Here is a 72,089-nt window from a genome sequence, read left to right on the forward strand (position 1 = left end):
AGGGATAGATCACAATTCTATAGGTATATAAGTATCTGGTCCAACAACTGGAAGCTGAAGAGGTCTCTTGTCTTTAATATGCACATCACACGTTGCAGATTTCATGGCATTTTTCGCTATCGGGACTTACTAGTGGTAGGCGATTCAGTCCACCCGTATCATATGCAAGTCCATACTTACCTATTTGGATATCAGTTTATCAGATTTTGTTATTAGCCGTGTTCACACTGTCACGCAATCGTCGAAGATAGCTATTAACTGTCAGTATACTTACAGTAAAATGTGGAAATTCCGTGTGAAACTATTGTTTTCATTTCATTTTATTTTTTTATTCATTTTTCCTTTTCCGACAAGGAATTTTGAACAATCATAAACACAACATTATTGTCTGAACATAAAGTATTCCAAACATCACAACACCCTTTATCTTTGGGCAAAAAGCATGTAAACTCTGTTTGGAAGGATTTGTTTGTTTGTGTGTGTGTGTGTGTGTGTGTGTGTGTGTGTGCGTGTGTTGTTGTTGTTGTTGTTGTTGTTGTTGTTGTTGTTCGTTTGTTGGTTTGTTTGCTTTTTTAAGTTGAATCGAACACCGACTCTTGGTCCTCTTTTGTCATGAGCATAGAACGACGGAGAAACATTCTGTATGAGACTCACGATTTATCATGAATCTGTGGCGCTAACTGTGCATAGCGTATAGATCTGCATAGATATAAAAACATAATAATGAGAATGATAAGGGCTTTAAGTTGCCAATAAACCCATAGTGTTCACGACCACTTAACGCCCTTCTCATTCTCAACAGACGATATGCTTAGGAAACGCTAAATCATAACGTGCTATCTCTTTCTTTTTTCACATAATTATTTCTTTTTCTTTTCTGATGACTTTGCACGGAAGCTGCACTCGCAATGTGAAACATTTCCACGTAATTATGTGACGAATGGAAAAGCATTGTGAGTATAGTATTAAAGTGTATGTAACCATAATTGCGTGTTTCTCGTTTTGTATCTCCGACTGTACCTTGTTTGCAATAGAAACTTTTAAAGTCGGTCAACCTGCAATTGTAAAGGAAAATATGAGGGAGAACCAAAATAAGACAAAGAAGAAGAAAGAAAGAAAATAGAAGAAAAAAAATGAGGAAAATAGATCTCGTCTTGACTTGTCGCTCAATGTGAAATTGTTATTGCTGAAAAAGAAGAAGAAGAAGAAGAAAAAAACAAAGGTTCTTGCGAAATTACTGACCCGAATCGAATGGTTATTTTATTGAATTGACGTAGCGCGTGAAAGCTGACATTGAGAGGTCAATTGACTATTGTGACGAGAACAATATACCTCTATGAGAGAGCTCGGGTAAATAGGGCACATACACACCTGCTTGATACGAATGCCTGGTAGGGGATGAACATTGGAAATAATATAGCAATCGAACTAAGCTCATCTAATAACCACATGCCATTATAGATACATGGCCTCTTTGACTCATAGAACTATAATCTCTGTTGAAGGAGGCCATTGTGCATTCTTTTGTAATTCATTAACATCACATCATTCAGCTATTCTTTCCTTCAGTTTATTTCTAGCATGGTGTGTTGTCTGAATTTGATAAAATGTGAAATACATAAAAGTAGTGATCATCATGAAAGAGGTACACGACAGTGTGTTCATTCTCTGACTGGTTATATTGAAAATGTCTTTTGTCTGTTTAGATATAAGAGAGTTGGGCACGCAAAATATTATCACTGGGATCAATACATAATCTAGAGAAATATATACAGGCCTGTATACATGTCTATAAGTAAAGTGTGTGTCCGTCGTCCAAGCGCGCGCGTGCTTGAATAATATTGGTCCATTGGTTCATTTAGCTGTTTAGTGGCTGAAAGCAAACATCACTGTTTCTCAATCTCGTTAAAGGGTAACTGTTCTTTCTACCAAAAACCAAACACTTAATATATTGCGGAACTCTTTCCGGATTCACCATATTACTTGACGAATCTTAAAGGATTTTGATTCGTGAACATCGCCGCCTGCAGAGGAATAAAACAAGATGGGTGCGAGTGAGTCGTCTGAAAAATCGTCATGGCAGAAAATGAGCCATACTGAGGGTCATGGATCGTATAGCGCAGGGTATGTCTTTTCGTTTCATTTCGTTTCGTTTCGTTTACTTCATTTTCAACAATAATGTAATTACAATGAAACGTTATTTGAATACACGTAATGGCGCAAAATTAGTACAACAATGTACACTGTGAACTGAGAGACAATGAATGCTGTAACTTTTATGACAAATACCGAATCAAAGTTGTTGGAAATGGATGGGATTGCTTAAAAGCAAGGCTTCTAGTTTGCAGACCCCTCATAAATAAATAACTAAATGAAAAACTAACAAAACTATGCAGATTTCCTGAGAAAAAAAAAGAGCAAAAAAGAAACACACACACACACACACACACACACACACACGCATCTATCTTCCTCCATCTATCTTGCTCTGAAGCTCTTTATTTACCTGTTTGTTTGCAGCCAGTGGTACATCTCATACTTACGATGTTTTGAATTAACACCTGATACATGAACTGATGCGGAAAATATGAATTTAAACTTTTAATTCAATTCAATAGTTTATTTATTTCCATCATCAAAAAGAAAAAAAAAAAGGGAAAAAGTTGACATGATCCAAAGTGATACATTTTTTTTTCATTTCTCTTACACTCATCTGATAAAGGTTTTTTTTTTTTTTTAATACAATATAAAGTGTATACACAAATGATGTCGTAAAAAAGAAACAATGCACTTTGCCATGGCAACAAAAATAGTAAATAATCACAATGATGGAAAACAGTGTTCCACTAAAAAGGCAAGCTTGTAAGACGTGGAACACATCCTCCATCCGGACAAGTTGCCAAGAAGGGTTCCAAGAAAGCTGCCAAGGCTCCCCGGCCCAATGCCGACAAGAAGAGGCGTAGGAAGAGGAAGAAGAGCTACGGCATCTACATCTACAAGGTTCTGAAGATCTTTAAGATCTTTAAGACATTTTCCGTAATCTTCCTAAGAGCACTAATTTTCCAATAATTTCTTAAGACGTAATACATGTATATCACGACTTGTCTTCTGATTACTTAAAGCAGCGGAATAAGATAAAATATATCTATAATACAGATTATGTATAACGCTTGGTGACCATCATCATTTCGTAGGCCGCAATATCTTCGACATAAAGAGGTATAGGAACATTCTAAACAAGACATTTGGTGAAAATCTGATCACCCATTGTTGAGTTATTGGGTGATTAAGATTACTATGTGTCCTTTATGGCTGCCACCTGTACTTTCTAGCTGTTATAAAATGGATAGCGATTCTATGTTCTCCATAATGCAAGATCAAGTCTATTTTCATTTTTGTTTGAGTTGTTGTTCGTCATTTTCAATGCTTCATTACAGTACTGTCTCTCCCTGCTGTTTATGAACTTCATGTCAATATCTTGTTGTGAAATATCAACTATTATTTACAAAAAGTGCAAAAATAAATTCCTTTCTAAAAAATAAGGGAACAAGCAAAAAGGAAATGAGTAAGAAAAGAATAATATGACGGAGAAAGGACATCTCCAAGGACTTTAACCTCTGGTAATTCATTACCATTAATACTATGCTAATATTATCCGGCTTATCAAAGCTTTTGAAGCAATACATGTACTAGTAGTTCATTTTCAGGACAGTCTATACTTTCTTTAAGAGAATAAATGCTCATATGTATTAGAGAATGAAATTAGTAATATTCTCCATGCTAGGGTGATATAAGCGTAGCTTCAAATTCACCATCTATCCGCCACCTTTTTTTTTTCTCTCTCTCTCTCTCTCTCTCTGTGCGTCTCATATATAGATACATTATAATGATGATGATAGTAATAATAGTCATAATAATAATGACAATAATAATAATAATAATAATAATAATAATAATAATAATAATAATAATAATAATAATAATAATAATAAATCACATTTATAAAGAGCATAATAACTATCACTAATTTTCTATACGCTTGACATAACACATATCATACAATCATCACATACTTGAACAGGTAAGTTGTCAGCGCCTTAATGTTTGCTTCCTGAAATGGCCGCTGTTGGGCTCCATGCCGTACTACACCTCTTTACTTGTAAAATCGCGATAGTAGACCCCACTGAACTCTATATAGAGCTCAGTGGTAGACCCTCTTGGCGCGCTTCTACGCTCTCTGGTTGAAAGCTAAAAGCACAGGGCCTAGCCCCCGGGGGGGGGGGGGGGGGGTCTTTACAAGACAGGCTGCACGAGGCCTTTGTAGATTTGTAGACTAATCTCATTGGTTGTTTATTCGGACTTATTTTTGGATATAGTTGTTGTTTACGATTTCATAACTAGAGACAGACTTTTGAAGTACAGCTGATTTGAAAACAATTTTTTAAAGTCATTATCAAGTCGATACTGTTGCGTGATCATCCATTATTAATGTTTTCAATACAAGTGACTGATTACCACGTCTATCTCAATCGATCAGACTTATCAATGGATCGGATTCACTCTATCGCGCGTTGAACTCGCTAAATACATAATGTATACCGCCTATCTTACTAGAAGTAACCGGCAGGCCACACTTGTGTAAAATATAAAGATGGAACAGGGAGGTATACAGGAAAACCACCTCTCACCGATCCTGCTTCATCTCCAACGTTACTACTGTCTTAGTCGCCCTTGATTAGAGATGAGTTTTGGTTAAAAAAAAGAACAAAACAAGACAAAACAAAACTCGAAAGTGATGATAAATTCTAGAAGTAATGGGAATTACATAAGGTTGAAAGAGCTAAACAAACCGAGATAGGCGAGTGTCGTCGACTGTTCATCTCAATGTCACAAGAACCAGTGTTCATCTTATCACTCTGAAATTAGTATAGGAAATGAAGAAAGAATTCCTCCGGTGCGGTATGCCGGTAATGAACCCCAAACATATATATAAAAAAACAACAGATTTTTACCCTCCTATCGTCTTTTCTTTGTTTTGTTTTGTTTGTTTGTTTGTTTTTTCTGTATACCAAGAAGGGTTAGGTCTATTGCAGGGATAAGGTATATATTTCTAGAGCAGTGGACGCCATACAATATACGAATCCTTTTTTCTATTACTGAATTTACACACATAATTTTATATAGGAATGCATCCCGTTATAATGTTACAGGAATTCCGATGACATACCCATCACATCGCAACAATCCTCGTCATCAACCACGCTTTCGACTGCCGATTTGGATGACGACCTGGCGAACCTGGAGTTTCCCTATGAGAATATAGTGATGGAGGGAGGTGGGACCCAGGGGACAGCTTACATCGGGGCTCTCATGGTAAGTGCATTTAGTATTATTATCATTATTCAATATCATTACTCAATCGGTCTAGCCTAAACTTTTTTTTTTCTTACCCACTCTCCCTGTTTCATTACCACGAATATTTGGGGCTCAGAGTTACACAAGCTTACCTTTATATAGGGCCTATAGGTCCCGACATATTTATTTAACATAATTTATAATTATTTTGTACAAAAAAAAAGAACCGCAAAAATTGACAAAGTAGGTCTACAATACAATTTACAAGGTAGGTCTACAATAATCTGTGTTCATGGAACGCAATCTTTGTAATCACGAATCTAATTGAATAGTAACCGGAAGCTTGATACACATGTTCCTACGAAATGTACTTCAACATTTTGGAGTGTACTATTGGTTGTAGGTATGTTGCAAGTCTCGAGTAAGTTTTCTGATTCTTTCTGCGCTCTTTGGCGCGAATTCATGAAGGTAGTACAATCTTTGTCCGTGGTTTAAATCAGGGACAAAGACCGTAGTTTGTATGGGGCGCCAAGTGTCGCATGGCCTATTTCGTTACGAAATGTTCGTGCGGCCCATATTCACCCTGTTCGTGCATCGCATACATGCATGCATTGTGTGTTTGTGTGTGACAGCAGAACAGGGGACCTATGAGAAAAATGTATTTGTACAATCATCACAGTGTCGTCGTAATGTGTATGTTAAACAGCGTGTGGAAGTTAATAAACCTCTCTATCTCTCTGCATTAATTGGGTAGGCATCATGACTTGGTGTGTACTTTGTTCTAAGAGGGTTATTTTGTGGATCACATGAATGAAGGTTTGTTCCGATGATGCATTTATTTGTTGCTGTGGTTATCAGCACTTTTGATTAACTGTGCATGGTTTAGAGTAATGACCATCACATGCTCGGGCTTCATGTTGTGTACTTTGCACGGACCAATATCAGCTATTGCTTAAGCGGGAGCACCGCTTAAACGAAAAATGAAAATAAAAAATTTTCTCCCGACCCTCCCAGTGAGCACTGGTAATTACAGGTAATGATTGCTATCTTCATAATCGATATATTCGATTGTATTTTCTTTCTTCTTCTTCTTGTCGGTAGTCTGCTTCCTTCGACCTTGAAGATTCTTGCAGAACTTGGTGATAATGTGTGTCATAGGGGTAAGGTGCATGTGTCAATAATTTACAGGGTGCAAGTAAAAACTGCCTCGAAATTAGCTGCAGCAGGAGACGAACGGAGTTGACTGAAGAGGCCGTCACAACATTGTCAGGGAGGGCATTCCAAAACCTAACCGTTCTAGGAAAGAATGAGTTTTGGTGTTGTTAAGTCCGGGATTGAGGGATGAGGTAGCCTTTGAGTGTTCACACCTCTGGATGGTCTGGTGGATTTGGTGCAGTTGAAAGGTACAAGCTGGATGTGGATCTTGTAGAACATCACAACACGAAGATGTTCACACCGCTGTTGTAGTGATGTCCATCCCAGCTCCTGCAGCATTGATGATACACTTGATGTAATCCGGTATCGGTTTAGGGTGTATCTGGCTGCCCTGGATCATCTCAATCTTGCTGATATTCCTTGCAGTTGAAGGATCCCATACGGAGGAGGCATATTCCACTAGGGGTCTGACCAGTATTCATGTGGTTATGAGTTTCGGTGAGTTGAGGTGTAGATTTCTTCTCAGGAAGGCCAAGGTGTTACTAGCCTTTTGGCAGACATTGTCAACATGCTTGTTCCAGTTTAGGTCAGACGTTATTGTGACGTGGAGGTACTTTGTGGCTTCCACAGGGGTCAGGATTGAATTATTAAGTTTGTCCTGATGTACTATCCGTTTCCTCTTCCTAGGAACTGATATCACTTCACACTTATTGGTGTTCAGCTCCATTATCCATTTGTCTGTCCATTCACCGAGCATGTCGAGATCTTGTTGTAGCTGTTTGGTGGTAGCATCCGAGTGGATCGTAAGATAGACAATGGTATCGTCCGCAAACATTCGGACCTTTAATCTAAGTTGGTCCGGCAGGTCATATGAAGTGCAGGAAGAGACACAGACCGAGTATGGACCTCTGCGGCACTCCTGAATCTACGTCAACATGTGATGATCTATATACTAGTAGCTATCAAGAAGTACCTGCTGCTTTCGGTTCTTCAGAAAGCTGGTGATCCAGCGGTGGCTGCGTCCTCTAACTCCGTAGTCAAGCTTCTGAAGGAGGCCTTTGTTGCCGACCTTGTTAAAAGCCTTGCTGAAGTCCAGCACCAGGATATGTCTCACAGTCTGCTTCCTATCTTGTAGATTGTTCGTCAGGTCACTCACCAATCCCAACAACTGGAGCTCACATGATCTATGTTGTCTGAAGCCATGCTGAAGTGGGTATAGGATATCTTGATGGTTTCCATGTGCCATGATGTTGCTTGCTAGGATGTGCTCCATCAGCTTACAGGAGATGCATGTAAGGGAGATTTGGCCTGTAGTTGCTTGGGTCCGCTCTATCTACTTTCTTGAAGACTGCCACTGTTTTTGCATGTCTCCAATCAGCTGGGATCTCTCTAGCGTTGCACGACTTCCTGAAGACTTTACAAAGGCAAGGTGCTATAGTAGTCGACAGCTCCTCCAGTACTAGTGGAGTAATCCCATCAGGACCATTCGCCTTTTTTTTTTTTTTTTTTTGGATTGAGATTGTGAAGTAACTTCTTGACACCTGCCGTTGTGATGTTGATGTCAGGCATGGTTTCATATGGCGAGTTTGGGGGAAGCAGATCGCACGGAACTGGAGTCTCCTTCGTGAACACTGATTGGAACTGGTGGTTGAGAGCATCTGCTTTCTCAGTGGGGTCTGTTAGATTTTTTTCCTCTGAACTCAGCCCTGAGATTCCTCCACTGTCACTCCGATTGTGTTTGATAAAGCTCCAGAAACTCTTCATGGCCCCCATACTGATTACCCTCCTCATCTGTTTCAAAGATCGACTCAAGGTATTTCCAATAATCTCTTTCGATCTCTACCTGGATTTTCCTTTGAGGCATCTATTTTGCTCTTCAAGATCATGTGAGATGAGTCCCTTGGGCTTTAAGAGGACTTTGCATCTCTTAGTAAGCCTGCTCCTCTTCTTGATGAGCTTCCTGATCTTAGCAGATACCCATGGTAAGTTGATCCTGTGCTTCAACATTGTCTGGTGAATGTGTGCCTCTATACCTTCCTGGATTCCAGTCTTGAATATCTCCCACAGTTTGCTGGTGGTAGTGTCGTCATACTTTGGTGCTATCTCATCCGATACTTTGGCCATGCTGGTTTGGAAAGCTTCCCAGTCAGCTTTGCTGTAGACCGGAACTTTCCTGGGCTTCTGCCTTCTCCGAGATGGGTTCATGTCAAGAGTGAGGAGGGGACAGTTGTGATCTGAGATTCCGGCTACCACCGAAATATTGTGAACAAGAGTTGATAAGGTACAAGTCAAGGATATTCTGCTGTCTTGTAGGCTCCTCTACAGTTGGAGTAGACCATAGTCATCAAGCATCTCTCCAAACTTGTGGTGTAAGGCAGGGTGGCCACATTCCTTCACTCGTCGGTTTAGCCAGTCTATTCTAATATTGTATTGTATTCTATTTTCTATTCTATTCTGTATGCTATTCTATTCCATTTTAATTTATCCTATTATTTCGTCATGACTATAACTTATCAGGTTGTGATAAGTACAAAATTTGGCCTAATGAAAATGTTGCGTCGGCGTTTGCAGGAGCTGGAACGTCTGGGCTACACGGACAAGATCCATCGCTTTGCCGGGTCGAGCGCGGGGTCCATGATGGCCACGTACCTTGCTGTAGGTCACGACTGTAAGAGGATTGTCGAGGAGATGGCGACTGGTTCTAAAGGCCTCGATTACATGGGTGAGATTTCATTATCACTTTGATACACAGGAATTCAACTAGAGGGGACAAATACACAAAATAGTAATTTCATGTCTTTTATATCTATCAGTTAAATGGTGAAATGTGCATGTAGGTGCACGTACTTGAATAATATTGCTGTTCCGTGGAAATATTTTGAACTTCAAAATCTTAAACATTTATCCTACATTATGTTATTCCGCCATTCTTTCGCCTCTAAATCTCCTTATCAAAGTCACCTTTATATCAGCATAGAATAGGGCCTCACTTTAACGCTAATGCTGTCACTGTTCTATCAGATGCTTCGTGCGGCGTGCTGAGCGCGATCCCTAATGTCATCCGGTCCTACGGCTGGCATCCCGGGAGACGGTTGTACGAGATGGTGTGCCGGATGGTGGAGGAAAAACTGGGCGATGGCACGGCCACCTTCAAGGATCTCTACGACCAGACGGGGCGGGAACTCTGCGTGGTCGTCACCAATATCAGTAGTATGATGGAGGAATACTGCCATGTTAAAACCACGCCCAACATGCCCATCGCATTGGCGGTGCGGATGTCGACCGCTATCCCAGGTATTATAGCGTGTTATAAAATGGGCTTTAGAATCTCTGCAATCTGATTGGTCAATTGTCATGCAATGATATACAAATGACGCACAGGTCTGAGTCACCGAACTAAAACATATGTTTTAGTTCGGTGGTCTGAGTGCGTCAGTCGGAATAGTGTGCTTAAGGTAACTATGGAATGCTTAACTCACGAGACGAAGCCGAGTGGGTTTAGGCTTAATTCCATAGTTACCGCATGCACACTATATTCCACCTGACGCACGAAAAGACATGTGCGTCATCTCTGTTATAGAACGGGGAATTTTCTTGCCAAAAACCCTTTTTCTATTGTATTACCCGATGACAAATTTACTGGATGCCTTTCCTTTTGGCTTGCCATAGACGGGAGTCCGAAAATCATGCATCAGTTTTTATTATATAGCGCCAGAAGAGATCCTTGTCATTTGATTGGTTGTTTGACATTGATTAATCGGCCCATTTCACTATGACGTCATCATCAGTGCAATTGTGGCTCCATTTACCGTGCAATTTTGTATCCATACGATTTGCTCCATTGCACGCTCGCTGAGAACCCGGCACACTGCGCGTGTTAAACGCGCTTGCGTTTGCAGTGTGTGTATGCGACAGCGCGCTAGCGTAAAGCGCTCAGTGAACACTCTCGCGATCTCAGATTCTCTCTTGTTTCTAAATTAATAAAACATCAAATCTATTTTAAAATATATATAAAACAAATAATAAATGTTTTTCATTCGTGCAATGGACAGAATATTTCATTCGGTGAAAGGTGAATTCGGTGAAAGATGAAATTGATCCACTCAACTCGGCTGCGCCTCGTTGAATGGATCATTTTCATCTTTCACCTCATGAAATAGTCTGTCCATTGCACTCATAAACATTCATTATTTGTATACTGATCCACAATGAGCCATGCGTCCGGTAAAATCCGAACGCATGGCTCGTCTTGTATAGTGTAGTTTGTGTACCGGATGCATGATGGGGAAAATGGTTGTATTTCATGAATTTACGGGCCCATTTAATAACACAAGTGATGCACAGGCCTATTTCGTTTATCAGTGAGAATGATAATTGCATGCTCTCGTTTAACTTTGGAACAGTCTAAAACCCACTCGCTGCACTCGTGGGTTTATTCAATTCAATTCAATAGTTTATTTAAGTACCAAAGTTAAACTCGCGCATCCAATTCTCACCGATCCACCCTGTCCTTTGCATCAGTACCCCTTTATGTCTCCTCACCCCGGCCCTCTTCCCTTCGCGGCCGCCATGACAGAGAGAGCTCCTGTTATATACATATTCTGGTAATTCAGATGATGAGTCTGCATTTACTTTACACGTGGTCATTGAACAAATACTGGATACCATGGATCATGGTACCCATTGTCAACGATAATAATTGTGTCATCCCGATTGAAAAGGTCATGAGGATTATACATAAAAGACCTTGACTGGGTGTTTCTCACCTGCCGTTAAAAGACTCGAACAAAACAATATGAGTGTGTGGGCTTAACCCACTGAGCAACAACTGCCCCTAGGAGAGACCAGCTGATGGTATTTGATACCAAAATGGTATTTGATACCAAAATAACCTTTAATCACGGTTAAAGTAAAACCTCGAGTGAAAATGGGTTAAAAAGCTTTAAAAAAATACAGGTTTCTTTTTCTAAACACACACACACACACACACACGTATATATATATATATATATATATATATATATATATACACATATAGCATACGTTTTCCTTATACGTTGATAGATATTCACCGACATCATAATACACAGATGCAGACGAAGGCAAGTGAGAGGAACTCGAAATGAAAACAACTTGTGGCGTATGTACGTAGTCAGAGGGTACAAAGACGTTATAAAGAGCGACGCTCTTACAAAAATCACATTAATGGAAACCGTCACATACTAGTAAATGGTGATGCCAGTATGAGAGTGTTATCTGTCATAGATTTATATTTGATTCAGATCTGTTTATCACCATAATCTTGTTACGCCAGCAAGTTGCATGATAGAGAATATAACGAAATATGCAGGAAAAATAATCTTCTAAGGACTGTTGCGAGTATCAATGCACTTTTGTCTAAAGTCATTCTTTGTTTCATCGTGACCATAGGTGTATTTCAGCCGTACAAGAGGATTTTCACAGGACAAACAGACTTGTATGTTGATGGCGGAGTCATCTGTAACTACCCGGTCCACTGCTTCGATGGTAAGATGACAACTATCAATAACGGAAACCTTGTGTGTGTGTGTGTGTGTGTGTGTGTGTGTGTGTGTGTGTGTGTGATTACGTGATGCTTATCAGTGTCGTTTTTATTTTTTAATGTATCAATGTGATTATGCCCCATAACTGTTTCATAGGGAATTGTAGGTTTAGGGCTCAACAATAGTGTTTATTCCTATGTAAACATCATAAACTGTCTGCCAAAAGCCAGCGAAGTGATGATTTGATAGACGGTGCACTGGCAATAAAAAGGTGAATATATTTAGGACCTATTGGTGATTTCACATTACTCTTTGAATGATTTCAAATCACAACTTAGTATTTTGGTTCTCAAGCCAGAAGAAATATGAACTTGAAGGAAATACAAAAACAAAAACAAAAAAAAAGACCCCGACCTCGAACATTATGTTTACTATACTTTAAAAAAAATCCCTTCCAAACACTAATTGTCTTGAAAGATGTAGTTGCAGTAAAGAACAAAAAATAATCCTAAGAAAGACACAGTCTATATAGGTACAATTTGTAAGATGATATCTATAAATGCATATCTTCATTTATAATGAAAAAAAAAATGTCTGCATTCATAATGAGGTGCCTTCTCTTCAGGTGCTTCACGTCTGTGTAGTTCTCTACCAACCCAACTTTGGGATTGTAACAACCGTCATACCTTCAAATTTGAACTAAAGACCTATATCTTTTCCAGCAACTTTGTGAATAATGTGTGACATAATTTCATCTTGGGAGCCAGGCGCCTTTGAATGTTCTTTCCAGACAAATTAATGGCGTTATAATGATGTTGTTCATCATCATCAGAACGGAAATGTCTGTATTCATACTGAAATGTCTTCATTTGTATTACACTGAAACGTATGTACTTATACTGCAAAAATCTCTATATTCTTAAACTAAAACCCTCTCGATACTCCAGGATGGTGGCTGTCCATGAAACCACATGACTCCTTTTTGCGGAGAATACAGGATCTGGAAAAGATTGCAAAGATGCTTACGAAGGAGGAGCGCTTTGGGACATTCAATGACAAGACGTTTGGGATGATTACAGTAAGAATTATTGCTGAAAATAAACAAATGTAAAAAAAAAGGATAGGGAGAATCAATAGAGTATGACTGTATACATGAATGTGTGGGCATGACGTGTTAGGAAGTACCAAAATCTTGACAGTTCACTCTGAGTGTTTATTATTCTTATTCCTGTTTAACTTCCTCTTCTATTTCCACTGTGTCACATATTCTTGAAGGCATAAAACGAGTGTGATCTGTATCGCGATATGACAATTTAAGTAATATATCATTATTTTTTCGTATAATAATTTCGTCTAAAATTTTGAATCAAACAAGCTTTCAAACCTGACGTCGTCTCATTAATGTCTATCTGACTGATCTGTTTGAAATCGTGCTGAGAAATTTCAAAGATCTCAGAACTATACATTGTCTATGACTTTGACATAAATTCAAAATAAAATCACAACTAACGCATTTCTTAGTAGTAAGATTATTATCAGTAATATATTACTAGTATGATTGTTATTTTTCTTCTTCTTTTTGTTGTTATCATCATTATCATTATTAGGCCTATTATACCATCATTCTGTAGTATCAATGTAGTCACAATGTTAGCGGAGTGTTTGTGTAAGAAACAAAAACAAAGCTGTGGACTGGATGAATGTTATTAATTTGTAATACTTGAAGAGTTTGTTTGCAAAAACCGATAAGTCCATATTTGCCAAATTGAGATATTTGCGATTAAAGGTCAAGAAAAATAAAGAGAATAATGAGAAAATTTTTGCCTCTTTTGACCATATCTTCAAAAATATGGCTTTATATGTAGTGACCAATATATCATTTAAAAGGTATTATTTTGTAATTTATGTCAGAGATCGTACTTCAAAATCTTCAAAAATGGACTTATCGGTTTTTGCAAACAAACCCTTCACTTACTTTCCTATTTTACATATTATACTCTTTCTGCTTTTGTCTCAGTTCAGTGAGCATGAATCCCACACACTTCCAAACAAGCCCGAGCTGATCTCAACGCCGGCTCCTCTGCCCAATACAAAACTCGCAAGGTACAACAGTTATAACAACATATACTTTAGTGTGTGTGTATGTGTGTGTGTGTGTGTGTGCGTACGTGCTCGGATTCATTTTGGGTGATGTTCGTTTATAAGTTATTTCTAAGGTTCGTTGTTCCGAAAAAAAATTACGGTTCGTCATTCCGAAACACATGCATTCCCTATATAGGCCTACCTATCGATGCTCGTTAATCCGAAAATGAAATATTTAGGGTTCATTGTGGTGTTATTCCTGCTCACGGTTCGTTATACTTTGAAGGTTCACTAATCAAAAAATGAAAAGGTGTTTACTCATACAAGGAATCTTCGGAATTTTGAACATTATTTTTCATTTTCGGATTAACAAATGTTCGATGGGAATAACGAACTGTAGCCTTTATTTTACTCGGCTACCAAGGAAGACCGTTGCCCCAATGACTTTAAGTCCCCTTCGAAGGACTAGGCAATGGGGATATGAAGTACCTTGCCTTGCATAACCACTGTTACCAGCGGACTCGAACCCCAGAACCTCATGACTTAGAGTCTGTAGTTTTCTCCACTGAGCCACAATTGTCCCTTGATCAGTCTTCTTACTACTAAACAGCACTCACACCAACTTTCATACCGACATTAAATTACACATGCAATTTCATGTACTATCATAAGTGATTGTTTAACTTTCATTTTTTTTTAATGTCCATGTCCAACCCGAGTGTTGAATAATGCGTCTTTACATGTTGGCTACTTTTGTAAAGTTTCGTATTCCTGCTTTGAATTACTTTTCGGTTACGCGTTATGAATTCAGAAAATACAAGAATACATTCTATTTCGTTGACAAAGCCCCTACGTAGTAGAACCTACGCAGTTGTCTTCTTTCCGATATGTTCGGGGTTTTTTTTCCTGAATGAAGGAAAAACGATCATTATCAAGAACACAAAATGATAGGAAAATGAATCTTGACAAACACCATATATAACAATAGTTGCACTTTCATGCAATTAATATGTGTGTGTGTGTGTGTGTGTGTGTATGTTGTTTGGTTCGTGGATTTTGCTTCTTTTTTTTTAATTCAATGTTTACATGCAGATAAGACGTCTGGAAGAGTACACAGGCAATATTTACACTACAGAACCCCCCCCCCCCAAAAAAAAAGAAAAGAAAAGAAAAGAAAAGAAAAGCTACTGATGAGAACAAGATTCCAGTGTAAAATGTCTTCATTCCCAACTACCCCTTATACACAGGAATTCATGCCATTTTTTTATGCAATGAATGTTGTCACCATTGAGATATCTAGTATAAATATACGGTTATCACAGTTCGTGCTTATAGAATCCGTGCCTCCGAGATTTTGTGATTCCCTCACAGGATTGAATACCTGGCACAAGTGATTTGAGCTGAGCCCTGGGTCAACACTGTATACCTTGTATACAGTCACTTGTCCATGACCTATAGGACCACAGTATTCAATTTTCTGAACTGGAACACTGCAAGCCTATAGATCACAGTCAAATAATATAATAGACCACAATGTTAGGCAAACTGGGATGAAAGAATACTAATAGCCAATGGACATGGCAAAACCAAACACATAGGATGTGGCACCAAAGCGAGGCCCGTTCCAGGGTAAATGTGAAGTTTCCCACAACTGTTCATCAGATCTATTTGTTCGTTTCTTTCAGTTTTTGGTGTGGTTCGTTCCATTTCGCATATCATCTACCATGCCTTTTCAAAATGTCAAGAATGGAGGAAGCGTTCTGTAAAATGAACAAAGATTGATATTTCCGCGCCAAATGATTTTCACTGTAGCAATTTTCTCCCGTTGTCTTCTAATGCACCCCCGAATAAAGGCAAGCACACATGCACACACACACACACAAAGACTAAAATATACCAAACCGGCTTATCACGAGATCAGTGTTACACTAAGATTAAACTTTGTATTTGATCTACATTATAACAAGCCAGTGGCTAGTTAAAAGTTTCAGACCATGATTTTAAAGGTTATTTATAAAGCCTTCCCTCACCACGTAATACTAAGCATATTGCTCGAGGCGCAAGATTGGTTCTTCAATCGTCAATTTGGCGACTGTCCTTACCATGGCCAGAAGGAGCTACGTCAAGGCCGTTAAACAGGTTGGACAATCTGGAACTCTTCATGTTTTTCTGAAGATACCTGGATTTCCATCGTTGGTCCTGGCTCAACATGACAGAACAACAACTACAAAAACGATGTTAACAACAAAGGGATAAGAGCACTCGGTTGTATCAAACGCCATATTCACAGATCACTGCAGCTGTTGTCAAGCTTGACGAAAGCGAGGAAAACAGTCACAACTTTGCTAACTTTATTTCGAGTGCGTCTACAAGGGGCAAAAAACTACGAGCTAATAATCATCGAAGATTGAAACTTCGAGAGAATCTTTAAGTCTAAGAACGTCGTGTGCACGTACTTAAAACTCTTAAACGCTAAGAAGAAGGGTGTGTTTGTGTGTGTGTAGCGGGGGTGTGAAAGAACGTGAAGTGACGTACAGTTTCCTACCAGTGGATATGTGCGGTCAATCCAGCTCTGTGATCTAACTAGAATGCGCTGTTATATAATACAGCTCTCCCTCCTCTCTCTGTGGAACACAACAACGATGTTTGAATTGTAGTGATGACAGTGATCAATGCTGGAAATGGGTGACATTCATTAAAAGCTGGTATGATCATCTTCCTCTGGAAAGGCATGTCTGAACTTGCTTTTAAAGATTCCATTTGATGTGTTCATATAATGTAGTTTTCATATTGATTTCTTAATCTGTGACATCACGAGACACATCTTTGGCATTTCTAGCGGTGTGATGGCATGGCCGCTCCTCTATATAAATTAAAAGCTATCGTTTTATGATTAACTCCAATCGAAGCGTATCGATGTTGCCGTACCATCTTTCTCTCACGATGAAGTTACAATTTATGTTGTGTTTGGTGTACATCGATTGTGTGAAATGATGTTCCTATGCTACCTGTTATAACATGCCGTTTTGTACGTAGATCTCTATGAATATATTATGTGAAATGCTGTAAAATCAAGAGAAACTGTATAACAAACTGCAATTTTAACCAAACTAAGCTACTGAAGAGAGATCTCGTAACGTCAGATTCAACTGCGCCCCCCTCCCTCCTCCAGGGCCTATGTCGAACTCGAGGCTACTCGGAAGCAGACGCTGCGTAATCACCACAGGATGACGACGGCTATGAATCGTTTCCTGCAAGTCCTCAGGGAAAACGACGTCGACGAAAATCAAACGATCAGCCTCGACGAATTGCAAAATGCTATTGAGAAGGTAAAAAAAAAACATAGCTCAAACAAAACATAGGACACTAGGGGAAAATCACTGTGACATAAACGGTCCAAATAGTTTTTAGACTTTACATGTCTATATCAATATATTATGAAAGTAGCAGTCTATTATTATTTATTTTGTCGTGGAAATTAGTTTGGAATTAAATAAACTGTTTCTTGCAAGATGAGGCTTTTTCAAAGTAATTATATACAATTATAAATCTAAAAATTGGAAATGCTAGAAACAATGAAATTCTGTGGTGCGCTGCAAGAGCTCCTGATATTTCTGAAGTGACACAATCACGAGGCAAAGGATGTGTCTTGAGCTTTGATTTAGAAATGTTTCACAACATTTGACACAAAAGAAAAAAGAAATATGGAAAAGGGGTGATTAGATTTGAATTAATCAGAATGTAACGATTCAAATTTGTCTAGAGCAACCAAGGGCAGAAAACCACATCGGGAAAGAGATTACGTGTGTGTCTGCCTGGATGTCTTTAAAAGAGTGTCCTTACGTCGTTATAGCTGCATGAGATACAGACAGACTGCTATAGAAAGATTGGATAGGTTATAAAGACAACCATTTACCTCGAAAATGTGCAACTTCTCAATTTGCCATCAGTGTGGGGACAAGTTTTCCACAGATGACGCCAAACTCTTGTTCGGCGAGGGCGCCTCCATCGATGAGATCTTTAAACGTCTTGACTTCAATAATGACGGCAATGTGAGTAAAGCACGTAATTGGGAACAATGCAGCGTAAATACATCGTCGTATAAAATAAAAGTTGGGAAACTCACAAGCTGGTTGGTACACCGTCCAGCGTCCTTGCCCCTGGCTGAAGACGTGCAAGAATAGGATTGGCTGGTAAACTTGAGGTCAGCTCGTCTGGTTTTGATTTGATTGCTACATTTTCAATATAAATAATAACCTCGTTGTATTCGTAATTTCATACATAATGTCTGATTTAATAACACTGAACTGTGTAAAATGCTTATGTGGTTATCAAGTTGTATTTAAAATGCAGAAGACCGATATCTTATTGCAGCAAATGTTTCATATTGTAGCATATTCTTTTTGATACATCAAGTATCACTTTTTAAAAAGAAATTTTGATAATGAGTAACACATCTGTAATCATCATGATGATACGGATGTTACAAGGATAGCCATCATAATGACGAGAGATATTATAATCATTTTCACAATGATAATCACGGTCTTGTTAAGTCAATAGCTTCTGTGGTGTATGAATTCTTTCCAAGCTGGTGTTTGTTCTCAATGTGCTCTTACTCTACAAGGAGAATGTTTATATTCCCGAGGTTATTATCATTTAACAATGATAACTAGAGATATCGATATTGTAATCATGCTAGTTGACAGTCTGGAAGATTTTGAAAGTTTTTTTTTTTTTTTTCGGAACGTACACGCATCTGCATTACTTTTGTATAATAATAATAATAATAATAATAATAATAATAATAATAATAATAATAATAATAGAAATAATAATGAAAATAACAGTGGCCACTTGTATAGCGCACATGTCCACCTTTCGTATTCACCTATTCATCTAGCTCTACATAATTTATTTATTTATTGTAAGGACACTTATTAATACATTTTTCGTAAATGTCCTTACTATAGTATTTCTGATTCAGATAACGTTCTGTTGTGTAAATGACTAACTGTGATGTGATTTGTTTTTGTGTTATTATTGTAAAATGTCAATGGAAACAACATTTCTCAGGTCCACTTCCAAGAGTTGATGTCCTTTGCCGAAGAAGAAGGCATTGGAATACAGAGTCAGTACATCGGGTCGGGACGAAACAACATCAGCTCACCTGGTCAGTTTGTTGGCGGGATCTTCCAGACGTTACTCACTAGTGTCAGACGGTCTTTTTTGGCGGTAGGGCTCCTTACTGTCTTTAATAAACTGTATTGACACACCTATTACTTCACACGGTATATCACTAATGTGTGATGCTATAAATTATGGATAATTAGATTTTGAATAAATGGTATTTCACATCATTGCTTAGTCCAGTATTTCGGATGAAAAAAACAAACAGTTTGAAATAAAGAAGAAAAAGCACAGGAGTTTCGACTCAATTTTGGCTCACCCGCGAAGAGAGAAAACAGTATTGCTTTATTTCAACGCCAATCTAATTTATACGTAAACTAGCAACACTAACTTCTCGGAGCTATGACTTTGCTTCGCGATGATTGAAAAAATGTAGAAATAATACAATACACAAAAGAAATACTTTGGCCAAAAATATTTCACTCACTCGTCCTTACGCCATCCTCTTGATAATATCAGTTAATTGTGTTTTTGTATATTGCTCGTTCACTTCCATGCAGTACAATATTCGATCTGCATGTGTAATATTCCCTCTATTACATTTTATTTCACGTTGTTGGAAATTACTAATTAGACTTACGTATGAAAAGTGCCGCACCCATGCAAAGAAAAAAGTATAAGTGAAAAAAGTACTTCCTCTCAAAGATGACAAAATGTCAAAACAGGTTACATGGAAAACTTTCTATCTATTGCTTGCGATGGTATTGCGATGATTATCATCTAGGAATACAGAGTAAGGGATGTTTGTTTTTTTGTCATTTTGTTAATTTGGTTTTGTATGTTATAATATTTACTAGTTTCGCATGTAAATGGCACCGGTGCGCTAAGAAACGCTCGTATAAAACGCCATATAAATGCAATCATTATTATTATTATTATTATTGTTATCAAATTGCTATACAGGGCAACGACATTGATCGGACAGTTCTCATCAACACGGTGTACGTCAAGTCGCTTGATTTTGAGAATGAGCAAGAAGATATAGACTACATTATTGAGGTAATTTCTGATTTGTAAGTGTGTGTGTGTGTGTGTGTGTGTTTCGTTCATTACTTTTCATTTGGCACTTCACGTATGATGACATATTAGTGGATGCAGTAAGTTGTCGCTCTTTGCTCTAGTTTACTTGATCCAGTCGAGAGGGCTCTTCTGGTATTTTGACACATTTAGATTTACAAGCATGAGATGCTTCTAGATATAATACACGAGGCTAATTACTGATATCTCATGTATTTTCATAATTGTTTTGTATATGAATATGCGTCTGTGTGCGTGAGTGTTTGTTAGCATATCACCTTTATTATGGAAAGAAAATGCACGTACCCATAGAGAACGTCAAAATATTTGCATTTTCTTCCAAATTTTATAATTTCTTGTCAAAAGCATCAAATGTTATTTTGGTTTTATGGTCAATTTATCCCCAATGTACAAGAAGAAGTGAGCTAAAATCAAATCAATTCCAATGCAATAAAGACTGAAGTAAGTCAGGATATTAGTTATCTTTTTTTTTTTCTGAAAGTTTGTTAATCCCGGTAGAAACGTCGAGCAAATTATAAAGAACAATAAATACTGGATCAGATTTTACAAATGTTTGTAAGATAAGCTTTGTGGCCAGATATGACATTTGCCACTCGTAAATGCAAGATAGGATTACCCTCTTTCGATGCGATTTTACTTCAAGCGTATTGTTACTTCTTCTTAACGAAGTACATTGCACTTTGTAACCACTGTATTACCACCCACGACTATCACCAAAAAATACACAATTATTGCTTTTGTGCAATATACTTCACAGGCTTTTGACTTAACCAATATGTCCAGTCCATGTGGCCGATAACCGCCTTTAAAATGAATCCAATTGACATAAATGTCCACTAAATTTTAAAAGAAAGATTCGGCTACCATAAAAATGGGTTACACTCTCTCTCTCTCTCAAGCATTAATGCGCCATCCGGAACGGCCTGATATAGTAACATATACGAAGACGTAGAGGGACTTTTGAGAGAAATATATAAAGATTTACATATTACATTAGAAAGGGCAAGGAAGAGATAGAAATATATAGGGGCCTACATAAACAAGAAATGGTGGTCGACTTGACTCGTGTGCCTGAAATATCTTTCATACCAATACTACAGCAAGGACGACGTGGCATGCGAGCTTTCCTGACGTACCAGAAAGAGAAGGGACGCCTCTCCCCTCGAATGGGTGTGGGAAGAGAGAAGAGTGAGCGCCGAGCCGGGGAAGTCTGCCCGAGTGAATTATCTGTAACTGCTGAATCCAGTAGTAAGATGGATAACCTTGGTTAATAGGTTAATGTACACTTGTTTGGTGCAAATAAGCACTTAATATACCTATAAGCCGATAATCTTGGGACACACAACACACACACACACACACACACACACATCGAATATCATATTTAATATTCACGTATGTGAACTATACGCATAAAGGATAATATTGTGTTACCCTACACTTATTTTCCGTTGCTCTGAATTCCATCCGCAGAAGATCAAAATTCGAACAATCAATAGCACGAGTTATTCAGAAAGTCCTGAAAAATTCAAATGAATTGAAAAATGTACTACAAGTAAACCCTTAGAGAAAAAGTTATCTTTTCGCACGGTGCAAAATCACGTTATAATTACGAACATGATTTTCGAAATGGAGTTATCGACGTATTTTACATCTTATTCACGCATCAGAATAACTAATTGATACCCAAGGTTCACCGTAAACATTATTCACCGAACGGACGAAAAAGAGGAAAACTGCAAATGAGACTCAAATTTCGTATTGTACCGAAAAAGATCGAACATGCACATTTTGAACCATTTACGCTGTATAAATCTAGTGATAAATCTAAATCTTCTAAATCTGAGGTGAAATGTGAATTACTTAGCATTTCTACATTTTTGTATGTTGGGTCCAGCACAATACAGGGATGAAATGACAACTCTGCACATACACACGGGGAGCGTGCAAACAGGATCGAAAGTGCTGCTTTAAATCAACACTGTTTCATATTGTTGTATAATGACATGGACATTGGAAAGAAGATTGGCTGCCTTTTTATGACGTGTGCGTTTGCACTTCAAGTTTTGTGACATAACACATGTGGTTTACGAAATTGCTTCATCTGTTTGATTGAATCCTAGCCCTATTCATGCATTATAAAGAGTGTATGCATTCTCTCAGGCAGTCAAAAATGGTGTTCCAGCGATAACTCTGCTTCATGTGTGAATCTGTGGAACCCATATTGGAGGTCATTATTTAGATACTAAATTTGACCGCAGCTGACCATTTGCACTTTTAAAAATGGAAGTTTTATCAATATTGCATTCTTGTAATGATGTTGCAGGTTTCCTTTTGTCTTTACCAAACATGTTTACTTGCAGTAAAGATGAAACATTGCAAGATTATCCAGGTTGTATTTGGTTGAGGATTGAAAGCGGTTAAAATCTATGAATTTATGTTATTGTCCTTAAGTTACGAACAGACATGGTGAAGAACTTCAGCATTTTGGGGAAATGAAGTATTGAAACTTTGCTCTTTGTATGCAATAAAAGTATTTCATAATTTCTGGAATTGCATATTTTTCTGTCAGGAAATTAGGATCTTGGATTGCACGGATAGAAAACATAATTATACAAATATTTTTTATAACATTATTACATGTGTATTATGATAATACTTTAATGAAATTGTTGCTATTTATGTGTTAAGTATTATTCACAGGGTAAACTGAGAAATTGGCTGTAAGTATAAATTTAAACAGTATGTTTTTGAAATTTGATAATGGTAATGATCTTAGTTGTAATCATATGAATTTATTATGTATATATGTGTATAATTTTATGCATATTGTAAGTTTGTACATATGATTGTATCTTTGTAATATATTTTTCGGTGTTTATGTCACCAGTGAAAATTAAATTTCTGTCTCGATGAATGAACTGGCAATAGATACTCATATCATCATGTTATAGAAAAATAGATAAAGAAATGTCTATCGTTAGAAAAAAGAGCATTGTTAATGAAGATTATTCAAGCTAGAGAAAACAAATTGATAAGGTCAATAAAATACTTGTTTATTCCTGAGAAAGCAAGAAAAAAAAAACTGTCTACAGTAACTCTGCCTATTAACTTTCACTGTAGGATATCATACTTTTATTGTGCACAGGATCATTAATGATGTGCATGTAAATACTTATAAACAAACAAACAAAAAGAAAGAAATGCACACTTTGCAGGAGAAAAAGATCAAACTATGGTGGTATTAAAATGTCTGGGAACAATAAAATGTTTGTGTCTTGTCATCCCTCTTCTGTTTGCATCATATTAGATGTATCTAAATACTACTACTAATAATAATAATGATAAGAACAACAACAACAACAATAACTACCACAACAGTAATTCTTCCTTTTTATGTGAAGTAACTTAATATACAAAAACTTAATAATTAAATTAATGTGAAATGATTTGGCAGGGGTGTTCCTGCACTTATTGGCTAGAGATATAAGTGCAGGAATACTGCACTATTTTCATAATGACTCATCTTATCTGTTAAGTCACGCATGAGTGAGCACACATTCCAGACAAAAAAGTCACTTTTCAAAAGTCGCCGAGGTCAGTTGGGGGGGGGGGGGGTCCGTCAAGTATTCTGTCTCTTAAAAAAGAAAAATGTTCAAGTGGTGTCACTTTATCATCCACTGTCTGACCCCTTCATGTCAACCAGTTTAAGTCAGCCAGTTTTGCTCTATGTTGTGTGCTCCCTCATGCACTGGCTGAAGAGATCATTTTCACTTTCACACAGAGTTAGTCAATAAGTGTAGGAATACCCCTAACAAGCTATTTTGCTAAAAACGCGATCGTCCAAAGGTTATAATTATATGCCATTTTGTTGTGTATGTGTCTGTGTGTGTGTGTGTGGGGGGGTAGTAACTTTTTTGTTGTGTGTCAAAAGAAAATAGAAAGGAATGATAACGAATTTTGCCCATAAGGAATACACGCATGTCTCCTTGTTACTGTAAAACTAGAAACATATCATATGCGGCAGGAAACTTTCGCAAATTGAAAAGAATAAATCAAATCAAAAATGAAAAAAATATGAGTAGTACATGAACTGTATAGAGAAAATAAAAACTTCTGCGAAAGCACACAAAAGTTTCTGGTTTTATAGTACCTTTAGCATCACATTGCACTCGTCAATACTGCCACAAATCTTATACACAAAGCTGTCATTTTACACTAACAGATGGTTTGAACTTCTGGAAACGTGGAATAATTTGTGGTGTGAAAAAAAATGAGTGAACTTTACTCCTACTCTGTCGAGTTATTCGGCAAAAGTAATGTTTTGCAAACATTTTTGGGAAAACTGAATTCCGTACAAAACAAAAGAACTCGTTCACAAAATTAAAGACCATCGAAGTTCACTAAAACTGGTCTGGCATGAAAACAATTCATTGCACAAAAGTTTACACCTAACCAATATCCATTCTCATCTAAGTTTGTTACAGGGAGGATAGTCTTGGTGCCAAAGTCACTTTTTGGGCCTAACCTTGTTTTACCGTCCACCCAATGTTTTTTGATGGTTTTGCCCTATTTCGAGGGTGCTGAATCCGAATCTGGATGTTGCAACTCTTGCATCCTTTAGGGTTTTGAGATATTCAAGATGGCCGCCAAAATGGCCGTCCAAACCGGAAATTCCTGTATATTCCCTTTTAAATGGTGAGATTTAATTGAAAACAATTGATGGTCTTACCCTATTTCGATGGTACTGAATCCGATTCTGGATGATGCAACTCTTGCATCCTTGAGGGTTTTGAGATATTCAAGATGGCCGCCAAATTGGCCACCGAAATGACCGCCAATTAAAACCAGAAATTTCGATGTATTTCCTTCTGTATTGGTGAGAAATTGAAAACAATTGATGGTTTTACCCTGTTTGGAGGGTGCTGAATCCGAATCAGGATGATGCAACTCCTGCATCCTTGAGGATTTTGAGATATTCAAGATGGCCACCAAAATGGCCGCCAAAAAGGAAAATTCTCACGTATTTCATTCTCAATGGTGAGAAATTGAAAACAATTGATGGCTTTACTCTATTTTAAGGGTGCTGAATCCAAATCTGGATGATGCAACTCTTGCATCGTTGAGGATTTTGAGAAATTCAAGATGGCCGCCAAAGTGGCCGCCGAAATGACCGCCAATTAAAACCAGAAATGTCGAGGTATTTCCTTCTAAATGGTAAGAAATTGAAAAACAATTGATGGTTTTACCCTATTTCGATGGTACTGAATCCGATTCTGGATGATGCAACTCTTGCATCCTTGAGGGTTTTGAGATATTCAAGATGGCCGCCAAATTGGCCACCGAAATGACCGCCAATTAAAACCAGAAATTTCGATGTATTTCCTTCTGTATTGGTGAGAAATTGAAAACAATTGATGGTTTTACCCTGTTTGGAGGGTGCTGAATCCGAATCTGGATGATGCATCTCCTGCATCCTTGAGGATTTTGAGATATTCAAGATGGCCGCCAAAATGACCGCCAAAACCGGAAATTCTCACGTATTTCATTCTCAATGGTTCAAAATTGAGAACAATGGTTCTATCCTATTCCGATTTCAAAATGGCCGCCAAAACCGGAAATTTCCACGTATTTCAATATTAATATTTTGCAATTGAGAACAATTAATTTTTATTGATGATTCTACCCTATTTCGATCACTGTGCTGAGTGAGAATCTGGACGATACCACCCTTGCATCATTGAGAGTTTGGAGATATTCAAGATAGCCGCCAAAATGCTCGCCAGAATGGTTAGAAATTGATAACAATTGATGGGTTTACCCTATTTCAGGTTTTCGTCAATGGCAAAATCTAAACCCAACCATACTCTGCTGATAAACGAACGCATATTGTACATCCCAGTTTGAACTTTCTGTACTCCGAAACCAGCTTTACCGGATATCTTGGAGTTTGTAAGATACAGCTGTGCCAGGAATGAATCCTGCAAGACTACAGATGCGGTTGAATATTTGAAAGATTACGTTATTTCATCTACATATCATGGATATGTTTTGAACACTAACAATCAGTGGACAAGACATACCCATCTCGATCATATTGTGATAGTGATGTAGAGAAGTTTACTGAGATTCCCAACATTACCTGTTTTAATCCATGAACAGTTTTAATCGTTTCATCCATGAACACTCAAATTGGTTAATTGGTTTATATTGGTGGTCTTGATGACATTGTTGAAGACAAGAGTTGGAAGTTTTTATAGTTCTGCTTCAAATTTTTCTTCAATATGATGTAATATCATATATAATAAATGGGGCGAAAAACTTCGTATCTACAAAACGTCACATGTTCAGGAGAGAAAAACAAAAACAAAAACAAAAAGCAAACAAACATGGCAGCCAAAGCACTATAACAAATGAGAGAACTTTTCCTTTGACATGCCATGGTAGCTTCATTTTTGGGGTAAGATAGCTAAGGTTTGGACAGGACATCATTAACTGATTATCTGACTGTTTATTCAAAAAAGTCATTTTCACTAAATTTTCAGATACAGGGCTTGTCGCCCAAACGACGATATCATATATACACACGAGGGGATGGAAAATCACAGGTAACGCGCAGTAAAACAAACAAACAAACAAACAAACGACAACATGTAAGGTAATAGTTGATAGTCCAGTACTTACGAATATCATAATCACGCAGAGTGCTTTTGAAATTACCCTTATATTGATATCTACTATAGTGGTCATGGATGCAACCATTTATAGTGACGTAATCAGAATATGCCACAAGTTTCATAGAGTACGCGGCGAGACTCATTAGAATACAAGACGAATTTCAACACCAAATACCAGCAGGCCATAATTTGATATTACTCTTATAGCCAAAAAGGATTAACTTCACATCAGTCTACGGAGCCCTTATTGGCTACCACAGGCATTACTTTATTGTGCATAAAAAAAAAATAAGTCTTATCTTTGTGTTTGTACGTTTCAGTATGATGTCAATATCATTTTTCTTTCCATTACGTGTTAAAGTTCCGTTTGAGACATATCGGAATATCTCAGTATATTACACTACCATTGTGACAGTCATTTTGGATGCCATTAATTGTTGGCTAATTTGACAAATTTGCTCAACCGAGTTGAATACAAGAATACGAATTATTGCTTTTAATCCCTCGCTTCACGTTATAGCACAATATTTCACAATTTATAAGAAAATATCAAGGAATTTTCGTTTATACAGGACATTTGTAAATATCTCAAAACCTTCAGCACCCTCGAAATGGGGTGAGACCACTTTATTTTCAAATTTTCACCATTTAGAAAAAAAAAATGTTAACATTGGAATTTCAATTTCTGCCAATTATTTTGACGGTCATCTTGGACATCTGAAAACCCTAAGGAATACAAAAATGGCAACAACAAAATGTCGAGGGTGCTGAATAGGGTCTCAAAAATTTCAATATTGACAGTTATTTTGGCGGTCATCTTGGAATTCTCAAAACCCCCAAAATAAAAGAGTTGCATCAACCAGGTTCGGATTCAGCACCCTCAAAATAGGGTAAAACCACCAATTGTTTTCACTTTTACACCATTTAGAACGAATTAGGGGGCCTACATGGGAATTTCTGTTTTTGACGGCCATTTGGGGGCCACTTTGGCGACCATCTTTATCATCTCAAAAACATCAAGGATGCAAGAGCTGTATCCTGCAGCTTCAAATTCAGCAAACTCAAAATAGGGTAAAACCATCAATTTGTTTTCAATTTTACACCATTTAGAAGGAAAAGGGGGGTCTACATGTGAGTTTCCATTTTGGGCGGTCATTTTGGTTTCAATCTTTATTATCTCAAAACCCTTAAGGATACAATAGTTTTATCAAGATTCTGATCCAGCACCCTCGAACTAGGGTAAAACCATCAACAGTTTTTCAATTTCTCACCATTTAGAAGGAATTACAGGGGAATTTTCAGTTTTGGCGGCCATTTTGGCGGCCATTTTGGCGGCCATTTTGGCGGCCATCTTGAATATCTCAGAACCCTTAACGATGCAAGAGTTGAATCATCCTGATTGGGGGGCGCTGTGGCATAGTTCAATTCCCGCCCAGTGCTTACGTCCTTGGACAAGATGCTTTTACCCACCATGTCCCTCTCGACCCAGGTGTATAAATGGGTACCTGGCAGCGCTAGGGTAATGGCAGGGCCCTCTGGTAGAGCAGTGGTAACACTGAAGAGGCTATACCCTGGGTAAATAAGACCTTATTATTATCTATTATTATTATTATTATTATTATTCGGATTCACCACCATCGAAATAGCTTCGAACTATCAGTTGTTTTCAATTACTCACTATTAAGAAGGAAATACATAGGAATTTCCGGTTTGGGCGGCCATTTTGGCGGCCATCTTGAATATCTCAAAACCCTCAAGGATGCAAGAGTTGCATCAGCCAGATTTGGATTCAGCACCCTCGAAATAGGGTAAAACCATCAATTGTTCTCAATTTCTCACCATTTAGAAGGAAATACATGGGAATTTCCGGTTTGGGCGGCCATTTTGGCGGCCATCTTGAATATCTCAATATCCTCAAGGATGCAAGATTCGCATCAGCCAGATTCGGATTCAGCACCCCCAAAATAGGATAAAACCATCAAAAAACATTGGGTGGACGGTAAAACAAGGTTCACCCTTTGGCACCCAGACTAGGAGTGGGCGGTCTACACTCATCACACAATGCAATACACACAAACACATAAAAAGTGAGTAGCAGCTCAGGGATTTTTGACAAAAATACTTTATTATTTTTTGACACATTTCTTTTACTTTTTTTGATGAATTGGCACGGACGCTGCACTCGCAATGTGGAACATTTCCAAGTAATTATGTGACGAATGGAAAAGAAGTGAGTAAGTATGTATATGATATTGTATCCATAATTGCGTGTTTCTTATTTTGTATCTCCGACTATACCTTGTTTGCAATTGAAACTTTTAAAGTCGGTGAATCTGCAATTGTAACAAAATATGAGGGAGAACAAAAAGAAGACAAAGAAGAAGAAAGGAAGAAAATAGAAGGGAAAAAGAAAAGAGGAAAATATTTCTCGTCTTCACTTGTCGCTCAATATGAAGTTGTCATTGCCGAAAAAAAAGGGGTTCTTGCGAAATTACTGATCCGAATCGAATTCATTGAATTGAAGTAGCGCGTGAAAGGTGCTGAGAGGTCAAGGGACTATTGTGACAAGAACAATACGCCTATGAAAGAGGTCGGCTAAGGGCACTGTATCACATAATACACCTACGTGATTTGTACGAATGCCTGGTATAGGGGACAAACTTGGAAATGATAACACTGCGCTAAGCTTATCTCATAACAGCACGCCATGATACATAATACATGGTCTCTTCGACTCGTATAACAACTTTGCGCGTGTCACAGCGAAGTCTAATCTCTGTTGAAGCAGGCCATTGTGCATTCTTTCGTAATTAAAGTGTAACATCACATCATGAAGATGCATTATCTTATTTATTCAATTTATTTCTTGCACGGAATAGTGTTCAAGTACAACAAAAAGGTAAAGTATACGCAAAAGAAGTGACCATAGTGAAAGACGGACAATACAGTGCGTTCATTAAACACTCTCTCTGACTGGTTACATTGAAGATTTCTTTGCCTGTTTTGTAAAGAGATTGGGCACGCAACGTATTGTATCACTGGCATCAATACATAATCTCAGAGAAGTACTTATGTGTAGATGTCTATAGGCCTATTTTCAGCGCCATGAGCACTGAAAGGTGGACCTGTGCGCTATACAAGAAGACACTATTGTCATCATTATTATTTTATTATTAAGTATAGCGTGTGTCCGCCGTCGAAGTGCGCGCGTGCTTGAATATTGGTACATGGTTTATGGTTCATTTGGCGACTCTGTGGCGGATGAAAGCAAACATCATTGTTTCTCCATCTCCTTTAGGCTTCTCTTTTATATCTTTTCTACCAAAAATCAAACGCTTAAACTAATGAGGAACTCTTTATACTGATTCATCACGATACTCGACGAATCTTGGAGGATTTTGACTCGCGAACATTGCAACCTAGGAATAAGATCAGGCATGGGTGCGAGCGGGTCGTCTGAAAAATCGTCACGGAAGACAATAAGCCATCTTGTGGGACGTGGACCATACAGGGCAAGGTAGGTCTTTTCGTTTCGATTCGATTCGATTCGTTTCGTTTATTTTACTTCCAACAGAAATGCTATTAGGCCCACAATGAAACATTTGAATATACGTAATGACACAAAATCAGTACGGCAATATATTTTTTAAAAAAAATACTGTGAACTGAGAGGCAATAGTTATGTTGTAACTGTCATGACAATATTATACCCAATCAATGGAGGGAACTGCTTGAAAGCAAGACTTGCAGTTTGCAGTCCCCTCGTGAAGATAATTAGATGCAAAACTCACAAAAACTATGCAGATTCCCTGAGAAAAAAAAAGTACCAAAAAGGAGAAATATATACACACACATATAAACACGCAAACCGGGAGGCAAACATCATCCTCCCCTATTTATTATTATTGCTATTATTATCATCATTATTTTTATTATTATTATTATTATTATTATTATTATTATTATTATTATTATTATTATTATCATTATTATTAATTCGACCAGGTAAAGAATATAGGATACATTTCATAAACATTATCTTGCTGCTCTCGAACAATTTCATTTGTTACGTGATATTCCTGTCAATTTGCAGTCAGAGGTACATCTGACACGCTCACGTCCTTGGACAAGATGCTTTTGCCCCCCCCCCCCCTTGTTCCACTCGACCCAGGTGTATCAATGGGTACCTGGCAAATCTATAGGGTAGTAATAAGAGCAGGGTTCTCTGGCAGAGCTGTGACAACACTGAAGAGGATACCCTGGATAAAGAATACATTATTAATATTAATATTAATATTATTACTATCATTATTATTATTATTATTATTATTATTATCATCATTTTTATTATTATTATTAGTAGTAGTAGTAGTAGTATTACAGAATTTTCTTCCGATTAGTTAAAGCAGCAAAATAAACAAGATAATACAATTTTTGTAAACGCTTGGTGACCCCAACGCACATTTTCAGGAAATTACTGCTAGTTTATTTGCTTGTTTGTTTGTTTGTTTTAGCTGACTCGATCCCCCATTTTTCATTTCTCAAGATATAAAGGAAGATTCGAAACACTGTTAGGACTGATTGACAATAGTGGTTTGAATAATATCTGATGGTTGGTAAAGTGCCAAAGTTTGGCTAAGTGAAACCTTATTGATGTTACATAGAGATCGAAAAAGACCTGGGCCCTGTTTTATGAAGAGTTAAAATTGATTATACATGTATAGTTGATATCAACTGAAGTCTATGGCAGCCTGTGTGGTAAGGAAATTCAAAATCGATTTTATCTTTTGATGAAACGGGGTCCGTTTTCTCTCACACCCTCTCTTTGAAAGCTCGATCGATATAAAGATTTGCAAGGGGAGAAATAAAGGATTACAGAAAGTGTCATTCGACTAATAAGATAATGATAATGATAATTATCATCATTAGTAATACAAATTGTACCAACAAGAGAACTCCGAGAGAGCAGATTCCCGCCAAGTAGCTGTGATTGAAATTTCATCATTTCGTAGGCAGTATCTTCAACTCAAACATAGGTATATACACAATACACTGGGAGAAAATTTGATAATAAATTCGTCGGCCGTTTCACGAACCGACGTATGTGGTAAATTTCGAGCAAATTTTCACTTTTGAGGTTTTGATATATTCTTAATGTATACATACTAAGATCTACATACGAATTAAATTTGGTAGCATAAAAACACCGGGATATATGAAAAATCGCTCAAGTCTCTTTGAAAAAGAGGCCCTTTAGTCGAGGTGAATGTTTCACGAACTGACGCAAAGCAATGCGTCTATGGGAAATAAGCGTGCGGTTGTTGAACCCACAAATGTAAAAACGCCCACAAATGTAAAAACGCCCACAAATGTAAAAATACATCGCCCACAAATGTAAAAATCGCCCACAAATGTAAAAAACACCGCCCACAAATGTAAAAAATTTCAACCACAAATGTAAAAACGACAGCGCCCACAAATGTAAAAAACGCCCACTAATGTAGTAAAAAATTCAAACATCAACCACATGTAAAAATCTTTTACATTGTGGCTGACGTATTTCTACTAAGTGTGCGTTTATGTAGACCCTTATTTCATGCGTCTTACCTGCTACTAGACGCGCGCAACTTAATTGCATAAATGTATTCCGTGAGACCTGTCGAAGCCGATCCGTTTTCAGTTACGAGCGATATACGGGGACTGGAGCTCTAAAACTATTAAAGGCCTTGTCACATCGTGTCTCAGCCTGCAGGTTGACTTGCGGGGAGGTTTTTTGTTTTGTTTTGTTTTGTTTTGTTTTTTTCCTCCGGAGCTCCCCGCAGTGGTGTTGGCCCGCACTAGTACCCGGAGATGCGCACGCAAGTCTGATTTGCCAGTGTCGCTGGCCATCTGCGTGCATGTTGAGGGTCCAGTTACTGCCTCTCTGCTGGTTTAGTTGAGAGTATAATAGACATTCTGTATGACTTTCAGCCATTTCAAATTACTTCGAGAGGGATTCCTTTGCAGATAAGTCATGCAGTCCTCACCCGCCGCCCAGAAACAGAAACTTGCAGGAAAACATACATACACACACACACACACACGTACACACAAACAGACAGAAGACAAGCATGTTATCACAGTAGTACATGCAACGATACTCCATGGCAGGCCGGCATGCAAATGGCAGGTAAGTGGCACGCGTCTAGCAGGTAAAACGCAAACTCTGTACGGAACTCTTTAACAGCTAGTTAACATCTTTGTCCATCCGCAGAAATTGTACTGCTCGTACTCGCAACAAGCCCGCGTAACTTGCCCGGAGGCGCAGCTGCCCGCCGGAAATGTGTGACATGCAGCACACCGTAACACACAGACAGACACACGCACACACATCCATCTCCCCCGCTGAACTCTCCACCACCCACACACACGCACTCGAACACGTACATATTATTTTACAAGAAGTGCACTGCTATCCTAAAGAAGTGAGTCTATTTAGGCCTATATCAACGTACTATAGTAGAATGGGGAATCTACTTGTCGTTTTTACATTTGTGGGCGACGTTTGAAATCATTTCTACATTAGTGGGCGTTTTCTACATTTGTGGGCGATGTTAAATTTTTACATTTGTGGTCGATTTTCTACATTTGTGGGCGATGTATTTTTACATTTGTGGGTGTTTTTACATTTGTGGGCGTTTTTACATTTGTGGGTTTAACAGCGGTGTAACTTCGCGCACGGCGAAACGACGTGGACAATGTTAAGCACAGGACCCTCAAACCCTGACACGTCAAGGCGGCAAAATAATATGACTCTACGGCTGACAGTGTGTACAGTTACCATAAAATCAATGAATAAAAATTCCGTCCGCCAATGCGCATGATACATGTCCGCATTATATTGCACACAATGTGTTTCGCGCTGTACAACTCGAGTTCCACTTAATATTCAAAACATATAATCAAAATTGCTTCATGCATTTGAAGAAAAGTGGAACTGAAGAACTCTTTTTCGCAACATCCGTAAACAGGAATAGGTCTACGCTGAGATAAATCCACTGTAAAATCATGTTTCTGTTTACTAGATCTTATTGGGTTAATGTTGCTAAAGCTTGTTCTTGTGAATCTAGTTTTAAACACACCGCACAGGAAGAAGGTAAACACTTTTTTGTTTTCACTTTCAGGTTTATATTTCAATGGAATCAGTACCAAACAATATAGCTTAATCATATCAAATTTTAGCAAACGTTGTACTCTTTTTGTAGGCCGAGGCATTAAGATAAAATTCGATTTTTTAATGCATTATTGAGCAAAGAGTGGGAAAATGGACAATCTGTCATTGTTGTTTATACACATAACAATGGAACCAAAGGATCAAGGTGGAACAATGGCTCGATCTTTGAGTGAGATGCAGACTTGACTGAACTTTTTAAGTTTTGGCGCAGCAAGAAGATTATCTCTATTGTTGTGTCACCGAAGAATAGTGACGAAAAAAAAAATACAAAGAGAAAGAGATTATCAATTTTTATTAGCATAAAGACAGAGCACTTAAATTACTTCTTCAAGAGAATAAGGCGAGTACGATTACTATGAATCAATGTCGGTCGAGTATATGATTATGAACATTTCATACTATTTCAAATCTTTAGAAATGCTACGTTTAAAAAAAAAGATACATAATTCACGACTTTTGAACGGATTGACTGACTCTTCACAAACTTCAACGAAGTTTTCTTCCAATCTTGTTGCATTCACTCAGTTAACATGTACTGAGTAGTTCCCAAGAAAACCAATGGGCAGGACCTCCCAAGGGGATAATCATCTGCTTTCAAAGATCTGCTTCTCTAATTCTTCTCTAGAATTGCTTACTTCAAGATTTATCATTATTCATTATTTCTTTTTTTTTTGTGACGCGAGCCGAGTCCCGATTAAGAATTATATTTTGGTATAACAGGTTCTGTTGTGACTCCATTTAGTGCTTGTCATGGGCAACATTTTATTTATCGTATATCAGTAAAAGCGTCTCAATGATTTTATTTATTCCTTTCTTATTGGCTGCTTACATGAGTAAAAAAAAAATGGAGTTCAATCATATTCAATAAAATTCACTGATTGATTTAAATCAAAATTGTCCTCAGACGGGAATTACAGGTTCTCAACATAATTAAGTATATGTTTAGTTGGCTAGACCCACGGGATAGTCCACCAAATTGCAAAGACTATGTAACATGGGCATAAAGATACATTCCTTTTGTTTTTATTTATGACAATTATGAGAAATAAAGAGGAAATCCACCCCCTCACGAAAAAATGAACTTCAAAAGAGAGAAACATTCCATGCAGAACAATGAAAAAAATGACAAAAGAAATTCGGATAAGAAATGAGGAAGATAATTATGACAGTTTGAAATTTCATTTTTTTTTTCAAAAAAACATTAGCGGATTATTTTCCTGACCAGTCCTTTTGAACATTCAAAGAAACGAGTTGATGATGTCATAGCCTAACAATTTCTCAAGTATGTTATGCATGAAATTCGGAAAAATTATTATTTATAGCTAATACAAGTAAAAACATGTTCCCATACCAAAATATATCAGTGTTAGCATCTGTTTTTTTTTTCTTTTCTTTTTTTGGTGTTTCAAGGCAAGTTTCGTATTTGTACTGCTGAAAAATTAGATTTTTTTTTCTTCATTTCTGTATGTGAAATAAATAAGAAATTGTGAGGGCATGACCTCGTCAATTTTCTTTTTTGAATTCATAACGACTAGTCAAGAAGTGTTTTCGGGGGGGGGGAGTGAAATTTCAAAATGTCAGTAATTTTCCTTATTTCTTATCCGATTTCTGCCATTTTGTATTGATCTGTAGGGAATATATTTTTCGTTTTATTTCTATAAAACTGGGTCTGAGGGCAGATGTCTCAAAATAGGATGCTGAACAATTTCGCATGAATATGTCTATATACCTAATTCTATTTACAAGAATTTTACATTTTCTTGTGAAGATATCGGATTTCATGATGACGATTGATGGCTTACCTTTTTCTTTTTATTCAAAATATACTCTTAGAGATATAAATTGTGATTAATGAAAAGTGACATTAGTGATAAAACAAAATACGTTGTAAATATATCTATCTAGTTCGTGTAACTATATTTAGAAGCATTACTTCATTGTAATCAAGAAAACAAGATGCTAGAATTAGTTCACCGACATGGTTTTAACGCCATTGGTGTCAGTGTCTAGCAATTATTAGAACTTCACAGAATGAAACAAAATTAGCAATGACAACAAAGCCATGATACAGCACTTTTTTCCGAGTTCAAGCACATTCAAGAACTATAATCTCTTCATCACAAGTCATTACATGATTTATTGCCCATAAGTGGAGATTCGCCATAAATGGGCCTACAAAATCTCAGAATGCGTGCTACCAATATAATAGTCGTACGCGCTGTTACGATGATTCTGTACATAATGCTGAAACGCACATGGTATGCAGCGTCCCATCTGCGTCAGTTCGTGAAACGTATTGGCGGCAGTTGTAACGAAAAACACGGGAGGCGTAGAGGGATGCGTCAGTTCGTGAAACGCGCAAGCGCGTAAAACGCAACATTTTCATTTTCACGAACTGACTTACATGTTTGCTTGAAGATATTTAATAAATTAATGACCAGATGAACTTCAATCTAACGCTACATGTAATATAAGAACTTACTCTCTCTTCCTATCAGCAAAATTAATCAATTTCATTCTGTAATGACCAAGAAAAAGCAAGCCAAATTTTGGAAAGCGTTTATCTCAGAATCAACTTTTGATCGTCAGGTGTCACTTGCGTCGGTTCCTGAAACGACCGACGAATATTATTGTTTAGTTACCTTTTTTCTATTACTCAGTTTACACACACCATTCTATTTACGACTGCACATTGTTGCATATATCTTACAGGAATTCTGATGACATGCCGATCCAACCACACCAAACCCCCTCGTCATCGACCGCGCTTTCGACTGCCGATCTGGATGACGACCTGGCTAACCTGGAGTTTCCCTATGAGAATATAGTGATGGAGGGAGGTGGGACCCAGGGGACAGCTTACATCGGGGCTCTCATGGTGCGTGCACTTTTTTTGTTGTTGTTGTTGCCTATTCGGTAATATTATTCAAGTTTCAAGTTTCAAGTTTATTTCATATTTCCATTTCTCAGTGATGGGATTACAAAATGATTGACAATAAAAACAAAAGTACAAAACATATACAACCATATCTTATGTTTGAAGAAAAAAAAAAGACAAACAAACATTGCACACAAATATAAATGGTCATTTTCATCTGAGGATATCACAAATAAATGTCAGAAATATGAATGGGCCTACATAAAAGCAAAGATGCTTGTAAAAACTGTAGGTTCCCGAGTTTATAGGCGTGAAATTATACGGAGAACGGACATGTTTATCTCGACCAACTTAAATTGTACCAGTGCAAAATCAGTATTAAAAACGAACTATCGAACCACATGAATACTTTAGTATCGCTTAAACGAGACTGTACATATTTCGCCGTGTTTACACACACACACTCACACAAAAAGTGCTATAACGGTATCGTCAAATAACTTGGAGCTGCAGACAAAGACAAAAGACTGGGGGTATTAAAAAAAAAAATGTTGCTAAGAGCCGGGTAGTGTGTATCCACTAAGTAATAGCCGTTTTAGTTTGCGTTTGAAGGTGAATAAGGATAAGGAAGAAGTAATATCTTGAGGGAGGTCATTCCAGTATCTGGGTCCAGTAAACATAATTCGGTCTGGCCTAAACTTTTTTTTTTTCTTGCCCCCTCTCCTTGTTTCACTACCACCGATCGCTTTGTTTCATTACCGTCGATTTTTTTTTTTTTTGTTAGCTTACAGTTACACAAGCTTGCTTTTATGTTTAACATCGGTCCAAATATATTTCTTATATATGTATATATATATATATATAAAACACAACTGGAAAAAAGTTCATGCTGTATTCACCAACGGTTTAAACCGTTGGTGAATACAGCATGAACTTTGTTCCAGTTTGGTTTTTTATCTTATTATCTCGCCAACACGTGGACAACCTACTCAGTGTATATACATGTAAATATATATATATACGTAAAAACGAACAAACAAAAAACAAGGTACGGTTCCGTAAACTTCATATGAACCAATTACCTAATTGTCCATTGTGTCCATTGATAAATTATGGAAATTTAGTTTTCTTTGTTTACAATTGACAAAGTGGCGCTACAATAGAGTTTGTGTTCATGCATGAATGCAATCTTTTTAATCATGAATTGAATTGAATACACTAACCGGAAACTTGCTGAACATATTCCTACGAGATGTACGTCAGTATTATTTTTGAGTCAATCATTGGTCGTTTTCTGATTCTTTCTGCGCTCTTTATATTTTGCATAGAATAACTGAGATTTTCAATTTAAATTGTGAAACGTTTTTTCTCGGAGGTGAACTCTCCTCACATACAAGTAACATACGGTCTCGGAACAGGCTGACAATGCACTCATGTGACAGAGTATACGAAACTTGATAGTTTCACACTTTGAAAGAACTTGTTATTTATTTATTTATCTATCTGCATATTTATTCATTCATTTATTTATTTATTTATCTATTTATTCATTTATTCATTCATTCATTCATTCATTTATTTATTCATATATTTATTTATTTATTTGTTTATGTGTAAACGATCTTCAGACTACTATTGCCAAACGTAGTTTTTGCGTTTACATATTGTTGCTGTTGCTATTGTTGTATTTTTCTTTTGGGGGGAGAGGGATGGGGACATGTTATGGAGAAACGTTATTCAAATACTCTCACTGACTTGGAAATCGTTTCATTTCTCAAGCTGCATGATTCGTTTTTATAAACACGTTAGCCATTCTGAAAAAAGGTGCACCATATCTAGGACAAAATCTCAGGTACGGTTTAGAAATTATTTTGTAGAGCAATGTCCATGCTGATTAGGCCCAATATCTTGATCATAACTATAAGCAATGGTTACCATCTTCATCATGACTGTATTCGATTGTGTTCTTTTTTTTTCTTTTCAGTTCAGTTCAGTTCAGTTTTTATTTCTGCATTTCAAAATCAATAAAAATCAACAAAATACTTACATAGTCATTTACAGAGCTAATATTCGTAACGTTTGGATCATACATACATTTTTTTTTTCAAGAACGAATATTATATATAAAAGAAAGCAATAGGAAATGATAAAAATGAAATACAGGGGACTATCATCATAAGCTAAGCTTGACGAGGAGATGGCCCCAGGTAAAGAGATACATAAAGAAAATCTTGCCACTCACTGAGTGGGGGTAAGATTTTCTACATTATATATCCTTTTCTATTTTGTTTTATTTTATTTCATTTTATTTTATTTTATTTTATTTTATTTTATTTTATTCTATTCTATTCTATTCTATTCTATTCTATTCTATTCTATTTTTTCTATTCCATTCCATTCTATTTTAAGTAATAATCTAGTTTATTCCATTATTTCGTCATGACTATTACTTATCCGGTATGAATAAGTATAACATTTTTAGCCTAACGAAAATTTTGCGTCGACGGTTGTAGGAGCTGGAACGTCTGGGCTATATGGACAAGATCCGTCGCTTTGCCGGCACCAGCGTGGGGTCCATGATGGCCACGTTCCTTGCTGTAGGTCACAACTGTAAGAGGATTGCCGAGGAGACGGCGATTGGTTCTAAGGGCCTCGATTACATGGGTGAGATTTTTTATATCACTTCGACAGGATTTCAACTAGAGGGACAAACACACATCACAGAGTAGTTAGTTCATATCTTACTAAGTTAAAATAATGATGAAAATGTACTCAGTATGTATACTCGAAAAATACGACTGTTCCGGGGAAATACTTTGAACTTCTGAAACAATTTTTAAACAACTAATGAACTGCAACAATTTTATTTGCTGCTGAACTGCAACAAATCTTGAAGAATTATGAAATGCTACCATTTCATTTGCTTCTAAATATCCTTATTAATGTTATCTGGATGTCAGTCTAGAGTTGGGCAGCACTTTTGTGCTAATGATGTCACTGTTCTATCAGATGCTTCGTGCGGCGTGTTGAGCGCGATTCCCAATGTCTACCGTTCCTACGGCTGGCATCCCGGAAGACGGTTGTACGAGACGGTGTGCCGGATGGTGGAAGAGAAGCTGGGAGATAGAAAGGCCACCTTCAAAGATCTTTACGACCAGACGGGGCGAGAACTCTGCGTGGTCGTCACCAACATCAGTAGTATGGTGGAGGAGTACTGCCATGTTAAAACCACGCCCAACATGCCCATCGCCGTGGCGGTGCGAATGTCGACCGCTATCCCAGGTAACGTGATAAAAGTACCTCTTTCCGTCTCCTCCAACCCCTCCACTGACGTCATAAACAAAGAGAGTTCCTGTATACATATTCTGGCAATTCAGCTGATGAGTCTGTATTTATTTTACACGTGGTCATTGAACAACTACTGAACACAAGCCATGAAACACCAGACCCATTGTCACGATAATAAGCCTATAATTGTGTCTTCCAGATAGACAAGATCACGAGGATATTATATAAAAGACCTTGACTGAGTGTTCGTCACCTGCCGTCAAAAGACTCGAACAAATACAGCTCCTCGTAGAGACAAGCTGGTAGTATTTGATAGCAATACATGTAACTTCTAATCACTGTTAAAGAGATGGTATAGTTTTGGCTGATATGGGGGTTCAGGTTCTTAATTTTTGCGAGATCATAATTTGAAGTCACTCATGAAATATTGAGCAGACAATTTTAAGAGAAATTCAAAGTTAATTTGATGAAAATTGGTTATGAAATGGCTGGGATATCCAAAAGCAAAGCAAAACAAAGTGTTCCAAATAAAAGGTAGGTCCCACCTTTTATTTTTACCACTTTTTTGATATCTCAGCCACTCCAAAGCCGATTTTCATCAAATAAATTTTTGATTCCTCTTAGAATTTTATGCTCTTTAATATTTCATATAAGTCGTTTCTAATTATCTCGCAAAAAGTTAAAATCTGAATCCCCCATCTCAGCCAAAACTATACGATCCCTTTAAAGTAAACCCTCGGATGTATAATGGGTTTGTACGCAAGGTTAAAAAAGGACATGTTTCTTTTTCTAATCAGATATATAGAATATTTTCTATACACGTTGATAGATATTCTCCGACAAGATAAGACACATATACAAACAAAGAAAAGTCAGTAGTACTCAATAAAAACATTATAAAGTCAAAGACTAAAAACAAATTATAGAGAGTGACGCTCTTACAAAAATCATATTTATGGAAACCGTCACATAGGCGATGATGAGCGTATTCCTGTCATTGATATGTACTTGATTCACTGTAATTTATTTGTCATCATAATCTTGTTGCGCCAGCAAGAAACATAATAGAGAATACTAGTATAACGAAATATATGCAGGAAAATAATATTCCACGAACTGTTGTGTGTAATAGAAGTTCGTCTGAATGAATCATATGTTTTATCGGGACCACAGGTGTGTTTCAGCCATACAAGAGGATCTTTACCGGACAAACAGACTTGTATGTTGATGGCGGAGTCATCTGTAACTACCCTGTCCACTGCTTCGATGGTAAGAACACAGCTTTCAACTACGTAAACCGTGTGTGTGTGTGTGCGTGTGTGTGTGTGTGTGTGTGTGTGTGTGTGTGTGCACGCGCGCGAGCGGGATGGGGACTCATTTTTTCATGTTGTTGTTGTTCTTGTTTTGTTCAAATAAGACAACTTCAAAATTATGGGACTTTTGTTTTACTTTCCCTCTCGATACTCCAGGATGGTGGCTGTCCATGAAACCAGAGGACTCGTTTTTCCGGAGAATGCAGGACCTGGAAAAGATTGCAAGGATGCTTATGAAGGAGGAACGCTTTGGGACATTCAATGACAAGACGTTTGGGATGATTACAGTAAGGATAATTGATGAACACAAAAATAAACTCTCTGCGACTGATCTGTTTGAAATCGTGCTGAGAACTTTAAGGATCTCACACTACATTGTCTATGACTTTGACATAAATTCAACATGAGCTCACATTTAATGCATTCCTAAGTATAATTATTTACGTATTGTATTATTATCACTCTTCTTCTTGTTATCTTTATCATCATCATTATCATTATTATACCATAATTCTTACAATCATTAATGTGGTCACAATGTTAGCAGAGTGTTCGTGTAAGAAACAAAAACAAAGCTGGGGACTAGATGAAAGTTATCGTCTTTTTATATTTCATTTTCCTACTTCACACATTTTTTTTCTGCCTCTTATCTCAGTTCAGTGAGCATGAATCCCACACACTTCCAAACAAGCCCGAGCTGATCTCAACGCCGGCTCCTCTGCCCAATACAAAACTCGCAAGGTACAACAGTTATAACGCCATACACTAGTGTGTGTGTGTGTGTGTGTGTGTGTGTGTCTGTCTGTCCATCTGTCAAGTGGCTACGAAGGGAGCATTTAAAAGGGAATTTTTAACCAGTCTGAAGTGAGTCTTAGAATAAAGAGTAAAGTTTATTAGCACAACAGTGAAAATTTGATCAAAATCGGATGAAAATGAGTAAAGTTATGAAATTGTGAGCAGTTTCGCTAATGTTTACACACACACACACAAAAAAAAAAAATCTCATACAGTAATGCAAAATAATGAGGGAGCTGATGATGTTATCACCTGTAATGGTTTTTCATTTGATTGTGTACCCCATACCCCTCCTCCCCCCCCCCCAAAAAAAAGTAGATTTTTCCGCTCTAAAAGTAAAACATTACGTTATTTCTGCCTGAATAATTTCCAAACTATGGTCAGTTACAGATACAGTAAATGAGGATTCGAGACTGGGACATGTTTGTGTTTGGACCATAAAACAAACAAATAAGTCCTGGAAGCTTCAATATTTTGTGTACAAACTATAAAGAAAGTTGTGAGGCGATGACATCATCAACTCAATTACATGAATTTACATATTGTCTGTTCACGAACTGTTATATGAAAACTAGCAAAACTCCACAATGTCACAACTTCCTCGATTTTAATCCGATTTTGATCAAATTTTCAATGTTTAATTGCACTGAAAAGATTTTCTCTCTCTTCTCAGGAGAACTTTCGACTGATCTGGAATTCCCCTTTAAACGCTTATGAGCAAGCTACGGCAGGACCAATGACTCTAAGTCCCCTCCGATCAAAATGGACGAGGCAATGGGGATATAAAGTGCCTTCAGAATTGCCTCGCAGAACTGCTGTTGCTAGCTGGGGCTCGAACCAGGACCTCACGATTCATAGTCTTTGGTCTTATCCACAGGACCACAGCTAATCCTCAGTCGGTCTTCTAATACTAACAGGTCCCCCAGTAACCGCGGATATTATGTTACACGCTTTTTATGTATACTATATTCGTGATTGTTTAACGGTCATCTAATCCATGTCCATGCTTGATTTTGTTTCAACCCGAATGTTACAACATGCGTCTTGACATGTCTATTATACTTTCGTAAAGTTTCGTATTCTTGGTTTGAACTATGTTTCTGTTACGGGTTATGAATTTATAAAATACACAAATGAAATTGCTTTGGCAAAGCTCATATGCTATAGGACCTATACTCAGTTATCTTCTTTCTTATATGTTTTTTTTTTTCCTTAATGAAAGAAAAAAGACACTCATCAAGAATCTAAACGATGGGGGAAATAAAGTTTGTCAAACACTATATTACAGTGTAATTGCACTTTTATGCAATTAATGTTTATTGTGTGCGTATGTTGTTTGATTCGTGAATTTGTTTTTGTATGTAATTGGTGCTTTTTTTCTCAAATTCAGTTTTCATGTGAATAAAAAGTCCGGAAGTGTATATTCACAGGCGATATTCACACCACGCCCCACACACCACGCCCCCTCCCCCTAAAAAGAAAGAAAAGAAAGCCACTGATAAGAATAAGATTCCAGGTAAAATGTCTTAATTCCGAACTACCTTATACCCAGGAATGAATGTATATAGCCTAGCTGGATTTTTGATATAATAAATGTTGTCAGCGTAGAGATATTTTGTATGTCCTATCTCTACGGTTATCACCGTTTCTGCTTATAGAACTCGTAGCCTCCGATATTTTGTGTGACTCTCCCACAGGGTTGAATACCTGTAGCACAATTATTAGTTCGAGGTTAGCACTGGGTCAACACTGCGTTCACTTGTGCATGACGTAGGACCACAATATTCAAGTCTCTGAACCGGAACCCTTCACAAGCCTGTAGGTCCTAGATCTCAGCCAAATGATATGTAAGCCAGGCCATTATAGCGTTAAGCATTATAGCAATTTGGGATGATACAACAGTAATAGTCAATGAGCACGGCACAGGGATGATATAGTATTGGTTGAGGTGAGGATTCAACTTTGCAAAATGTTAAAGAGCATACCATTCTAAGAGAAATTCAAGGTTTATTTGATAAATATCGATTTTGAAATGGCTGATACATCCAAAATCAAAGTAAAACAATGCAATTCTGATAAAAGATGGGTCTCACCTTTTATCATGATTGCTTTGTTTTGGATATCTAAGCCATTTCAAAACCAATTTTCATCAAATAAACTTTGAGTTCCCAATAGAATTACATGGTCTTCCATATTTCATAAGAGGTTTCTCATCATCTAAAAAAAAAAAAAAAAAAAAAAAAAATCACTATCAAAAGACGATGGAAACCTGAAAATCCCATCTCAACCGAAACCACACAATCCCTTTAACATACAGAATGTCTTCATCATCAGAGCGAGGTCTAGCTGTTTAGAAGGGTAGTTTGTGAAGATTTTGTTCATTTATTTAGATTTGTTTGTTCGTTATTTCTCGTTTTGATTTGTTTCGTTCCATTTTGCATATCAGCTCTATACCTTAAGACTTTAAAGTTCATCTACAATAACAAAGTCTTATTCATCCAGGGTAGCCTCTTCAGTGTAACTCGGGTCTTCCCATTGGGAGTCGGGTGTCTTGTCCACTATGCCACAATGCCCCCACAATAAAGCATGTGGCTAAGTTCGAAGTTTCAGACTTTTTAGTCTTCCCTCTCCAAGCTGTACCGAGAACTGTCCTTCGCGCAAGACTGGTTCTTCAGTGATCAATAACAGCGACTACCCTTACCATCGATCATAATATTATAGAAGGAGCAGTCAAGGCTACAGATTGGCCGATATAGAACTCTTCACGTTTTTCTGAAGATACTTGAATTTCCATCGTTGTTCTCGGTCTGTCCTGGCTCAACATGACAGAGCAAATACGTACAACAACGATGATAACAACTAAGGGATAAGAGTACGTGGTAGCATCAAATGCCATGATATTTACAGATCACTGCAGCTGTTGTTGAGCTTGACAGACGCAAGGAAACCATTCACAACTTTGCTTACTTATTTTGAGTGCGTCTATATACGGGACAATACTACGATCTGATAATAATTAAGTCTTATTTACCCCTAGCGTTGCCAGGTACCCATTTATACACCTGGGTCGAGAGGGACATGGTGGGTAAAACATCTTGTCCAAGGACGTAAGCGCTGGGCGGGACTCGAACTCCGATCGGGAGTCGAGAGTCTTATCCACTATGCCACAACGCCCCCCCCCCCCCCCCAACAATCCTGATGATCATGAAGATTGAAACTTCGAGATAATCTTTACTTTTAAGAACGTCGTGTTAATGTAACTTACTCCTAAACGCTGAGAAGAAGGGGGTGTGAAAGAACGTGACGTGACATACAGCAGTATACAGTATACATTATGTGCAGTCAATCTCTTTCATATCTATGAGGACTGGTGGATGGCAGGGGCGGTAGAACCCGGAAGAAGTGGAACAGGGATATCAACTTTAGCTATACCATGCATGGAGCTACTCTGTAACCCCATGATCAAACTCGAATGCTTTGATATTAAAACTCTCCCTCCCCTCTCTAGAACGCACGATGTACTAAGTGAATTATAATGATCAATTATGCGAATGGGTAACATTCATTCAAAAGCTGGTATAATTTTATGATCATCTTCCTCTATAGTTAGGTATGCTTGACATGCCTGTGTTCGTATAATGTATTTTCATCGCGTTTCTTATTCATCTTTTTAATCTGTGACATCACGAGACACTTGATGATATTCCTAGCCGGGGTGGCATGGTCGCTTCTCTATATAAATTAGAACTAAGAATTAACGTATTAGCAATATTGTTTCATGATATACCCCAATCGATGTAGATGAGCGCATCGATGTTATCATGCATGGGCTCTTTTCTCGCACGATGAAGTTACATGTTGTGCAGTGTTTAGTGTACATCGATTGTGTGAAATGATGTTCCTGTGTTCCTGTTATAACATACTGCTTTGTACGTGAGTTTTTAAGCATATTATTTTGTGCAATGTCGTAAAAATCAGGAGAAATTGAAACAATTCTCTCTCGACCAAACTGCAATTTTAACCAAAGTAAGCTCCAGACGAGATATCTCTTAATGTCTGAATAAAACACCCTCTCCAGGGCCTATGTCAAGCTTGAGGCCACTCGGAAGCAGACGCTGCGTAATCACAACAGGATGACGACGGCTATGAATCGTTTCCTGCAAGTCCTTAGCGAAAACGACGTCGACGAGAATCAAGCAATCAGCCTCGACGAATTACAAAATGCTATTGAGAAGGTAAAGAAAAAATAACTTAGCTCATACCACACACAGAAACAATCACTATGTGAGCAAAATCACTGTGAAAGGTCCAAGTAGTTTTTAGACTTAACTTTTCTATCCCAAATATGAAATAACGGTCTATTTCTTCTGTTCTTTTGTCATGGAAATGAGTTTGACATCAAATTAACTAAATTCTATTTTGTAAGATGGGGCTTTTTCAGCGTAATAGTTTACAATCATATAAGTCTATAAAATTGAAATAATAGATACATGTACAATTAAATACTTTAGCGCGCTGCACAAGCTCCTGGTACTTTTGAAGTGATACAATCACGAGGCAAAGGATGTGTCTTGAGCTTTGAATTAGATATGCTTCACAACATTTGACACAAAAGAGAAAGAAAAAATATGGGAAAAGGGGTGATTAGATTGGAATTAAATCAGAATGGAATGATTCACATTTTTATCTAATAGAGCAATACATGGTCAAGGGCAAAAAAAAAAGAAAAAAAAAAGAATTGGAAAAGAGATGATATGTGTGTCTGCCTGTACGTCTTTAAAGAGGAAATCTACACCAGAAAATAAACTCTAAAAGAAAGAAAAAAATCCCTACAGAACGTTCCAAATATTACAAAAATCGGATAAAAGAAATAAGGAAGATAATAACATGACATTTTGGAATTTCACATTTCTTCGGAAAGCATTTCTTGACCAGTCCTTATGAATATTCAGAAGAGCAAGTTGATGATGTCATGCCCTCACATTTTTTCATGTATGTCATAATGAAATTCGGACAAATTGTTACTCTTAGCTAATACAAGTAAAAGCATTTTCCCATACCATAATATATCAGAGTAAGCATTTGTTCTTTTTTATACTGGATGGTTTAAAGGCAAGTTTTATATTTGTACAACTGGAATATGAGATCTTTGTCATTTACTTATAAAAGGAATAAGAAATTGTGAGAGCATGACGTCACCAACTTGCTGATTTGATTATTGATTAAACGACTGGACAAGAAGTGTTTTCCGAACAAATTCAAAGTTTCAAAATACTATAACTTATTTCTGATCCGATTTTGATCTGCAGTGATTTTTTTTTCGTTTTCTTATGAGATTTAGGCAATTTTGGAGTGGAATTCTTCTTTTAGAGTGTCCTTAACGTCGATGTAGCTACATGAGATACAGATAGACTGTTAGAAAAATTGGATATTTTGGAATATAATTTACTTTAAAATGCGCCACTTTCAATTTGCCATCAGAGTGGGGACAGGTTTTCCACAGATGACGCCAAAGTCTTGTTCGGCGAGGGCGCCACCATCGATGAGATCTTTAAACGTCTTGACATCAATGATGACGGTAGTGTGAGTATAGCATGTATTTAGCAGTATATTGTTGAATCTTTAGAATGGTGCGGTGTAAATATATGTTCTTACAAAATAGTAGTTCGAAAACTAACAAGCGGATTGGTATATCTGACTGGAGACTATAGGACTGGCTGATCATAGTAAACTTGAACTCGGTTCTCCTGGATTTGATTTGATTGCTGCATTTTCAACGGGTAATTCAATTGATTTAATGGCACTAACTATGTCATGTAATCATAACATTGTAATGTTTCATGCAACAACATAATATATAGGTAAAAATGTCTATGTGGTTGTTATGAAGTTGTATATATAAGTATGCAAAAGCCGACATTGAAGCAAAATCTTGATCTTCCTGGCGGCATTACCATATCCCTTTTGATACATCAAGTGTCACTTGTTTTGTTTTGTGTTCTTTTTTTGTTTGTTTTTTCTCTTTAAAGAAACTTTGCAAATTGATATTAACAATTGAATATCATGATAATACGAGTGTTATAAGGATAGTCAGCATTACAGCGATAGATATAATCATTATCACAATGATAATTACGGTCATATTTACCCAATGCATATACTGAGCTTCTTTGGTGTATACGTTCTTTCCAACCTGGCGGTTATTCTTGATATACTTTAAAAGGAAAATGTCTTTATTCCTGAAGTTATTATCATTAAGCAATTAATGATAACAATTGATATTAACATTAAAAACCATGCTAGCTGACAATCTGGAAGGGTTTGGAAGTTTATGTTTTCAATGGTACACGTAACTGCATTTATTTCATATTCGCCTGATGTTTCTTTAGCTCAACATAATTGATTCATTCATTGTAAGTACATTTCGTACACGGTCATATTTTTTTTTTCTCGTAGCTGTCCTTCCTAGAGTATTTCTGATTCATGTAACGTCTGTTGTGACAGTCATTTAAATGAGTATATGTGATGTGATTTGTTTTTTGTATTATTATTGTAAAAATGTCAATGGAAACAAAATTTCGATGTCATATCGAAATTCATTCATCTAAATAACCCAAAGCTACTTGTTGCTCATAGATCTATCCGACACCATCGGACCGGATATATGGAATTCTCTGCCTGAACAAATTAAAGCATGCACATTACTTTTTTTTTCTTTTAAAGCAAACATGAAAAAGGACATTATATCAAGTTATGGGAATTAGCTGATATCCGACCTTTGTAACAAAAAAAAAAAACTAAATAGATTATTTTTTCTGTTTTGATACCCCCCCCCCCAGTCTTCTTACAACAAACTATTCAATAAACATATTTAAGTTTTCCTATCCTAAAAAGGCACCTATATAGTATCGCGCGCCTGTTGGGCTCTTCCCACTTGCACCAGCGCTCACCTCACTCACCTCTTCCTCTGTAGTATAGTGTCTATACAATTTTTGTTGTTGCAATGTGATGCCAGAATGTCTCTGTTTTTTTTTTTTCCTGCTTTTTCTTTTCTTTTCGATAAGTATACAAGATGTATGTTTTGCGCATTTTCTTTTTTGTTTCTTCTCTTTCAAGGCTGTCGTATCTTCAAGTTATATGCTTATTTGACGACAGTTTTCTGCATTCACACTCCCTATACATGTGCCATAATCCAGTCAGATCATTTGATTCACTTTATCCCGAGTGGTTCCCAATTGACGTGTTCTCTTATTCTTTTCTTTAATCTGTACACGTATATCTCAGTTTTATATTCGGATGTACACACTGTATGTTCTATTGTCTTGTAAACAAAAAGAAATGACTGTATTTCATTTGTAATATATATTCGATGCAGAAAATTCCTAATAAATTCATTTGAATTGAATTGAATTTGAATTGAACATCATAGACCTATAGAAATTAATCTGAATCACACCCGTGACCCTTTACTTCAGATCCACTTTCAAGAGTTGATGTCCTTTGCCCAAGAGGCGGGCATTGGAATACAGAGTCAGTACATCGGGTCTGGACGAAACGACATCAGGTCGACGAGTCAGTTTGTTGGCGGGATCTTCCAGACGTTACTCACTAGTGTCAGGCGATCATTCCTAGCGGTAAGGCTCCTAACTGTAATGTACTGTACGTACGCACCCATTAGCTCCATGCAGAATAACACTAATGTATGATGATATAAACTATTGCCAATTATATTATGAATAAGTATGGTATATTTCACGACATTGCTCAGTCCAGAATTCGGGATGAAAAAACTCTTTGGAAAAGAAAAGAAAACAAAAGAAAGATAAGTATACGGGAGTTTCGACTCAATTTTGGTTTACCCGCCAAGAGAGAAAACAGTGTTGCTATATAAACGCCAATTTATACGTTTACCAGCAACACTGTTTTCTCGGGGGAATGACTTTGCTTCGCGATGATTAAAAAATGTAGCAATTTTACGATATAAAAGAACCTATATACTTTGGCCGACAATATTTCGCTCACTAGGGACATCACACTATTCTCTTGTTATCATCAACTAGGGTATGCTTGGGTATAAGTCCGTGCACTTCAATGCAGTATTCTATCTGTCTCTGTCATTCTCTGTATTCTCCGTATTACATTTCATGTCAACTTGTTGCAAAAATGACTAATGATGAGACTTACCTTACGCCCTGCACCCATGAAAAGAAAAGAAAAATGAGTGCAAAAGGTGATTCCTCACAGAGATGGAATAAATATAGTGTCACATAATAGAGGTTAATTGGAAAGCTTTGTCTATGTTTTGCTTGCATTCGATGTTCATGATTATCACCGAGAAATACAGAGTAAGTGATAATTACTTCCCACAGGGTGACGACAGTGATCGGACAGTTCTCATCAACACGGTGTACGTCAAGTCGCTTGACTTTAAGAATGAGCAAGAAGATATGGACTACATAATGGAGGTAATTTTTGATTTTTTTTTTTTCGTTTATTACTTTTCATTAAGCACTTCGCGTATGGCGACATATTATAAGTGGATGCAGTAAGGTATACTGTATTATACTTGATACGGTGGAGAGCTAGGACTGTTTATCTATTTGACACATTTATGTATTTCCAGTTGTGTTTGTGTATGAGTACGCATCTGTCCGAGTGTGTGTGTTTATTTGCATATTATTCTTTAATCATGGAAAGAAAATGCACGTACCAAAAAGAACGTCAAAATACTTGTAGTTTATTTCAGATTTTTTTTTTCTGTTGAAGCGTCAAACGTTATATCCATTCTAAAGTCAATCTCCAAGGTACATGGAGAACTAAACTAAAATCATATCAATTCAAATACAGTTATTTGAATTAAGTCTTGATATTAGTTTATCTCTTTTTTTTTCGAAGTTTGTTAATTCCGGCAGAAGTGTCGAGAAAATTAACAATAGAAGCTGGATCAGATTTTACAATATGTCGTAAGATAAGTGTTCTGGCCAGATATGACATTTACCACTTTCAAATAATATGGGATTACTCTCATTCGATACGATTTTACTTTAAACGTATCGTTACTTCTTATCAACAAAGTACACCGAACTTTGTATATACACTGTGCCACCAAAACACCCAATTGTTACTTTCATGTACGAACTAAGGGAGTAACACTTCACAGGCTTTTGACTTAACCATGTCCTACCCATGTGGCCGATAACCCGTCTTTAAAATGAACCCAGTTGAAATAAAGAGTCATTGATCGTTAAACTTTAGAAGAAAGGTTCGACGTGCGAGAAATGCTAATACATAGCGGGAAGATAATAAGAAATACATCACTAAGCTTTGTAATGCGCCATAAGCCTAATAACCTATCGTAAGACGCAGAGGGACATTAGAGAGAAGTATATAAAGTTGTACAGATTTAAAAAAAAAAATATGGTACCGTTTCGATTGAAGTTTCCAACATTTTTTTGAGATAATGAGAAATCTCTTGTAAAATATGAAAGAGTATACAATTCTTAGAATTCAAAGTTTACTCGATGAAAATTACTTTGAAATGGCTGGGATATCCAAAACAAAGCGATCCTGATAAAAGATGGGACCCACCTTTTATTAGGATCGCTTTGTATAACTTGTTTTTGGATATCTCACCCATTTCAGGATCTATTTTCATCAGGTAGAAATGTGCGCTTTATTTTATTATTAAATAAACTTTAAATTCCTCTTTATTGTATGCTCTTTAACATTTCATATAGTGGTTTCTAGATATCTCGCAAAAAAGTTAAAAGCTGAAACCTTACCTCAACCAATTCTATACCATCCCTTTAAATTAGAAAGGACAAGGGAGAGATAGAAATATAAAACAAAAGATGGTGGTCAACATGTTTCGTGTGCCTGAAATGTCTTTCATAATATCACTATACTACAGCAAGGACGACGTGGCATGCGAGCTTTCCTGACGTACCAGAAAGAGAAGGGACGCCTCACTCCTCGAAAGGGTGTGGGAAGAGAGAGAAGTGAGCGACGAGCCGGGGAAGTTCGCCTGAGTGAACTATCCGTAATCACTGAATCCAGCAGTGGAATGAATAACCATGTTTAATATGTAAATGTATACTTATGCAAACAAGCACTAAACATAGCTGTAAGCTGGTAATCATCTTGAAACACGTTTTGTGTGCAGGGTGCAGTATGTCCCTCAGAGTTCTGTTCTGTTAGTCGATATTTTTAGACCCACATGTGGACAACGAGTTATTTATTTACACACACACCCACACACACACACACACACACACACACACACATATATATATATATATATATATATATATATATATATATATATATATAATTATGACATTCAATAACAATAATAAAAAACAAACTAGAGTAGCATGAAAACGCTCCATCCTGCTGGGAAGTACATTCTTAAGAAACAAAACGGATTTCAAAATGAAAATACGTCTATAGCTGATGCCCCTGCGCATGGTAATCGTGCCATGAACATTATATGTATGTATGTATGTTTGTATGCGTATATACATATATATGTATGTATTTTTATATGTTCATATATATATATATATATATAATTTATATATATATATATATATATATATATATATATATATATATACATAGTGTGTGTGTGCGCGCGTGTGTATGTATGTGTGTGTGTGTATGTGTATGCGTATGCGTGTTACACGGTCATGCGTACAGTTATTCTGAAAAAAATATAGTAATTTCAAATGCATGCGAATTGCTACTGAATCAATCTTTGCGAGTAAAATATCTTGTTTTACGCGCACGAGACTTGAGAATATTTATCCTCTGAAATGTGAAAACATGCCTTGTCGGAGTGATAGAGAGGTTAATAAAGTACGTTCGGTACGTAGTTTAAATGTTGGAGGGTCAAGCAGTGGGTAGTCTTCTATACGTCGCTTATGCTGTGATATCAAGCGCATTCCTTTACCATTCATATGTTAATACAATGCCATATTTAATATCTATATTACGAAAAAAATATATGTATATTTTATACTACATTGTTTTGTTTAAAAAAGTTTATACTTGCATAATATGTCAACGTTGAGTGCTTGGATATTATTATTATTATCATTATCTTTATCAATATTATTATTATTATTCTTACCGTTCTTTTATAGCGCATAATACCTTTGGCAAGGTCTCTATGCGCTTTAGAGGAAAACGATAAAACAGAAACAATAAAATCCTGCATAAATCATCATCTCACAATAATTATGTTATTTTTAAACAGATAATTCTTTTAAACCGTTTTGAACTTATACCATGTATGTATATATTTTCATAAATGCACATAAGAAATATACGAAGTATATTTCTATATACATGTGATTTTTTATTGCAATAAAAAAGTAGAGACAATTTACGAAAAAAAAAATCACGGAAGTGAAATTCTCTGGGAATTTAGTTTTCGTTTTATTTTTGAATGTGACTAACATTTTCCACTGGCAAATGCAAATGCAATATTTTCTCTAGACGTTATATCATCGTCAAGCATATCTCTTTCTAATGTCCTTCCTCATATCCGTGTTTACTACTTTGTTCATTTCATTTCTCTTCAATAACTGTCAGAAGAAATACTTTGTAAATAAAAGTTTCATTTCTTTCATTGCTTGATTTCCACACACCGAGTACCATGAGTATTGTCATTCACGTTGTCTCTATTCTCTTGCGGTCAAACATGAGCGCAGCTAAAGTAAGACCCTGAACGCATTTCTTTAATCTGTTGAAGTCACTTCAACTCTCAGGATCAAACACAGCGAACCGTCGTACCGCAGTGGGACCATACTCTTCGTAAGTCGATTTGGATATCCACATGCCCTTGTAGTTCGACAGGGATCCGAGGATAGATCCGCCAATCCATACTGAGCTTCTGCGTTCCGGCGGCGCGATGACCTTCACATCGGTTCCGGGTATCCTCTCCTTGAGTTCTCTCGTCATTCGCTCGCCGAATCCTCTATGCATTGTGTTACCACCAGTCAACACGACTTCCTGGTACAGGCGGGCCCGTATATCGTGGCTGCAGGTCTGGATCCCACGGTGAACGATATCCGCGATGCCGAGTTCGTGATTACTGTCGAGCAGCGACGGCCGGAACATGGCTTCCAGACACGTGAACGATTCCTTCCCCATCGTCAACCGTTGTCCGTCGGGAAGCTCGAAGCTGGTCTCCGAGACTGCGCTGGCACTCGACGACGACTCGGCCTCAAAGTCGGCCGCGACGTAGCACAGGCGCTCTTTGATTTCTCTCACAATTTCTCGTTCCCCTATCATGAAAAAAAAAATAATTATTTATTTTTCAATTTCAAATTTACAGTCATTGTTTTCCAACGTTGCACTTATCTTAAACATCTAAAAACATCTAAAGACTCATTTGTTTCATTAATGATACCGTTGTAAAGCGCATTGATTAAATGTCTCGTTATTATTATTACTTAGCACATGCAAATCAGATGCAGATGGGGATGTCTGGTTAAACTGCACTTCGTCACTTCACTAAATTAGAGCGATCCTTAAATTAATTTTGATCGCAGGCTCTGATTTGTGCGGACATGTCTAGAGTTTTCGCGTTCTTGTTACTGCCGACTTTTACTCTATTAATTAGCAATTAACATGGGCTATTCATAATAATACCTAAGGGGTAGGAAAGACGTCTTACGTCCAACACCGGACTAAACTTGAAGTGAAACGATTTGACAATCCCTTGGGTTTGTGTTAGCCAGGGGAGATAAAGTACATGAACTGCCGACACGCAAGTGGAGCTCGCTTCAGCAGACGATATTAAACAACGAGTCCAACACTAGCTACCGCAATTGCGTCGAGGTCAGGCTTCCATCGTCAACCGATTCGCTAGGGCTTGTGCTGGAAAAGCACTAACCCGGGCTGATGATGTTTGCTGTTCCGAAGGTTCGTTATTCCGAAACACTCAAATTCCGTATAGATGTCCGTTAATCCGACAATAAAATAGAGTTCATTAATCCGAACATTATTTGTGACGCTATTCCGAAGGTTCGTTAGTCTGAAAAAAAAAGGGTTCGTCAATCCGAAAAAACCCACTTTACTAACAACCCTAATAGATGAACCTTATTTCATTTTCGGAGTATCGAATTTTTCGGAATAATGAATCTTTTTTTTTTCTTCTTCACTTTTAGCCTCTTTTCATTTTTTGATTGACGAACCTTGGAAATAACTAACCCTATTTTCATTTTCGGATTAACGATTCTTCGGAATAATGACCCTTATTTCATTTTCTGAATTACGTACCCTAGGAATAACAAACCTTCGGAATAACGAACTTTCGGCTTATTGACGCGTAGTCTTTGCTCACCTGTTGTTGCAAAGGAATATCCTCTCTCGTTCAGGAGTCGCGTGAGAAAGCTCGTAATTTCGCGCCCGGCGAGACTGGTTCGAGACGTTGCCGATTTGATGCAGTATCCCTCGTAGACTGCCAGTGTGTGGGTGTTGCTTGCTCCGGACTCAACTGCGAAGCCTGTCACACGGCCGCTGGCATACAGCGACAGGAGAGCGGGAACGGCCACGTACAAAGCGGGAATGTGAAACTTTTCAAACAACACCTGTGGATGTTGAAAACAAACCATTTTAAAAGGTGAAAACGGTGAAAAGGATGAGAAATAATATTATGAGGATAATGAGAAATAGGAATAGGAGATGGAGCTGTCGGAGGCCGAGAAAGCGTATGAAAATCCATCTCAGTTCTAACAACAGTAGGCCCACTATGATTCAATATGATTCCTTTCGATTATACCAAGGTGTGATGTCACAGCCATTCATGGCCATAGAAACTGGTTCTAAACAACCTCACCTGGCAAAAATATCTGTGAACACTATAATTATGTTGCTAACCATCATGCTCGCAGCTGGTTCCAACCCACAGCTATAACACAAGATTGTGACATATTGTTCGGTACTCTGTTAAGAGCCGACCAGGTTGAAACTGCTCGATCACTCGATCGACGGGACAATGAACACGTTGCTAACTGTAATGGCCAGTCACAAAGATCCCCACAGCCCGATTTATAGTGGATTTCATGAAAAGGAAAACAGAAGGAGGGGAGAGCGAAAATCACAAAACATGAAGCCATCATGCATGTGATTACCGCAAAGGTCACACTGAGTTTCAACCAGCGGAGTTGTGAGGTAATAATAGAACATCATCACCTCGTGTTATTTACAAACATAGTTTCCTATCATAATGCTTGCTATCTGAAAAGGTGTGAAACTTTTAAATCCTCGTTTACTCATGTGTTTCCTTTCACAAAAAAAACCTCCCACTGTTCTGTTCGTTTGCTAGTTTAAATAATTTAAGCAACTTGAACATGGGGTGAACGTTTGCTAATGGGAACACTTTGTAATAGGTGACTTGGGTGACAAAAAGCTCCCAGACCTAGGAGTAAGGATGGTTGATAAAAAAAAAACCAACAAAACAAAACAAAACAAAACAAAAAAACTAAGGAGGAGAAAGGAGGAGTCATGAAGAGAGACAAATTGAGGAATAAACGTGTGAAATATACAAATAAAACGAAAGGTTGGAGAAGTTTGGTGATGGGAGTAAACAAGTTGTGTTAGGGGAACAAAATTGAGTTGGGTCGGAGTTCACGGAGATATAAAGGAGTGGCATCAAACAAATCATCCACACGTTTATGCTTAGTTTGTGCAAACTGTCGGTTAAATCTATATTTTATAATCAGAACTACCACTAATGTCTCCCAAATCAATGATGTAAAGTGGTATAGAAATACCCTCACTGTCTGCTACCACGAGATAGCCACACCCACCTGTGCCATCTTCTCCCTGTTGTAGAGAGGGTTTAGAGGCGGCTCTGTCATGAGCACCGGGTGTACACCGGGGTCGACTCGCATCTCGTCAAGGAACAGGTACCTCCAGATCGTCTCCATGTCGTCCCAGTCGGAGACGACGCCGTGCTCGATCGGGTAATGAAGGCTCAGTGTAGCCCTCCTCCGCTGCGCATCGTCGCCAACGTACGTCGCTCGTCCCTCGCTGGCAGCCTGGGTTCATCACCGAAAACGTGAGGGTTATAAATTGTTAGGAATATTCAAAGACCAGTGATCTATAGATCTATGTGAAATACTGAATCTTATGGCCGCCATAACTAAAACAAAAAAAAACAAAAACAAAAAAAGTTTGCTAACATACTCAAATTCATGAATGTAAACGAGCTACATGTATTACCAAACATACCTAAAAAACAACAACAACCACAACAACAACAACAAAACTCACTTTTCAATACAGGGCTGCCAACATTGGAAACTAGTTGAGAGTGAGACTCCCATAGGCCAATGCTATAATAATGGAGTCAAAATGAGTGAGATCCATATAGAAGTGCATGCAAATGAAATAAAGTTTTAGAGTGAGAAAGGACCAAAAATAAAATGAGTGAGTCTCACTCTCAATGAGTGAGAGTTGGCAGCCCTGCAATACTTGGAATCCAGTTTGCCAATACGTTAGTTGCTATGTCGGCATGGGCGTAAATCCCGGGGGGGATGGGGGGGGATATATCCCCCCCTGAAATGGAGGAGGGGGGGATGGCCTGTACAATCATCCCCCCTGAATTTTGAGGGGAAAAAATGGAGGAAGCAGAAATGTGATTGTATCAATTTTGGCATATTGCATGACGTTTGTACGCCGGCCTTCAGACAGGTATAACAGAGCTGAACAGTATTCTATCTTGTAGGAAAATGTATAATTTTCTCAAGCGCTCGCTCGCTTCGCTCGCTCGCGAAGAAAGTAACATCGACATATACACTGTAAGGTATGGCTCAGGCGTTGACAACGTCAAATAGTATAGGTCTACATGTAAACATGCTATGACGCGAGTAACTGGGGACCATCTGCAGAATATGTACGAAAACATACAAACAAACAATAACAACAACTTCATCGCCATAATTGAATCCCCTCCATTTCCTGAATCATTCCTGAGAAACGACAGTGACTGATGACTCAGTCAGGATACATCTATGGGCATACTAAGGGAAGATCAGGGACGTCGAATCTATGGGGGGCAAAGGGGCATTTGCCCCGCCCCAAAGGAAGTGTTTAGACAGACAAATCATTTATCCCCCAAGCAATTCCCGAGATGAGGACAAATCTCGAATTTTCTTAATGGAAAATTGTCCAAATATCGCCAGAATTATGCACCAGATCGTTGTATTGCAATCATGAACATGCAAAAGGTCCGCTATACAGGATAAGGGATAAACTTTGTACACTTTTGACATAGACGTATATTCCCTAATTTATCAAAGAGTGTGCAGCAGATCTTTCACTTAACAAAAGCAACCTAATATGTATAGAGGCGTCGATGGGGGGGATGGTTCTCAAATAAAAGTGGGACAAACAAAAGCGAAAAATATAGCTACAAACGGCAGTTTTTGGAGTGTAAAATTTTAAAATTTTAAAGCTCGCTCGCTCCGCTCGCTCGCATTTAACCACTATGCCATTCTCCTGATGTTGCTGCCAGTGATTGACAGCAGGTGCACCCGGTGCGCCCCCCTTAATTTCCAAAGCGAAAATATAGCTACAAACGAGTTTTTAGGACTGGAAAATGTCAAAATTTTCAAGCTCACTCGCTTTGCTCGCTAGCATTTAATCAGTATGCCATTCCCCTGATGTTGCTGCCAGTAATTGCCGGCAGTTGCGCCCGGTGTGCCCCCTTGATTTCCAAAGCCAAAAAATACAGCCACAAACGGCAGTCTTTGGACTGTAAAATGTCAAAATTTTCAAGCTCGCTCGCTCCGCTCGCTCGCATTTAACCGCTATGCCATTCTCCTGATGTTGCTGCCAGTAATTGCCGGCAGTTGCACTCGGTGTGCCCCCTAAATTTCCAAAGCGAAAAAGTATAGCTACAAACGGCAGTTTTTAGACTGTAATGTCAAAATTTTCAAGCTCGCTCGCTCCGCTCGCTCGCATTTAATCGCTACGCCATTCTCCTGATGTTGCAGCTGCCAGTGATTGTGAGCAGGTGCGCCCCCCTTAAAGGACAAGTTCACCTTCGTTAACATAAGGATTGAGAGAATGTAGCAATATTAGTAGAACACATCATTGAAAGTTTGAGGAAAATCGGACAATCCGTTCAAAAGTTATGAATTTTTGAAGTTTTTGTGCAGTCACCGCTGGATGAGAAGACTACTGCAGTGTATGATGTCACATGCGTACAACAATATAATGAAAATATAAAGAGAATTTCACAAATTTTCATCTTTTGAAAAAAGTACACATTCCCTTGTCTCGTTACTGACATATGTTATGGGTAATATTATTCCCATTGCCTTTAGAAAGAGGCAAGTCAAGTGCTATTTTATTATGCGAAAAAAAGTGAAATATGTTGAATTTTCTTTACATTTTCTTTATACTGTTGTACTCATATGACATCACGAGCCTTAGTAGTCTCCCCATCCAGTGGTTCCAACACAAAAGTTTTAAAAATTCATAACTTTTGCATCGATTGTCCAATTTTCCTCAAACTTTCACTGATGTCTTCTACTAATATTGCTGCATTCTCTCAATCCTTATGTTAATGAAGGTGAACTTGTCCTTTAATTTCCAAAGCGAAAAATATAGCTACAAACGGCAGTTTGGGGACTGTAAAATGTCAAATTTTTGAAGCTCGCTCGCTTCGCTCGCTCGCATTTAATTATTATTCCATTCTCCTGATGTTGCTGCCAGTAATTGCCAGCAGTTTTCGCCCGGTGCGCCCCCTTAATTTCCAAAGCGAAAAATATAGCTACAAACGGCAGTTTTTGGACTGTCAAATGTCAAAATTTTGAAGCTCGCTCGCTTCGCTCGCTCGCATTTAATCATTATGCCATTCTCCTGATGTTGCTGCCAGTAATTGCCAACAGTTTTTGCCCGGTGCGCCCCCCTTAATTTCCAAAGCGAAAAAATACAGCCACAAACGACAGTTTTGGGGACTGGAAAATGTCAAAATTTTCAAGCTCATTCACTTCGCGCGCTCGCATTTAATCATTATGCCATTCTCCTGATGTTGCTGCCAGTAATTGCCAGCAGTTTTTGCCCGGTGCGCCCCCCCCCCCTTAATTTCCAAAGCGAAAAAATACTAGTACAGCCATAAAGGACATGTGGGACTGTAAAATATCACAATTTCCAAGCTCACTCGTTTCGCTCGCTCGCATTTAATCGTTATGCCATTCTGATGTTGCTGCCCGATAGCCGGCAGTTGCGCCCGGTGTGCCCCCATAATTTCCAAAGCGAAAAAATACAGCCACAAACGGCAGTCTTTGGACTGTAAAATGTCAAAATATTCAAGCTCGCTCGCCCCGCTCGCTCGCATTTAACTGCTATGCCATTCTCCTGATGTTGCTGCCAGTAATTGCCAGCAGTTGCGCCTGATGCGGCCCCCCTTAATTTCCAAAGCGAAAAAGTATAGCTACAAACGGCAGTTTTTAGACTGTAAAGTGTTAAAATTTTCATGCTCACTCGCTCCGCTCGCTCGCATTTAATCGCTATGCCATTCTCCTGATGTTGCTGCCAGTGATTGACAGCAGTTGTGCCTGGTGTGCCCCCCTTAATTTCCAAAGCGAAGAATATAGCTACAAACGGCAGTTTTTGGACTGAAAAATGTCATAATTTTCAACGCAAAGAGATTTCACCGTAGGAGGGGGTAACCCCCCTACCATACCCTCCCCCTCGCTTGATTCGTTCCCTCACATAACCGCTCCTCCTAAGATCAAATCCTGTCTACGCCGATGATAGGCCCCATTATTTAGTAGGCCTTCACAGTGATGTCGCACAGCAAGAGCTGAAATACCACGATTTTGTCATTCAATAATATTTGTGAATATTTCATTTTCTTATTGTTTTTTTTTTAAAGAAAAGAAAACAAAATTTTCACCACAAGTGAGCACCAGATCGCTGAATTTCAGGTCTGAAAATGCAAAATCTTCCTCGTGTGGGAGAGGGATACCCCCCCCCCCCCCATACACACCCTTCTCCCGTTCGGTCGTTCCGCTCCCTCTCACAGATATTTCCAAAAAAAAAAAAATGTTTTCATACTTTTAAGGTCTGATTTTCCGCCGAAAGTCGTCTGACAAGCAAAAAAAAAAAAGCAACAAGAACGAAAAGTCTTTATGTTGTTGCTGCCACTTTTCTCCCAATTCATATTTCATGCAAAAGAGTGGGGCATCCGATCCCTGTAAAGTGTGTGTGTGGGGGGAGGGGAGGGGGGCACAAAGCTTCTCCACCCCCCCCCCCCCCCAAAAAAAAAAGGCTGCGCCGGTCCGGTTATGGGCTTGTAATCGTGGTGATGGTGACCATCCCCCCCACTCCTCAGTATGGATTTACGCCGTTGTATGTCGGGCAAACCTTGGCAAGCTTTAGGGTTGTCACGGAGAACCATTGTCATAAAGGCATGCATAAACTTTGAATAATATACAAAATTGGCAAGCATTGCTCCCAGCTTACACTCCAGTGCCCCATTAGCTCACGGGGTGCGTCCTGTGTGCCCCAGTCTCACCTTCTTCGTCGATCTTCCGACGCAGGTAGGAAACACGGTACTGACCGTTTTGTTTCCCGCAAACCCCGCCTTGATTTTATCGCTGCCATTGTCGATCACCAGAGTGTCGGGTCCGTCTTCTTCGTCGCTGCTCATTGCCGATATCGAGTCTCTGTCGTCTCCTGCCGATCACGGATATTGACATTCGACTTACAATTTGTTGTTTTCAAGCTCTATGTCGCACACATATTCATAGACTAGTTTTATACTACTGATATATTCAAATCTAACTGCCTTTTAGGACAAAGGTAATCCCTGACAACCATACAGCTTTCCCGAAACTCTCCAGATGAACTACGGATCGCGGTTCGAGAGCTGTAGTTCCACCTGGCTATGATTATTCAAACAGCTGCTGACAGATTCCCATACGGAATGCACAAAATAATGCAACAGTGTCTTAATCTCGACTTAAATTGATACAGCCACTTTCTGAGCAATCTGAAAATCCGTTTTGAAATCTGTGACCAAGGAGGTTTAAGAGATGGAGTTCAAACTGGCTGTAATTATTCAAACAGTTGTCACCTTTCTATTGATGTACAAAAGAATTCCATAGATGCATCTGTGCCTTTGATGACTGGATTTGATGCCGCCGTCTTGCTGAGCAATCTGAAGATTCATTTTGAACGTTATTTTAATGTTGTCTATATTTTGCTTGTAAAAAAAACCACCCAAATCTCACTTAATGATAAAGCACATTTAACAAAGGTCACTCCCTTCCAGAAATATGTGCAAGAATGTAATTCAGAGCTGCATCATGTGAAAGTGTGTAAAACTGTACCCTCCTGGAAAGCCGGTTTTATTACTTTTCCACTTAATTCCGCAAAATAAAACTGATATGGAATAATCTATTCTTCAAGTATAATTCTTTGTCAGATTAGTGGCCGGGCACGGCCAGTTGAGTAATTTTCATTTTCATTTCATCATTTATTTGCGCAATTTCTATTCGCGCATCCCCGTGTCTTTACCATTATATACCACCTATCTTTTATAAGTAGGGATGGCGAAAGGTAATTACCATCACAAAAACATATCTTCCTTAGAAAGTGGTTGATGATTATGCAATGAGACAATTGTCTTCCTATCTGCTACAAATGCTTCAAATACTTTCGAGTGGCGGCATCGAACCTGGCTTCGAAGGAAATACGACAGTTTAATTGTGACTCCATTCTCTTGAACCTCCTATCTGCTACACATACTTCAAATACTTTCGAGTGGCGGCATCGAACCTGGCTTCGAAGGAAATATGACAGTTTAATTGTGACTCCATTCTCTTGAACCTCCTTGCTATGACATACTGTTTGAACGTAACATTTTTCTAGTTTATTCATAAATTGAAATGAAACAGAAAACAAATGTCATCATCACCTCTTTGGCACATTCACACTTCAAATAATTTTGAGTGGCGACATCAAAGTGGGTGTTCAAAGGGATAAGACTAATTGTGACTCCATCTCTTGATCCTCCTTGGACGAAACAAAAACTTACGCGTAGGACCTACACTACAGCTCCCGCACGTCATACAGGCTTCAAAATCTGAAAACATGTTTGATGAGATGCATAGGACTGGAATATCAGCTGAATATAGGTACATATGGTCGGGAGAGGGATATTCATAAATGAACAAGATCCTGCCGTGTGTCTACAATGTTATACTCCGTGTTATTTATAGCAGTGATACCAACCAACCTGCCAATGGTGGTGCAGAGGTCGTCCCACTACGCCTGAAAAGACAGATTTTGGCAAATCGTCTCCGGCCATTCCGTACTTGATGAATCCCGATCCATTATCCACCACGATTGCAGGCCAGTCGTCGACGCCGGAGTCGTAGGCCATTCACGATACGCTTATCGGTCCATGGGAAGTTTCTTACGTAATAATCACTGGCAATTTGATTGCACTGAAGATTTTGGTCGATTTCATTTTGTCAAAAGGTACTACTGTACACGGTCATGTAGCTCCATGACTACTGCATCCTGCATGCATGCCGCACATGAAAATACCAGAGAGGTCATTACCTGCATGCATCATAGAATCCTATGTCTCTTGGCCCATGCTTATATCGGTAGACGGGACGAACATGTAAAGCCACACTGCATGCACTGTATGTATACATGTCGCTCCGCTTTGGTGCTGAAGTTCCGAGGCTCTATACAAAGCGGAGATGTAGGCCTATACAAGTCGGCTTATCGGTTCTATTCACCCGAATTATCCATGCAATGGTTTACCATGCATGTCGAACAGATCACTGCCATTGCTTCCGCCTTGTGCCCTTACAATGGTACACTGGATACTAGTACAGGTTTATACAAGTTTGCTGAGATCAGGGAGGTGGGAAGAGACCTCTCTGGTGAGATCATGCAGCTCCATGGTGGGACTGTCCCCCATAGCAGTGGCCCCGCCTGCCTGCCCTGCCTGGTGATGATGGAACATCGATTCAGTTAAATGGGAAATCCAGCCCAAATATAAGTTAGTCTGATTATAAAGAGTAGAATATTTCGAGTTCAGTGTTATAACTTTAATCGAAATCGGATGAAAATTAAGGAAGTTATGACATTTTGAAATTTCGCTATTTTTGGAGGAAACAGTTCTTGAACGGTCATATGAATATGCAAATGGCAAAGTGAGCATGTCATTCCCTCACAACTTATCATATAGTTTGTACATAGAATTATGAAATTTCCCGTTTTTCATTCAAATGCAATTATGCCCGAGGGTCAAACCCTTGTATATCTAACTGATCACTATTTTAAGTTATTCAACCAGAAATAACATCATGTTTCAGACTTCAATGACAGAAACATGGAATTTTCATTTCTTTCTTCTTTTTTTGTGTGTATACGATTAATGGAAAATTGTGAGGTCATGACATGATTAGCTCACTCATTTGCATATTCATATCCACTGTACAAGAACTGCTTTGCAGAAAATAATTAGCAAAACTTCAAAATGTCATAACTTTATTTTTCATCTGATTTCAGTTACATTTTACCGTTGAACTCGTAAGATTTTACTCTTTTTTTATCAGACATACTTATAATATGTGGACTAGATTTCCCCTTTAACAACTCGTACATCCAGTGTCTGGTCGGGGGCGGGGGCGAAGGTCTCCGGAGATAACTCGTCATCCTTCGCGTTAAACGATTCGATAGTCACTCAATGCAGGGGCGGATCCAGGAATTCCGTAAAGGGGAGGCGCCTTTAAAGGGGGCCCACGCGCCCCCTTTTTCTTTTTATTTCTTTTGTTAAAAAAAAAAAAAGATAAAGAGGGGCGCGCGCCCGCGGTGTGCCCCCTCTGGACCCGCCACTGCATGAGGTCAACTTTAATCAAAACTGGAGCTGCCCAGCCTGCCCATCGTAATAATTTCTTCTAGTTTGATTTTCTACAGTGTACATGCCTATTGACATCAGATGAATAATACAAGATGATATTGACGGTATCATGCATATTCATATCATCAGATTTCCTTTCTTTAGTTGGAATTAATGAACAAGATTTGTGTATATGTGATGTGAAGACTCTTCAGTGGTTATTTGCTTTGCAACATTCTTTAAATAGCACCGTGGCCTACATAAAAAATGGAGTGTAGTTGTGTGAATTTGCACACCAATAATAAGTAATAAATTATACTCAGTATATAGGCCTACGCATACCACAAAAATCTCTACGCACATTGAAGAAAGGAAAATATAGTAATGAAGGAAAAAAAAAAACCCACACACACTACAGATGAAGTTCAGCGGTATAAATTTGATCGAAATCGAATGAAAAGTAAGGAAGTTGGAGTCAAAAGTGTCAAAATTTCGACATAGGTTCTGCGGAGCAATGCCAAATCCGTCGGGAAATTACCAAAAAAAAAAAAAAATAATAATAATAAATCAAAAGACTCCAGAAGTCATACCATATCGATCTGTTTGAGATGCGTATCAGTAGCTAACCTGATTTGTGATTTGTATTATTTGTCTTGTTTTTGTTTTCTTTTTTAATAGGGAGTTGTAAGGTACACTACTGGGATCACTATACGTCTAATTTGCATGAGTGAGTGTGACCAATCCAGTGTACTCCTGAAAACGAACACGGCTTAAGAAGGACATTGTCGTTACAACGAAGGAAAATGTAGGCCTAGATCCCAAAATTATCGTCTATTCAAAGTACACCTGTATCTGACACACATCTAGGATCTATTTGTCTACAACGAAATATATCGATATAACAAAAGAAAACCGAAGGTTTCCGAGGACTTTGTTAAGACGGGAGTGCACTGTACCTTTAGGCCCTATTTCACGGAATCACGAATTCATGATTTTGATAATATCCCCATAAAATTTATTTGTACAGTATTTGTCAAGCTCAATATTTCCTGCTCGCAAGACGCAAACATGGATCATTTTCATTGTCTTTTCTCTTCGCGATGTCATATTTGAATAGGCTATGACTGAGTAAACCATTTACACTCGCTCTGGCATTAGTGAAAGGGATAAACTTGTTTTCTCTTTCTGTCCTTCGAAGTGCCCGTCGAAGCATGGTGGAAGGTCTGCCAGCGGCGAACGAAGGGCGACATTCTGAAGAGGGCAAACTTTTACGTGACCCAGTTACATGCTGACCTTACGTCACTACCAATTTGCTGAAGTAAAGATGAAAGACTAAAGTAAATATTTTACACTCTATAACACGTGAATTGTACTTATTACACTGTAATAAAATATAAAAAAGAAATAAAATTAGCAAACATTTATATTTTTTATGTCAATAAATATTTGAAAAAGATCAAAATATTGTAGATTAAAACATCGTTTGGACAACATTGCGTCACCAAATCAGTAGCTGTACGAAGAAGGCAAGCTTTTATTCATAGTACACATATGAATCGGGTCCATCATTATGCGTACTAAGATAGACGTTATTTTCCAGACCCTTAATTTTCATTGAAATCATTTTACCGGTACGTCCTCCCCTGCGGAGTTCCCATGCTAACAGATTTCATAAGACATAACTTCCGCTGAATAAAAAAATCCCTATTTGAAAAAGATTCTTCTCCATGGATATTCATCATTGTAACCAACTGAAGTCATATTGAAGTACAGTACAGGAGGGTTCTCTCTCGAGCTTTCTAAAAAGACTAACTATTCCAAATATGTATTACGTTTTGTGTGTTACGCAGACGTGTGAGTGTAGTGCGATAACGTAACGTCACATACCCAAACTGTACAATACAGAGTGTTGGTACCGGCGAATGGGACGATGACTAAAATGCCGGTGCATTGACCTACTTAAATCATGCTATAGCCACTGAAAAGCTAACTAACGTATTGTCAAACTGTGGATTTGGTAATTACATTGTACAACAAAAGTTCGACAAGGCGGCAAAGCTGTAGGAAATGGCGCTAACGACGAGGACTTTGTCGCGACTGTCACAGCACTCTCTCAGAATATGGATCTCTGAAACTAGAAACATCTTTGCCTGTAGATCCGCCGCCAACTTGAGGTGAGTGAGTGGGTTTCTCTCTCAACCCGAACAGGAGATTGCAAGTAAATTTAGGGCCTACGTAGCGTAGATTGTAACTGGTGACAGTGGCATTGACCATTATTGACAGACACTTAACAGTTATACAAATTTAGGGTTAACTATTTAAGTAGAACAGTAGAAAAATATAGAATCTAGGCCTACTTGACAGAAAGATCCCTCTGTCCAGAGGACTATATTTTGCCATTGACGCTGTCCTGGAGGGGATCCGTGAAGCCAGACGTACTAGTCTCCGCGGAACATTCCCCGACGGACAGATACAGACCGATCTTTCGGTCAAAGAATCTACGAGCTACGTTGTCGTTTGACCGAAAGATCGGTCTGTATCTGGTCGTTCGGGGAAATGTTCCGCGGAGACTGCGTCTGGCTTCACGGATCCCCTCCTTATACGGAGGAGAGCGATAACGTCAAAAAAATAAAAGACTCCTCCGGACAGACAGATCTTTCTGTCTACGTTGTCGTTAGAAATGAGTCGGTGACTCGACAATCAATCGTGATGTTGTAACTTTTTGACAATGACAATTAAAATCGTACCGACGATGTAGTATCGGCTATATGTCAACAACCTAACAAGCAAGTGCATGGCCGTGGTGTCATTAACGAGTTAACAGAAAGATCCGTCTGTCCAGAGGAGTCTTTTATTTTTTGCCATTATCGCTCTCCTCCGTATACGGGATCCGTGAAGCCAGACGCAGTCTCCGTGGAACATTCCCCGACGTACAGATACAGACCGATCTTTCGGTCAATGGTGTCATCAGCCTCGGGGAGGTGGAAGAGAGACCTTCCCATGTTGCTGTCAGTGCCAGTGGACATAGGGTCTAAAGACCTTCCCATGTTGCTGTCAGTGCCAGTGGACATAGGGTCTAGAGTTTAGAAATGATTTTTATCTAGAATCTAGATTCTAGTAGGCCCTAGACTTAGATCATCTAGACGGTTCTAATAAAGTTTATTTTCTACATAAGTTTCTCTTGTATTACCATTTGGAGATGTACACAGTAGATGTCTACAGTGTAGGCCTATGTGGTAAGTGATCTCTCTAAGACTTTTCTAATTGTCGTCACCACTTTCACTCGGTTCCCAGTCTCTAGCTAGTACTAGTAGCAGGGCCTAGACACCCACCAATGGCACCATAGTGATGGGTAAACTCGGCCTAGAAGAACTAAATAGTGGTTAAACTTGGCCACTTGTAACGAGGGTGCTAGTGGCCGAGTTTACTTGCTAGGGCCAATAGGGTGAGTTTACCCTAACTAGAATCTTGTACACAGCCCAGTCGCTGTACACAAGTGCCGTGCTTTGCACGGCGTCTGGTCGGGCTAAGTTTACCCATAAATATGGCACATGTACACAGCATCACACCAGACCGAAATTAAAAATATCAGTGATCTGTATTTTGCAAGGTCGTTGATGATACTGTAGAAGTCCAGACAGTATGTTCCGCAGAGACTACTTCATTCTACGTGTAGATCTACAAGGTACATTGAACGTCTTGCTTCCAGATTTGCGGTGGCGGATTCAGGGGGTGCATCGGATGTGGGCCCCCTTTATTTTATTTTATTTTTTTTTGCTAAAACAAAAGGAATAAAAAGAAAACAGAATTTCCCTTTATTTTTATTTTTATTTGCGCCTGCCTTTCCAGAATTCCTGGATCCGCCCCTGTGTTTTGTATTCTGACTTACAGATATGTTAGATTACATCTCTTCATGCAACAGAGCCCTGCAGTTGAAAAACTAGAACCCAAGACTATGTTTATACTATTACAAACGAACACTATCTGTGTTTTGTACAAACATGTACAACTTTGTAAATTGCGGGGAATAATGTTCCTGGTATCGCATCGCAATTTGCTATGCATTTTTACACCACTGCTATACAAACTAACTTTTGTGTAGCAGTTTTCTTCCATAGAAGTGTACAGGATACCACTTGAATTATTGTTCATCAGCTGAAATTGCTAATCAAATATGAGTTGGAAAATTATTCCCTGTGGTGTATGCAATGTACATGTAAGTGGCCTTCAGTTTGCTTCTATGATGTCAATATTTTCATTTACAGTTGATGAGTTATATTTCCTTCCACTTCCAGTTTTGAAGATATCCATTATCTAATATATCATAGATGATCTCGTATTCCGTTGCCAAAAACAAGATATTCAGCCATTTTTTGTTTCTTTTTACTGAATTCAAGTTTTGAAAAAAATAAAAAGATGCCCAAGATTTAACTATACATAGTGAAACTACCATAATTGCAGTTGAAAGTAAAACCATTGTTAAATCATGTTTTGGTAGTGTCGAGCCAGTAAAGAATTCGAGAAATGTGCAGCTGACATTTTGTTTTGGTCGAAATTATTGAAGTAATTCTTATTTTCTATCTCTCTATATTTCTCTCTCATTTCATGTCCCTCGTCCACCAAGGCATATATGCTGTTCCTGTGTCTTGAGCTCACGACTAGGCAGCCTACAACCATCGTCGAGTAGAGACTCTCGATTGCCTTCCTACCTCGTGCCAGCAAGAACGTTTATCTCCATTCAGTCTCCCCTGAACTTTGGCAAGAGGAAGGAGTACTCGGAGAGGAAGATTATAGGGTGAGGCATGGTAACCAAGGAGGTCACTGGACCGAGAAAAAAAAAAAGAAAGGAAAAAAAAAAAAAAAGATCTTGGTGTCCAGGTTTTAGAGGCATGGTTAAGTATTGGTTGAGGTGAGGATTCTGCTTTTAACGTTTTGTGAGATACTTAGAAACCACTTTATGAAATGTTAAAGAGCATACTATTCGAATGGGAATTTATAGTTTATTTGAGGAAAAAAATGGCTGAGATTTCCAAAAATGAAGTAAAACAAAGCAATACTAAAAGGGTGGGTCCCACCTTATATTAGTAATAGTATAAATTTGTAAGATACAAAGTTGGAAGCCTGAAGTCCCATCTCAACTGAAACTATACCATCCCTCTAATTTCTGTATATGCCCGATATTTCGTGAGGTTTTTATTTTCGTTAATTTTGTGAGTTGGGTGCTCTTTGCGAATTCAACAAACACCAGAAAATATTAACTCCGATCCTGACATGAATGTGGTGTACACGCATATTCTCCGTTCAGGGCTGCACCCAACAATCGCAAATTTAACTACGTCCATGTACTCGCGAAATTGCCAAGAAGTCCTGATTCACGAAAAATTAGACTCGCTAAATATACATGTAGGGTAAGGGCACCAGTATTCGGTCAGCCCCCGGTATTCGGTCACTTATCACTAGTCACCAGCCAGTAAGTTCAACTGTCACAACACACGCAAATCACATTAATTCACACACTTCCACACTCATTTACAATAGGAAACTCCCTTAGCCCCCTCCAAAAATCCATCCAAAATCCCAAATTTTACCGTCAAAAGAGCAGAATCGGCGCTACTTTCCAAAAGCGCGCGCGGATAAGGCCCAGTTATAAGAGTACGGGTCGCCGAAAAAGCGCTAAAAATCGAGAAATACGCCGTTCTCTCGCGGGATTTTTCGCTTATCGCAAGCTTGGAGTGTAATGGTATCCTCAAAAACGCAAAAGAGAAACAAAATGTCCGTACGTGCCGATACAGTGTCCCAATGTACAAGGGTTGAATGCAAGTGCCGAGGACCCAGTATTCGGTCACCAACGGTCGTCGCAACGTCGCCGATGCAATTCTGCGCCAACAAGGTAGCGCGCGCGCGCGTTTTTCAGCTGCCTTGAACACGCATTGACTTTGAACGCGCACATCGCGTGACCGAATACTGGAGCCGATGACCGTATACTGGGGAATTTTCAAGGTGAAATATTTCGCGATTTTGTGCAATTCTGTGAGATATTTAACGAAATGAAAGTTGAGATTAAAGAAATTTGATATATTTCACATACATTGCTGTAGATATGATGTATGTATGTATTATTTTAGTTTGAAAAATATTGCAAAAAAGCTTAAGTGACCGAATACTGGGGATGTTACCCTATGGCATATACAAGTATGATATGGTTCACTCACCCAGGGGCTAGCTTGAAGTGATATTGTAGCCTCACACAATATTACTATAAACCAGTCCCTGGGGTAGTGAGACGCATGATCAGAGATGTTGACAATATGATTATCTACGTGCCTTTCTGGCCATAGCCCATGACACTGCACTATCATTCTCATCTTTGTCACATGTTGCCCTGCTTAGTTTTTGAATATCTGATGCTATAAAAATTTTAATCTATCACATCTGTTGTTAAAAAGTGTACAGTATGGAAATTGCAAGTTCCAAGGTACACCTTGTGTAGTGTCCTTGGATTTGATTCCGTATTTGTGCTTATTATCTTCATCGCAAGTCACTTACCGTATGTCCAGATCATGTGTAGCTTTTACTCGTTTCTGCAAGGACATTTTTCTGAGATTAGACATGTGGCAGTGAATCCTGAATCAACATCAAATGAGAGTAAGGATCGTGGTTTGATTTCCATCACAGCGCTCACCATACAGAAGAAA

The 72,089-nt window shown here is 38.2% G+C and overlaps 4 protein-coding genes and 1 pseudogene across 5 annotated transcripts in view; 3 read left to right on the top strand and 2 right to left on the bottom strand.

Moving 5' to 3' along the window:
* Positions 1-2,044: 2,044 nt before the first annotated feature.
* Positions 2,045-21,613, top strand: LOC140243457 (uncharacterized). Its single transcript, XM_072323134.1, has 12 exons — positions 2,045-2,124; positions 5,211-5,373; positions 9,082-9,232; positions 9,532-9,804; positions 11,941-12,036; positions 12,980-13,110; positions 14,050-14,135; positions 17,287-17,443; positions 18,065-18,166; positions 19,191-19,349; positions 20,208-20,303; positions 21,443-21,613. Exons 1-12 carry the CDS (start codon positions 2,045-2,047, stop codon positions 21,611-21,613), a joined length of 1,665 nt encoding a protein of 554 aa, XP_072179235.1.
* On the bottom strand, positions 6,405-7,345 carry LOC140243953 (uncharacterized; annotated as a pseudogene).
* Positions 21,614-30,456: 8,843 nt separating the features above from the next.
* On the top strand, positions 30,457-52,677 carry LOC140243459 (uncharacterized). Its single transcript, XM_072323135.1, has 12 exons — positions 30,457-30,536; positions 36,945-37,110; positions 39,624-39,774; positions 40,120-40,392; positions 41,572-41,667; positions 41,868-41,998; positions 42,367-42,452; positions 46,585-46,741; positions 47,988-48,089; positions 49,982-50,140; positions 50,876-50,971; positions 52,417-52,677. The coding sequence occupies exons 1-12, from the start codon at positions 30,457-30,459 to the stop codon at positions 52,585-52,587; spliced, it is 1,668 nt and encodes a 555-aa protein (XP_072179236.1). The 3' UTR covers positions 52,588-52,677.
* A 1,484-nt stretch (positions 52,678-54,161) lies between these two features.
* LOC140243780 (actin, cytoplasmic 1-like) lies at positions 54,162-64,066 on the bottom strand. 2 transcript variants are annotated; one of them, XM_072323449.1, is made up of 4 exons: positions 63,772-64,066; positions 57,326-57,556; positions 55,858-56,104; positions 54,162-54,796 (listed from the first exon to the last, which is right to left on the bottom strand). In XM_072323449.1, the coding sequence occupies exons 1-4, from the start codon at positions 63,916-63,918 to the stop codon at positions 54,267-54,269; spliced, it is 1,155 nt and encodes a 384-aa protein (XP_072179550.1). In that variant the 5' UTR covers positions 63,919-64,066; the 3' UTR covers positions 54,162-54,266. The 2 variants fall into 2 exon arrangements, with proteins under 2 accessions (XP_072179550.1, XP_072179551.1); XM_072323450.1 differs by lacking the exon at positions 63,772-64,066 and adding an exon at positions 62,047-62,233.
* Positions 64,067-67,299: 3,233 nt separating this feature from the next.
* LOC140243691 (coenzyme Q-binding protein COQ10 homolog B, mitochondrial-like) overlaps positions 67,300-72,089 on the top strand; it is a 14,328-nt gene continuing 9,538 nt past the window's right edge. Inside the window, exons 1-2 of the mRNA XM_072323354.1 lie at positions 67,300-67,568; positions 70,019-70,189. Of these exons, the coding sequence (XP_072179455.1) occupies positions 67,462-67,568; positions 70,019-70,189 (278 nt within the window). The 5' untranslated portion in view covers positions 67,300-67,461. The remainder of the gene's footprint in view (positions 67,569-70,018; positions 70,190-72,089) is intronic.

The sequence above is a fragment of the Diadema setosum genome, chromosome 20, assembly GCF_964275005.1.
Source record: "Diadema setosum chromosome 20, eeDiaSeto1, whole genome shotgun sequence".
NCBI classification, from domain to species: Eukaryota; Metazoa; Echinodermata; class Echinoidea; order Diadematoida; family Diadematidae; genus Diadema; species Diadema setosum.

What these genes read in the sequence shown, in the direction of transcription:
- LOC140243459 (XM_072323135.1), top strand. Translation starts at nt 30,457, where the DNA reads ATGGGTGCGAGCGGGTCGTCTGAAAAATCGTCACGGAAGACAATAAGC. An exon ending in TAAGGGCCTCGATTACATGG is followed by an intron (nt 39,775 to 40,119) that starts GTGAGATTTTTT and finishes CTGTTCTATCAG; the next exon opens with ATGCTTCGTGCGGCGTGTTG. An exon ending in AATGTCGACCGCTATCCCAG is followed by an intron (nt 40,393 to 41,571) that starts GTAACGTGATAA and finishes TCGGGACCACAG; the next exon opens with GTGTGTTTCAGCCATACAAG.
- LOC140243780 (XM_072323449.1), bottom strand. Translation starts at nt 63,918, where the DNA reads ATGGCCTACGACTCCGGCGTCGACGACTGGCCTGCAATCGTGGTGGAT. An exon ending in CTCTGCACCACCATTGGCAG is followed by an intron (nt 57,557 to 63,771) that starts GTTGGTTGGTAT and finishes TGATGAACCCAG; the next exon opens with GCTGCCAGCGAGGGACGAGC. An exon ending in ACAGGGAGAAGATGGCACAG is followed by an intron (nt 56,105 to 57,325) that starts GTGGGTGTGGCT and finishes CAACATCCACAG; the next exon opens with GTGTTGTTTGAAAAGTTTCA.
- LOC140243457 (XM_072323134.1), top strand. Translation starts at nt 2,045, where the DNA reads ATGGGTGCGAGTGAGTCGTCTGAAAAATCGTCATGGCAGAAAATGAGC. An exon ending in ACTTCAATAATGACGGCAAT is followed by an intron (nt 18,167 to 19,190) that starts GTGAGTAAAGCA and finishes AACATTTCTCAG; the next exon opens with GTCCACTTCCAAGAGTTGAT. An exon ending in ATATAGACTACATTATTGAG is followed by an intron (nt 20,304 to 21,442) that starts GTAATTTCTGAT and finishes CCAATACTACAG; the next exon opens with CAAGGACGACGTGGCATGCG.